Below are 58,111 nucleotides of genomic sequence, written 5' to 3'. Positions count from 1 at the left end.
AACCAAGCATTCATTCAACAATTTAAAATCAGCTATGATTTATAATCACTTCCTGTTATAGTTAACTATTTCAGTATATCAAGAGCAAAATATCTTCAGAGTCCATCAAAAGAAATCTCGTGGTTTCCCGCTGGAAGGCCGACAGAGGCAAGTCAACTGTCCTCTTTCCTTTAATGTTAGGGTCAAATTTGATCAAAAGTGATCATGGTGCACAAAGGGAACAGAGGTCATCCACAGGTCAGAGGGTGCCTTGTAACAGACACAAGATCTGCACCTGCAAGCAGAAGCACCTGCAATGTAATAACATAATCTACAAAGTAAGAAATTTGAATCAATTTGAGTTGGGAGGGTGGTCATAACATTATAAAGGTACCTGAGCTGCCCTTTCAGTGACTGACAGCAAGATTTAGTGTGCAACAGGCCCTCGATCTGTTCTTCCAGCATGAGGAGGTCGACAGTGATTTGGAGGATGTGTCAGAGCAGGAAGACAACGTGGAAGAAAGCTTTGATTACTGACTGATTATTGACTAGTTTATAATAAGCATTTTATTATGTAATGTTTTGTGTTCTAAGTGGTAAATGTTGAAATAATATTGATAATTATGATTTCTTATGATATAGCAGTGAGGACAGCGTTTAATGGTTGCAATGATTAAATATGGTTATATTATAATTCCAACAGATCCAGAATGTTCATGCCATTTTCAAATTCAATACAATATATTTAAGTCATTATGGCTTTTATGTTTTTATCTTATTGTCTTATGTAAAACAGGACATGATAATGTGTAATAGTAGAGGTTTTTCTCCAAAAACGAATGTTGTAAAACTTAAAAAATACACACTTCCTGCTCTCTGAAACATTTATTAAGGATTAATCATACATGTATTAATGAGACATGGGCTATTTAGACATTCTAAATAGATCTGTAGTTTAAAATTTGGTATAGACACTTACAATGAGGAAATTCTTGGTCTGGGTCAAAATTGACCCGAACCATGCTGTGAAGGTATCAAATATAAACAGTATGTAAGGGCTAGACAGTGAAAAGGCTGGGCCACTGATGAGCTCAGGGAGTAAAACAGGCAGCTGTATCCTTCCACCTGCTCCCTGGCTCAGGCACCCGTGGGAGCAGGTCTGGATCACACCTTGCAGGCAGTGCTCTGGTCCCAGGAGATGCCAGGCTACAGAGGGCCTTGTCCAGACTTGCCAGCTTACAGTCACACCGACTCCCACCGTACAGGTCAGACCTGTTTTCTTGTGTCTAGCCTGGAGCCGTGTAGGGGATAATATGCAAACTTTTAGGGTTGAGTATGACTCCGGATTAACTGTAACACCTGAGCCACCACCACATGATCCTGTGGGAAAGTGGTCCGACGTCTGTTTCCAGAGCCACATCGTACTTCTATATTCAAGTTTCCTATTTGATTTTTGTCATACAAATACTACATGTCTATTTAACAAGTTGTATAACTGGAAAAGGGAGTTCAAACAGACAGAGTGGAAATTAATATCACTTTAGATGGTTATTAATCAAAAACTTGTATTAGGAAAAATGCTTAGACTGCCTCCATGTGGTTTGAAACATGCTGGTGTTTTGGGTTTAGATCTCACAAATTTCCAAAATCAAACATTTTAATAAGCCACAATTTATAGAAGGTTTACGACTTGTCATTCATGGGTTTATTTATGATTATTAAGTCATTTGTTGAGGCTCTATAGACATTAATAAGGATAGCCATGTCCTTACTTAATGCCTTACTAACATAACTGCAGACCTGATGACTGAATATAGTTAACATTTTAATAATTTACCAAGTCTGCATTTCTAAATGTAATTAAGCTGTTAATGTTAGTTGCAGACCGACAGTCCATGAAACGAAACCCACATAGTGGAACCTGTCTGGCAGAGTGCACTCTGTTAGTATTTCCAAAATTTCAAAATCCACTTGATGCTGCAGTACCGTGTTGCACGGTAGCTCACTGGGAGCCTCGGGCCTTTGGGGACTAATAATGTCATGCGTGCTGTTGTGGCCCCGTAAATCCAAAGGTGAAAGTCCTCACAGATCTTAACACAGCTTGTGCAAGAGTGTGGCTGCGTTACACCGGGCCTTGTGGGCATCAGCTGGGAAAACAAGCTGAGACTGATAACAGACCGGGCCCACATTCCACCCTGGGCTGTGCTGAGGGACAAAGCAGACCACCGATTCTCACACACGGCGATGGCGACTAGCGTGGGAGAAAGGGTGAGGCCTGCAGAGGCGCACGGTTGGCGGCGTTTCACAGAGCTCCTCTGCTTTGATATGTATCTCATGTCACGGCCAGGTTACGTGTCACGTGAACGCCTCGGTGAGAGAAGAAAATAAAAAACATACATCTCGCTGGCTTTAGTCAGTGTCAGTTTTAGGCTCGTCTGTTTTTAATAACGGGAGGAATGGCTTGGCACTGTAAGGCCCAGGTGCTGACAGACCTCCCGACGCGCTGAGCGGGCTCTCTGGGTCCATGCTGTGCAGGCCTGGCCGGGCCCGGCTGGACGGCTGAGTGCAGGTTGCCCAGCAGGCTGTGTTGTCTCAGCCTTCAGCCAGGGATGATGGATGGAGCTGGAAACGCTCCCAGAGAGGGGGTGAGCATGTGTGTGGCAAGACGTGGCAGGTGGTGAGCGCTGACTTGACAGCAATTAAATGTACAAATCTTTGATTAAGCTCATGGGAAGGCAGTCATTAGCAACACTGAATCGGCTCTCCCCCCAACACACACACACACACACACACACACACACACACACACACACACACACACACATGCACAGTGCCTCTCTCTCTCTCTGACGAACATACACACAGGCACACATTTGTCTTCCTGAGTAACACTAACACTACTGTAGTGACTAATACAGTGCACACTTTGTAAAGAGGCATTTTCGTTCATGTTTGATGTGCCCTTGAGCAAGGCACTCGTAAACTGCTTTAGAATTTGAGATTAATATCTGCGGAATACCCGTTTTGTGTTGCTTCTTGTCAAAAACCAAATTAAATTTGTTTAAAGTTGAACTAAATTGAATAGAAATGGCTTAAATGTTGCTCAAGATAAAGAATCTTTTGAATCTGGGTGGTATAACTTTAAAATGTGTTTTATTATTGTGGTTGTAAATGTTGCTCAAGACAAAGAATATTTTGAAAGGCTTAAACTAAAATGATTATAAATAAAATACTAGCTTTCTTGGGTCTGTAGCACCTTCTCCCTGTGTGTTGTTACATGTCAGTGACGGAGCAAAAAACATCGCTGGTCTGCAATCGTTCTTTGAAAATGAAACACTACAATAACATCCTTTTCACTAATTGAAGATGTGATGACACAGCTGATAAAGATTTGCAGCAGAGTTCAATAGGGCGACAGGAGTGGTCAGACAACTTGCTATTAAAACAGTTATCTGCCGTATGCCATTTGTTTTAAATAATATTCTAATATCTATTGTATTGTAAAATATCATGCACACACGGCTATGATAAGTGCAGTAGGTCAACATGAACAATTGGTTGTATCACTTTAAAGTTTGTGTTATTGTTGTGGTTTTAACTTCCAAAGACGTTTACGTCCAAATAAGTAGTTTGGTATTCTGGACTTGTCTTGTTGTCCTAGCAGTCTGTTGGAAAACTATTGATTAACTGCGACATATCTCAGCAATTATCCCAGAGAATTAAAATAATGCCAATCCCCGATGAGAATGATGGTCTGTATGAATAACAACCACTTGCCACAGGCATGCATGGTATAATGCTTCACCACTGAACCAGAATGCACATCACAGCACTGTGGGTGGAAATGGTATTTAAGGAGTAATGTGCACTCTTCAAAGTTGTTCCCCTGAAAGCATGCATGTGTAAAACTGCAAGTTTTATAATATGGAAACAAATACAGTAGGTAACAAAACAAGTCCTCTCTGGTCCAGGACTTTCATAAGCTTAGTGTTGAAATCCTGAACGTATAACACGTATGAACCAGTCCCTAACTTTATGCCAAACTATGCGTGAAAAAGTGAGTTGTCAGTTCATTATTTATTAGTGGTCTCACTAATCAATCAATCCTCATATGACCTGGTGAATTATAACTAAGAATGTAAACTATGAGAAATTCAAGTTCTGTAAGAGATTTTAAATTATCCTGATTAAGGTGGAGTTAGCAGTGCTCTTTACTAGGAAGGAGGTACATCCAAGTCTCTCACATGTAGAACAAGGTGACACCTTTTATGCACAGTGTATCACACAGACACACCTAACAAGTCCCTTTAGAGTTGCCTCTGTCTTCCTGTGGGGCTCAGGCTGGTAATTGCCATCCTCTCCCCAGCTCACTAATGAGAGCGATACCCAGGCTACCCCCGCGGCTTGGACATATCTCACTGTCTATATCCCATAATCTCATTGTCTAGGAAACAGAGGAATGCTTAAAGCTCCACACCTGACAAGCCTCCAGTGTATTAGACCAGCTCTCGGTTAATACACGAGATTACTGAACACACATCACTTCTCAGGCCAACTCAATGTGTCTGTTATATGGACGGATATTTTCAAGGCACACTTTCTCTATTCTGAAGGCAAGTTTTTGTTTTACCCACCAATTTTTTTAACAACAGTTTCACAATTTGACTTCAGTTTTAGTAGAAAGAATAGTTGTTTCTTTTCTCTTTAAAATCCCGAAAGCCTCACTTTAAAGCTCTTCGTCTCCAGCGGCTTGTGAGTGTGCTGCTCTGCTCCTTTCATGGGAATCTGTCACCGTGGAGATGTGAAGGCGCTCTCTCCCTGCCGGAGCCAGGGGAGACAGCAACACATCCCGCAGGACCAAATCCATCGTCAGGTTTACACCAGTAGACACTTAATGATGAGATAATCAGAGACAGAGCTTAATCAGTGACACTGCTACTCTATATCTGCCTCTAATTTAAAAAGAAATCACGAAAATACTGGATTAAAAAACAATAAAACAGACTTCATATTGACATTAAACCACAAAAGCAGACTTTCTAGAAAAAAAAGTAAATATATAAAGTCTTTGATGCCATTCTGTGAAGCATTTTAAACAAATGGCCATTATTAGTCTCCTCTGCTGAGGAATAGCCTAACATTCAAGAATGATGGCACCATTAAACATCTATGATGGGATCCCTTCGTCCCAGGATGAATGTTTTCCTGCAGGATGCAACGTGGATTTAGAAGCAGCAATATGTGGAAGATTAAATATTGTTTCACCGAGTACCTTATTTCTCTCTACACATTGGACCTGGCCTGGCAGTACAAAGGGTGCAAAACGCTAAAGCGATAACCACATGTTAACAAAGGTGTCACTATTTACAACACAGTAGGAATGAGACCAATGTGAGTCCAATATTCACTCTCCTTTTAGCTCTGTTTTGGTCTCCGCTTACCTCCGAGCTAAATGATTGGCTGCTAATGCTACACTTTCTTCATTAGCCAGTTGCTAACTTATTTTAACATACCCAACTTGAGTTGCATAACAATCATAGTTATTTTGAGCTAAATCATGATCTTTTACTGAACATAACAAAGTAGTTTTGTTGCCTGAACATAACAAAGTAGTTTTGTTGCGTCTTTGTTTTGTTTTGTTTCAATTCACAACGTTAACAACGTGTTAAAAACCGTAGAATATATATAATATAATATATATAATATGCTTCCCTCAAAACCTTATTGACAACGCAGTTTATTCATATGGGAACGCCATTTTTAGGCGACAGGGTTAGAATCTGATAATGGTAGAGATGAAATGTACTTCTTATGTTGCACATCTAATGTTTTGATGAAGTCAGAGTGGTGCTCCCGTCACATCGTTATATTAAGACAGTTAGATGATCGATAGCATTTCCTGCGTCTTGTTTTATTTCCCCATGTTTTCCCACTCCTCCCCTCTTCTAGGAATACGCTGGCCAGCCTAATCACAGGAACCGACCCAGGCTGGAGGTGCATGCCTTTGCACATGGCAGCACAAATTAAAATGTCTCCTGCCGCCCGCCTCTCTAATTCCCTGGCACTATGCCCTGGCCTGTCCCGCGAATTACAACCAGACCTCTCCGTATGGTGCAGGCAGCATGGGGCAGGCCAGCTTATTGACATGAGCTCCTCCCTGAACTCTCTGAGTCAATAACTGAGGAGCTCAGAACACGCACATTTGGCCATCGACATCCTCAGAGTGCTAAGTCCATAATGAAATTATTAGGAGCTAAAGGGATTGGAGAGTATCAGCAGGATTTTTAGTCCCTTATCAAAAGGAGACTACCACTCGATACCAAAAGCACATAGAAAGAATCAAGAGTTCATCTAATACAGGACCGTTTAATCCTCTGAGCTACACTGTGTGATTCAAGGGCGGGGGTCTATAGTTCATTCCCAAGTCTAGACCGAAAACAAAAAGAGACTGGGCCATGTCCACCGTGGCTCTTTGGCTTTTTAGGCACACTTTTATTGTCTTGCTCACTGTTAAAGGTTTCACAGAGTTTAGATTTATTTATTATTTTTCTCTGCCATTATCTCTTTGATTAAGTATTGTTATCCCTCAGCCACTGTAAGATGTACCGCTTTCTCATAGATGATAAGAGGTGATGGTTCACATTATTTCCTTTATCAGGCAAGACATAGGAAGCGTCCATTTTAATAACAGTCATTGGTTGATACTCATTTTGGTCACTTTGAAAAAGACAGGACTGTATGATATTACCATAGCAACAGTAGGTGTTGAGACCTGTTTTGTAACAGAAAAGGTGCACGACAGTTAAGAAAGGTCATTAAAGCATTAAGAAAGGTGTATAAGGAAACAATTAGCAGTATTTTAGTAGTAACAGAATAGATCATTTCAGTAATAGGCTGATATGTATGAAGAAGTCAAAGACCAACCAATGTTCAAACAGGTCTAATATGACCCTAAACTGCACATCATATATTCTGGAGTTGTAAATGGAACATTTTTGACATTTTGTGTCAGTGTTTATGTCTGTAACAAAGCATAAACACGTTTTATAGCCTCTTTATTCGTATAAAACCAATAACAGCTTAGACAATAAATTTCAGGAAAAGTGAGGGGAGGCTACAAACGGAGCATTTTAGCTTAAATAATTGATAACTTGAACTAAAATGCAAGAATGTTTACCACTACAAAGCTACGGCACAACAAAGATCTTTTGGTTGCTCAAAAGAGGAAAAAAAGAATCTCTGCTATAAATTTGAAAAAAAGGAGGGTTTTGGTTGCCATTTCCTTTGCTTTGTTCTCTGAAGGGTGCATCACTGGTTGGATTTTCTTCACTTATATTATGTCCGCTTCTCAGCTCTGTGCAGATGAAGTAATTAACTAACTAGCTGGGGCTCTTTCTGCTTGAAAAACAAGCTGAAATATTTCCCTTAATGTAAACTTGCATTGATAAAACACTAAGCTAAACTCCACGTATGTAAATTCACACAAGACACTGTAGAGTGAATGTGCTGTGGTGAGGGACGGCCCAGAGGCCAAGCAGACATCCCCAAACCAAGAAGCAGACAATGATGTTGTTGTTGACTCTGTTATCACAAGACAAATCTTTGACTGCAACAGAAATGGGACAAATCCTGTGGTTTGAACACGGAGACGGACTGCCTCCACCTGCAACACCTGCCAGACTTTTACAAACACACATGCTGCTTTGTTAGGTTCCGCGGTCGGTGTTTGTCAGCCGCACTCGGTGTTGTTGACGGTGTTGTTTACCCGTCCTGGTTGGACATTGGTTCTCTTCCACATGTGCCCTGGATGCAGATTATTTGACCGGGTCTCAGGTAACCGATATGTTCCTGTTTAAAACATAAACAAGCGTGAAACACATTATGACACGCATGAGTAGAGCGGACACAGAATCTAATACACTAATGAATAATGAGCCACTGCTGCATCTGTTCTCATTCCCTGCCATTGATGAGTAACACTTTAAAACCCTTATGGCAAGGTAGGGCCAACTCGTAATGAATAATAAAAATGTGTGACCTTTAACTAAATAAAAATAACATCTTGATAACAACAAACTCCCGAAAAAGTCTATTTCTCAGGGTCTAAAGTGACCAATTCAGCATTTGTTAGGATGACCAGCTCCCTCAATGGAAAACCAGAGAACCACACCTCATTGTAAAACATCCTGGGGCTGCTCCGTCCACAAGAGAGAAGACAATCAGTGTGGGCTTGCGGGTATTAATTTGGGACTTAACATGCAAATGAGCGCTATTGTTCCAAAACCAGAAAATGTACTGTACCACTAGCCACAACCCAGTAAAGTACAGTCTCAGCATGTTGTGTTTAGTCTCTGTGGAAGTGTACAGCTGCGATCTGTTTAGAGAGATTAATAATTCAGTGTTGGACTGATGTATATGAAATGGAGCGTTTGTTTTTCTTTTGTCTCTCTCGCAAGACACACTACATACTATAGTTCTTGGGAAAAGGTGAATTTGAAAATTTGAAATATTCAGCTCATTTACAGTACTGTAAGATTAATTGAACAAATATGGTAACATGCAAATTGATGCCTTCATCTTTCCCTAAAGTGCTTTGTGATGTCTTACTTTCTCTTACGCTTTTATTTTGTAGATTATTCATCTTGACTACTGTGGGTTTTTTCTTTCCTGTCCTGTCTTTCTAAACCGTTTCAATACATTTTTATCATTAATGCAAAGCAATTACCTCAAGCCACTATGTTTGAAAGATGCTACACAAACAACTGTGCCTCACCTAACTCTTTCTTTCTTCTGTCTGCTGATATTTTACTTTGTTCATATCCTTTCCTCTCCTTTCCCTCTTTGTCCTCTTGTGATTTTACCATAGAAACGACCGTGTTTACATCCTGTGTCTCTCTCAAGAAGATCTTGTTTATTCTTCAGAGTGCCAGTGTGGGAGTCTCGTACTATCATTCTGGAGGAAGTACTATAAGTCGCGTGCCAGTCGCAGTAAACCACAAACCCAAGCTTGGTGGAGAGGGGCATTTTTCATACAAATCATGGAAAATGGTTGTTAGCGAGCCATTGCCAGGCTGAGTGAACAGCCATAAATAGACTCCCTTTGCATGTAGTAACAGCTTTGAGCAACACAAAGGCAGACTGTAGCAACCATTGCCTGTGGTATGGCTGGGTAAAAAGGGCTCTTATTGTTTCTGTGCATTTTTGAGTTAGTCATAAGATATGCTGTCAGGTTTAATCCACCAGGCATCAGAAGTGAACCTTTGAATCTATTCTGTAAACTTGAAATTCCCATCATTTTCACTTCAGTCCTCCCCCTCCCAGCACCACAGGGCTTGTCAGTATGACAGAATTCTCCCTTAATGAACCCCACCTCAGTCTTAAGGGACCGGAGGCTCTGACACTTTGGTCCTCAACAAAACACTTACATTACGTGATAAAAGGAGCTCCCTGGGATATGTATCTGGTGCTGCGATGATAAATACATAAATAACGTCAGAGGTGGTTCAGGAGGGCTCCTTGAGCAGGAAAGTGTGACAGTACAAAGGCTGCAAGGAGCAAAGACTGATGTGGAATGTAACTACCCTGGAAGCTGAAGTCATATGGGGCTAATCAGTTCCAGTGATGCATAAATTACAAAAAGGTGGAACAGTGATGGTCAGCAACACGGTCAGAGACAGTAAAGATAAAAAAAGAGCGAATCAGATCTTTATGTGTGTCCTGCCTGTTGGGTGTCTTATCAGTGCTGCTTGAGAGGTCAAGTCAGGACACAAATCACACCCCCCGAGCTCGTCAGTCTCCTCTCAACTTACACAACTCTGTCTCTCTCTCTTTTCTCTTCCCACTCCTGAAGTGTGTTGTTCCACAGTGATGTTTGTTGGCCCAAAAGTGGAGTTGCTTTGGTACAGGATGACGTGGTGGTACCTCCATGGTTCTCTGGGGCAGGCTTATGGTTGGGTTTATGGTTTGTTTAGCCCGAAGGTCACATTAGATTAGCACTTGTGCCAACCACAGAAGCACTTGGACTTACCAAAAGGGCACTCGTGCCAACCAAATAGTCACTTGGGCTTACCAGAGGAGCACGTGGAGAAACCAAAAGGGTGCTTGAGAGGCATGTGGAAAAAAATGTAGGCACTTGGGACAACTACAAGAGCTTACCACAAGGGCACTTAGGTCAATTAGAGGGGCACTTGGGCCAACCAGATGGACATTGGTGGCCAACAAGAAGGGCTAATCAGGGGGTCACTGAACCAGACCAAATGGGACTTGAGCTGGTAGAGCACAGAGGTCAACCAACGGGGCACTGGGCTCAGTTGGAGAGGCCGATGGACATTGGAGCCAACCAGAGTTCCATGTTGGTAAACTATAGGCTCTGTAGTTTACCAGTGGGTGAAGGGTACTCACCCAAGGGACATTGTAAGCAAACTATGGGCACTTGGGCCAACCAAAGTAACACTTGCAACCAGAGGGCATTCGGGTTGACTGAGCAGTCATTTCTAATTTTCAGATTTTTAATGCTGTATTGCAGTCATGACTTTTCTGTTCATAGGGCCTTCAGGTAAAAAAAATATAATTTCTTATCAAACAAGACTATGAATATAGGTGTAACAAGCAGTTCAAATGGTAAAAATAAAATGCATACTAGATGAACTGAATAACAACTAGAAATACTATTTTAAACAACTGCTGGTTCAATTCCCAAAGAGCATAATGCAGGCTCAGTTGATGCTGGTGACCACCCATGGGTCTGCCATTCAAGTCAGCACTTCACTAGATACAGGCCCCATTGCTTGGTGTCTTTTGGGCCCAAGTCTCTCTGAGACTTATTTGTTCGAACCCACAGAGCTCTGGAGACACACCTCCAGCGCTCACACACACACACACACACACACACAAACACAGATTTGCATGATAGCTGAGTACAGTAGATACAGTCTCAAATGTTTTTTTGTGAGTTTTCCTATTTACATTTTAAACTGGTTCAGTTAAGTCCCCTTATGAATGTTATTTTTCAGCCCAATTACACAGTCAGAGTCCAATAGAATTCAGATTGAACATTTAAAGATGTTTTGTACAATAAAGCTCTGTAAATTGCAGACTAATCTGGCAGTGTGATTGAACTATTATTGGTTTTGGTCCAGGATGTGACTGATTATTTTTGGTTCCAGTCAAATTATTTATTTTCTCTTCTCTTTTTTTACTCACAACTGTACCAATCCAATGTACACCTCTTAGCCATTAACACTTTTCTTTTTAGATGAAAAAAATGTGTATGCCTATACACTTAGCAGATGTCCCCTGTTGTTTTTTTTGTAAATATCAGTAAATACTACATATCATTTCAATTCAATTTAAACTTTTATTTCCCTCAAAACACTTATGCTGTAGTATGACCCACTTTAAGGAATCTGTAAATACTTTTTTACTCTCAAATGCAGCAGAGTATGAACTCCATGGCATATGACAATGTCCTCACTGTGCCTGTGTCCTGAGATGGCCCCAACAGTCTAACCGCATTTTTTCTTCTGGCACACAGTGGAACATAAGGATTGCATATGCCTTTGGCAGGAGTCCACACCCACATTCCTCAGCTATGTGCTCACAAGCGTCCTCTCTGCCCCCCCCCCTTACCCTCTCCCTCCTACTTCACCCTGACACCAAAACTTTGGCCCACATTGCTGTGCACTTTAAAGGAATGCAAACACTACTTTTTCTCCTTTGATACGGGGGGGTGAAACATACAGAGTGCCACTTCTTGAACTAAGTTGGGCCTTCCAAGCTCTTCTCTACATGCTAGTGGCTAAACTGACTGTTATGCGTGCAGTTTCTGGGATGGGATTCATTTCAGCAACGGTACCTTGATGCTTATTCTCATTTCACGGAAACTTTCTTTAGTGTGAAATTCAGCCCTGCAGGAATGGGCAGGAGGATAAACATTTTAAAGTGAGACAACGAGTCGAGCAGAGGAACCAGTCTAGTCTGAAACTTCTTAAGAATACTTCTTAGCCAGGGTGCTTTTTATGAGACTAGTCTCCAGTGGCTTGTCTAGTTAAAGGCTATCTTTTACTCTCAACTCAAAGTCAAAGACACTATGGGGCCGGGGAGACTGTGCAGTTTGCTGTCTGGGGTGACTGGGTTCAGTGGTAGGGGGTGCATCGTGTGGAATGTGGCTGTAAGAAAAAGCCAGGAGGAATCATTGTAGAAATGGGAAGAAATTAGATGCCAGAACTGGGAGTGCAGCACACAAGTAGATCATTTTTTTTTGTCTTTTATAAAACAAGCCTCTGTGCATGCCTTGAACCTCCTGTTCTAGGATCTGTTATCCTCCTGTGGCAATGCTTACTTTACTGTTAGTTCCAGTGTGGACGCTGCATGAAAGACAATACTCTTTGATTGTCAGGCAAAAGGTCGATGGCTGACAATGTATATAGCTTTTGGCTTTTTGACTTGTTAGTTTTTTTTTCTATTCCGAACATAACCAATGTTGCATTATATCAAAATCCTACTAGACTTTGATAATAACCCTCTGCACCTTTAATAGACGTGTTGTCAAGTACTGTAGGTGTTGTAACACTCATGAGTCACTTTGACCTGGAAATGTCACTTGGCTCGTTAGCTGGGATGGAAATGTGACCTTAGGCCATACAACCTCAGACAATCATCTCCTGTAAAGCCGCTCTCCAGTTTAGATATTACAACACTCAGTGCTAAAGAAGAGAAATGGTATACCAGTGAATCAGGTTCTTACTGCTCTGGAGGCAGGAATCAGTAGTAGTAGTAGTGGCTGATGTTAAGACAGAGCTCTTGCTAGTAGCTATAGATTTTGAAAAAAATCGTAATTTTTGCATAGATGTATTGCGCGTTTGTTTTTGACATTCAAAAATCCGACCTTGCTTATTTTTATTCTGAAATGTAATTTATTTGGTTCCACCAACTTGATGTTTTAGACAACCAAGTAGATTGCTTCTATGCCACAAAATAATGTAAGCTCAATAGCCCACTTACTAGCTTTCCACCTCATCTCCCAGCCTTCTTCAGCACACATGGTGACAGATCATGTCTCTTGATCATGTTTGTACCAAACCCAAAACTTCTGCATGCAATATCTTTGTTATTGTTGAATGACAAATCTGACACATCTTTAACACAGAAGAACATTTATTCAGGTCTTAATACATTAATATTGAACAAGTTACATATTTGTATTGATTGCAAATCACACAGCAAAATTCCAATTTATTCCTGTATATAAATTCAATGTAACAGATTTTTTATTTTAAAATATGTAATGGAAACTCTTCCTCTTGTTGCGAGGAGCACTTTTTCATAATATGTAAGTAAAAGTGCAATATCTTTCTACTCATAAAATTACAAAAATTGGTCCAGAAACTGCATTCTGAGCAGGACTTCTCCGACAGACTAAATATTGTGTTTTCCATTTTAAAAATTCAATATATCTTAACATTTTTTTCAGTAATTTGCTTTTCGATGCTCTTTTCTAAAAACTGTAGCTAAATACAAGAAATACAACATTGTCAGTTAACAAAAGCTTAGCATATTAAATCACTGCATCATACTATTTTCTAAATAAACTTCATTTTTATCCCATATAACTATCTGGAACATAGAGTTTTGACAACAACAACACCATAATATCTCACAGCGCTATGTTACAATAAAATATCTCTGTCATAAGTTCAAAGAAAAGGAAAATAGCAACATAAAATTAAGGAATACAATGCATAGATTCAATCATTTAAAAATGTAGAGATATAATTTACTTAGTATAGCTCTTTTACTTTTAGAGTGAATCCTGTGTGACACTGACGACATGGATTCATTACAGTTTATCCTGACTTAAGTGACCGGCACAAATATATCTCATTCTGAACATATCACATGATAAAAATGCTAAATATATCACTTTGACTTCAAAAGGCAAATTTGGCTATAGTACACTATGGTATATTTGGGTAAGAAAAGGCAACACCTGGCACCAAAGCCAAACAGCAGCTTCTTTAATAACGGTCTTTTGAAATGTTAAGAATTTCATTTTACTCTTCTTAAACCTGCCCCGCTCCCTGGATTTATTAAAAAAAACGACATCTGCGGTGTCAGATCATGTGCCATTAGTGATCTGGAGAATGCAAGTTTTCATTTCCACCAAACACCCAAACTAATTAAAGAGCATTCCCCCCTGGTTGAAGGGGAACTCATTAGTAGTAGGACAACCTGCATACTCGGAGCCCTTTGCAACACATGATCAGACTCACGCTGATATATGTGGTTTCTGGATAAATAATGCAATAAACATTAAGGTAGAATAGGCAGTTTACGTTCGCTATCTCTAAACCACTCGGTCTTTCAGCCACCGAACCAGTCGACTTCATCAGAAGCAGTCGTGTTCACAGACACCATCTTCACAAAGGTAACCACAAACCTGTACACTATTTGTTGACTCGGCTTAATAAGTCACTGGCAGGCCGACAAGCTCATTGTTAGTACAGCGATAAGTGGGAAAAGCGAGACTGCAAATGCAAATATACATGCTAGATAAAATACTTAACACTTAGTGGCGCTTTTCAGGGGCAAATTAAAATAGACTTGTTATTAAGAAGATGATCGGAGCTATAAATTCACATGTTAAACCTTATGTTATCGAATATTTGACTTGGAGATGGGTAGAGGTAGAAGGGGCAGAGTGAATGTGGAGTCTCATTAAAAGCAGAATAAAGCCGATCCTATCGATAGCGTCAGACGGCTCTTTTTTGACAAAAAGTTGTCACACTAACCGTTAGAGACAAAGGTTAGTTCTAAAACTATACAGGGGGACAGGCTGCTTAAATACTCACAGTGTCTTTAATGACAATCCCGGGCGACTCGGCCTTGATGTGAAAACAACAGCAGCACAGAACATCTTTTATCCACCAACCTGCCTTGACCTCTGAACATTCACAATGCTGCGAAGCTTTCAGGAAACCCTAACAACAATCTACAGTCACTCGTTTCTTCTTGACTTCTACAAAAAAAAAGTGAAAGCAGGGAACTGGAAATAAAGAATTCACTGTACTTTTTCTTCAAGACTGTTGGATTTGAGTATCTTCTGGACCGTAGACATTTACAATATAAAACCCTTCAAACCTGCAGTCGATATCTACTTTGTTAGGCACAATAAATAGGCCCCTGTGGTGTTAAGGTTCAGAGTGACGAATGACTCAGAACAATTCTGATGTCTTGAGTGCAGGTTATGCACTAGAATAAATCTATATTAACCACAAATAATTTAGGTCTCAAATATATACTAAATCCAGTAAACATCTACTACATCATTTTAATATGCATTCTTAATGTATGTACAAGAAATCAGAAAGTTTGTTACCATTTTACAGCCCGATTGAGAAGAATTCCTAAAGCACAGATCTGTCCACTCGACGTGTGTTTTAAAAGATTCTGATCCAGTTTTCAACGCGGGCTCACTTCTGCTGCCTCGACTTTTGCTTCCGCTCTGTAAACACTATTTACACTCTTAGAAAATACACTAAGAGGCCTGATTTGACAAACTGTATGATGACGCTATGTACATTCAGGCAATAACAAAAATGAGTTATTATGTAACATGATCCGAGGATCCCTTGAGAAGTCTCTCACTTTACATCGTGTCAGTCCACAAACCCATGAGCCGGATTACCTTCATAATTCTTCCGTAGTGGTAATCAATTATCACCACACTGTACATACAAAAAGCTTGATTGTGGACACACAGTAAACATCACGGTTTGAGTTGGTGCACCTCTACAGATCGTGCCGCTGCTGCTGCTGATGAGATGTAGTTGGCAGTGTCACTTGCAAAAAAGAAATCGCTGCAACCTTGATGAGTAAACCAGAGAGGTGTGTTTCAGTTTGGCTCTTATGTTAAGGCAAATAGTTTGGCACTTAGTTTGTACAAATTATTTGATATTTCAAAGATAATTATGATATCATCTCCAGCAGTTCAAGGGCTCTAATGGAGATGCGTCCTCAGCTGATCACGACCAGTCTCAGTCTGCTGAAGTGATAAGTATTTTTGAAACAGAAATGTTGATGGATGGGACATGGACTGCAGGTGAAGTTGGGTTGAGGATTAAACATCCTAAGATACACTTTTCTGTGTGTGTCTCAAATGAGTTCCGATTGTTGCCAAACAGCAAAAGCACTACAGTTTCTACCCTGACACCCAGCTGTGCGTAGTGGTCTTCACTCCGTGGGAAAAACCTTGTTGGGTCACCATCGGCTCAAAGTTGAAGTCCAGGGAGTCCCCGTCCATCAGAGTGTCGTGAAGGACCGTCTCCATGTCAAACTCAAACTTCTCGATGGACATGTCGTCCAGGTCGCTGGGCAGCTTCTCCGGGTGCAAGGGCTGTGGCAGGCCTGGTCGGCCGTATCCGTTGGTGTTGAGAGGGCAGAAGCCACCGGGCATGCCTCCCGCACTGAGGTGGCTGGAGAGGCCATAAGGCATCTGCATATGGCTTTTGGCTGCGGGCAAACGCGTGGGACCCCCACTGTGGCTCAGGGACATGAGCAAGCGGGCATTCATGGCCGGTGACGTGACCGGGGCTTGGCTGTGCACACTGCGGGGGTGAGTGTGAGCAAGACCATGCGGGTGACCGTTCCCTCCACCCATGAGTTTGGCTGCATGCTGGCTGCTGCTGTACGGCGGCAGCATGCAGCCTCCGCTGGACTGAGACACCACGGTGTCCACAGACGGCATGAGCTCACTGTGCTGGTCTGTATCTGACGTCAGCAGCTCCTTCAGAAGACCCGCAGGGCAGCTGTACTGGCCCATACTGGGCCCGAAGCTGGGCTTGCTCTCTGGCAGTGTCTGCAGCGGCATGGACGACAGGGTGTTCATCCCCGCTTGGCCGTACACACACTTGCGGTACTCCTGCTGAGGCTGCGCGGACATGCTGGGGGAGCTGTAAGCGGGGTACCCAGGGCTCGGCTGCATCATCGGAGAGGGAGAGGACTGGGAGGAGCCAGGGGTCGTCGCCCCTCCTCCAACCTGAGAGTTGTTGGGCGAGAGCAAGTTCAGGTTGTCCAAAAGGTTCTCCATGACATTCTCAGAACCGTGTCGCAGAGAGCCTGTCATCTCTGTGAGACTGGGCAGGGTGGCTGTCATCTTGGCCCCGGGGGCTCCCGGGTAGCCCATATGCACGTCTGCCTCTCCGAGGTCGTCCTCGGGCATGAAGGGCGAGAGACGACCGCTCAGAGTGCTGGCGTTGGAGCTGGTCCGAGGCCTGAAGCTGTTCCATGCATCAAAGTCGTCGTTGCTGTGGGAGTTGGGGCTGCCAGGCCACTTGGAGTAGGAGCCTGGGCTGTCTGCGCCTCCGTCAGGGCCGCCTTGCAGGGACAGCTGTGGGGAGACAAGGAGACTCTCAGTGTACTGTATGTGCCAGAGACAGTCAGTGCAACATATGTTTTGGGCAGATACCATTGGCAATACGACAAAGGGATGTTATTAAAAAAAGGATTATATAGTATAGTATAGTATATAGTAGTATAAGTATTCTCGCTAAATACCATATCAATAAAGTCATAATATCTTGAGAATAGCTTTTCAAGGGATGTTTACAGACATGACGACTTTAAGAAACAATAAGAAAAGAGGTTAGAAGTGTGAATATGAAAACCTAATTTATTCTTAGTTTTAACTTTCCTTTAACTCTACTAAGATAATAAATCCAGAGCATTGTATTTAACTGTAATGTAGCCATTAAGGACCAAGGACGGACCAATTTAGGGTTAGAATATTACCAAAATCTCTTTGGTCTTTGTCATGACACATTATGATGAAAATCTTGGCACGGTTCAAACATTTGAAGTCAGCGATGTTGGGCCACCAAAGCTTTAGCTGGATTATTTATTTATCTACCTTTTTCTTAGCTGCTCTTCCTCTGCTCTTGGTGAACTTGCTGTTGTTGTCCATGGAGGCTGCCCTGCGTCGCGGAGACTTGCCGCTCTTGCCGCCCTCCGGGTTCAGCATCCACCACGAGCTCTTCCCCGTGCCCTCATTCTGCACGCGAATAAAGCGACTGTGCAGCGACAGGTTGTGTCGAATGGAGTTCTGGGGGGAGAGGGAGAAAGAGGGAGGCTGGGTGAGAGGCAGACAAACCAGACAGTAGACAACAGATTTGAGTTTGCCCTTTTCTCAGAACACCTCAGATCCGTTTTAGCATACAACTGCAAATCCATCCGTACAGGTGGTTCTTTTTTAAAAACACACCTGGCTTGACAGCTGACTTACAGAGGAGAAAGGGGAGCTTTTTAAGGTCATTTTTAAGGTCATTCAAATGCCATGTCCAATTCAAAGACACGCATGTGCACAAACACACACACAATAGATGTCAATACGAGCAATACATCCTGACCAGACAAGGATTGATCTACACGAGGGCCTTTATTTCCTTCACAAAAACCGAGGGGTTCATTTTAAAACACCGTTATACCAACTCACATTCCACCTGACTATGTGTTTTGTCTGAACCAGCACAGAATGAAATGGAGTAAAACCGACACATTAATACCGCACTCCAACGTTGCTTAGTGACACCCCCAGTGGAAAAACAAATTTTTGTGCAGGAAGCCAGTGAAGCAGTATTAAAACACCGCAAACAAGAGCGAGAATATTGGGCAAACGTCTGCTAAGCAAACCACAGACACAGAGACACCATTCCTCTCCTACTTTACTGTACTGGAACACTTCATTTGTTTTTTTTTCCTGTTATGATTTTCAAACGCTTAATCTGCCCAAACTGTTATTGAAGTGACCATTTAACCCTCAGAGGATAATTTACACTCTTTGGCTCTGGATCGTTGTGCGTCCGGGCCACAATATCAAGTAATGAGCCTTGGCCAGACGTTACTGTGCATGTGTAAAGCTTGTTGTTTTGGAAGGAAGGCTGGAACTCCCGACGCACACACACTCATGCAGAGCTTAGCGTGCATAGTGGTCGACGTCATCAAGCCTGTGAGTCACTGCTTCACATCTGGTTCACAGTCTGCCCCTCTGCTCTGCCTTCACCTCTGCTTCGCCTCATCTCTACCATCTCAACAATCCCGTCCCACTCCAACCTAAGTATTTTCATTGTTGATTCATTTCTTGACTAAGTATTCAATGATTTGTTAATTCAAAAAAAATCTGAAATTCATGAACAATGCTAGTCACAGTTTTTCATTGCCTCAAAAGATGTCTTGAAGTTGCTTGTTTTGTCCAACGTTGTCCAAAAACAAAGCTATTCATTTTATAATGATATAAAACTGAGACACGGAGCAAATGACTTCAAAGATGAAAGAGGTGCTCTGCAGCCATTTAGTGGTGCACTTCCATAAAGTTGGTAGATTTGCAAGAGACACATTTGAAAAGATGAATTGAAAGAGAAGAGGCCGTGGGTCAAGCTGGTAAAACGCTGCATTTCCCATAATTCAATTTGATGCCATCTTTTTTTTGTATTTTCTAAAATTTTAGAAAAGCTTCCTCCAGATTCACCAAAGACATTATACAACTGTTTGAGTCGGACTCCTCGTGATATGTAAACTGACCTCCACGAGTGAAATAGCCTCCCTTTAAACAATGAACAGAATTGTCATTTTCAGACAATTGACGGATCAATTATTTGACTAATCTGCTGTATCAAATACTATTATCTTCCATTCCAGCCATAACATCCTCTTTCATTTTCCTGTCTCTCGTTTTTTTCTGTAAAATCTCCTACTTTTCCTTCTCTCCACCTCTTTTTGCTCCACTCTGGAGGACCTCAGGCGCTCGGGCACATGGGGGCCCGCATGAACACTGGTCCTTCACAAATGAATGAAATTCTGAATCAAATGACCCGGCTGCCTCAGCCAATAGTCTCGAGCTAGTTTGCATGATCGGAGCGGAGACGTGACAGCCCTTCCCTGATTAGCCTAACAAATGCTTTTCTCCCCACTCCTCCGCGTGCACATCGCTGACAAAATGTGAAGAGTAAAGTCTGGTCATGAGCCTCTCCTTTCCATGACCGCTAAGAGTGCTGGTAATTTCAGCTGTGCTGCAACAAGGAATGACTGCAATGTGAGTGCAGACGCCGGGACGTCCTGTTACAGCCCTATATCTTCCTGATGACAGGAAGGAGAAACTCACGGCTAAAGTCTCCACTTCGGAGGCTCTGGTTTTCTATTTTGGCTTACGTCAGAGTCAATACCCTGTGTGCTGTGATTCTGGAGAACATTGAAGAACCAGTTCAAAAGTCTTGATGTTAGAGAGGGAGTACAAGTGAGGGGTCATAAAAACTGCTCGATGGGAAATACCAGAACTCGGCAGAACTTGGTGTGCCGTGTGGGGAGTGTGGCTGAGGGTGTCTGGTGGGGCCAATGGAAAAGCCTCGTCTACCAGTGTGTGTGTGTGTGTGAGAGAGCTCATGGTTTTAGTGCACTGGCAGTACGACAAACAGCAGCGTAGTATGGTTTTGATTCTCTTACTCTCTTCACTGCAGCCAGTGTTGTTGTGGTTTGAAAACGCGATTTGGGATGAACACACAGACATGAACACACAGTCATACTACACTTAATGTCCCGAACACACACACACACACACACGGACATTTACAAATTAAAAGCCTGTTTCTTTCGGATTCAGGGACTGTATGCGTCACTGATTTATCTCTGCAGTACACAGGAATCTTAACATTCCAGCTAATCACTGTGTGCAAAGTTCAGTCGTAATCAGAGCCAACTTGTTAGTATCTCTTAGGAAACAGTAAAGGCAGGATTCCCAGCCAGGCAGCCATCACAATCAACATTCCTCAGCAAGGTTACAAAACTCACCATTTCACAGAGCTGAACTCTGATTACCGTCGCACGAGGACGGACCTATCTTGTGTTGTATAAAAATATGACAATAACACCGTCCCATCTCAACAGACATAAGATATTGCATGGAGATGAAGTAGCCTGCAAACTAATATAAATACATAATGTTGCTTGCAATTATTACATAGTAATGTGAATAAAACCCTTTTTGTTGCACTGAGGAATTTAATCATTGGAAAACAGGTAGTAACCTGATGTTATCTCTGAAGGCTAGTTCATGTAGCCAGGGATAATAAAAAAAAAAGACTTTACTCTGTTCTGCCTGAGCCCACCGCACGGAGCACCACCTCTGTTCTCTGAGTCAACAGAGCGGCGCTGGCAAAACACGAGGAAGTGGCCACATGAAAGAGGACTGTGACAGGAAACAGAGCTGACTTCCTGCCTCACAGGAAACGTGGCGGTCACGAGGCGGAGAAAAAGGCATGGAATGCGAAAGCCACAGCGGCGTGAGCCGAGTGGACAGCACAAATTTAACTTTAGTCCCCCTCCTCTAACTCCCCACCCCCACAGAGTTTATGTTTAGCAACAGGCACTAATCCCTGATGTCACAATATATGAAAAGTAATGTTCACCTTGTCGTGTGACTGCTGAAACTGAATTACATGACTGGATACGTCATGACCCAACCAGTGGCTGCAGTGAGGACGTCTGGGTGGTGTGAGTGCGTGTGTGTGAGAGAATGTGGGGGTAGGCTATTTGAGAAATTGAGAAAGAGGGGTTGTGTGTGTGACAGAGTGAGCGTGCATCAGTAAAGAACACACTGTGCTGGTTTAAACTCCCTCACTGGCAGCACTACTGAAAGGCCACAGTGTTCAGTACATCACCCTCTCCACCTCTCCTTCTCTTTATTCCTCGTCTCCTTTCCTTCTGTTAATCTCCTCTTCTCTCCTTCTCGCCTGGTTTGCTCTCACTTCATTCCTACTCATTTTAATCTCCTCTCTTCTCCTCTCTTCTCCTTCTTTGTCCTTTCCTCTCCTTTCATTATCGCGTTTCCTTCCTTCTCTTCTTCCCTCTTCACCTTCTGTGCTTGTCCTTCCAACTCCTACATTTCCTTATCTTGTTTCCTTCCTTGTCCTCTCCTCTCCTCATCCTGTTTCCTTTCTTCTCACCTCATCTCCTCTCCTCTGTTTGCCTTCCCTTCACCACTCCTCCCCTGTCCTCTTCTACTTTCTCCAGCAGACAGAAGCAAAGTACCTGCAAAAAACCTGGAGGCAGCGTGCCAGACAGACGCTGGCACGCTGTCCGAGGTGCTGCCGCTCTCAGAGCTGCTCAAATGTCAACTCGTCGGCTGAAAAAATCCCCAGATGAGCAAACACCACCTACTTGCAGGGCTGCTTTGAATCAAGTGAAGCCACAAGTGAAACCTCAGCTGCAAAGCCCATACAGCTATAGGTATAAAGCGTCTGCAGCAATGCGCCCTCCTCGCTGACTGAAAGCGAGCAGCAGATACGAGCTCACACGCCAGCAGTTCTCTGAGAGGTTTCACTTACATGTACCAGAGATATGGAACCAGTGAAAGTGAAAACAAAATGCGGTTTCCCTGCACTATTTCCACTGATCTCATGAGAGAAAAGGTGCCGTCCTGAACAGGCCTCTTCACCTTTAGTTTCCCACGTTTCACACTAAACACCAGGTGTGTTCCTGCACTGTAACTAGCTATTTTCTGTGTAATGTCTGCGGGTGTGAAGAGGGTAACCTATAGAGTGTGTAGTGCACCCCTTCTAACCGCCAAAGTAAGTATCCCTAAAGCTGTAGCTTGGTCATGTCTGGAACCTTGTGCTGAGTCTGGCTGAGTTTGAGCAATGTGGCTGAGAGAGAAAACACATAAACCCGTTATTAGCCTAACACCAGCTCAGCAGACTGCCCGCTTAACAGCAGCATAAGGGCTGAGCGCACACAGCTCCAGGTGAGCTGGTGACGGGGAACTACCACTCACGGGAATCACAAAGTCATCGAAAGAGGCAGGTTTTTTCCCCGTCATGTCAGATACACTTAGTATTCTGTAGTGTCCATTACAACTGATCCCAATAGATTAGGAAATCAGGTGCGCTCGCATTGTGGTGAACTGGCTAGAGGCTGATCAGAGGGAAAACCCCTGCAGCCAGGGAAAGAGCACAACAAACATGAGCTAACCAAGAGGTAATAGTTATTTTCAGAGTCAGTTCTTCTTCTTGGCTAAAGATACAGTACCATGAGTCGACCCAACTTCAAATATATTTTCGGAAAGCTTTCTAGACCAACTTACCTAAAACTGCGATAAATCAAATATAATTTGTTTTTTGGGGGGATTTTTGCTTTATTGAATTTCTGACTGGTTGTTTAACTGGGGGATTTTTTTATTTATTATAATGGTCAATAAATACAAGATCAAACAACTTGATTTGCAAGAGTCTGCACCTAAAGTTCCCCTTGCTGAGTCATAGCATATGTGGTCACCGAGGAAATAGTTTGAGCTGGTATAGCTTCAACAGTATTGATCTACTGCCATTTTACTGTTGTTTTATTGAAAATAAAAGGAAACTGTTACAGTCTGATCTTCATATATAATCAGATACACACAAGAAATCTGGCTGTCTCTTTCTCTAACACACACACACACACACACACACACACACACACACACACGTGGAAAATAAAGCAATCCACCTTCACATTACCACATTCACAAAGCAATCTGAATAGACTGCGATGACTTCATGTGTTTGCAGTTTGATAAGTTATCATCAGCACCAATATTGAACTGGCCAGTGATAATCACTGACCTATTTACTAAAGTCAATACATCAATGATCATAAAAGGCAGTGGAAATAAAAAGCAGAGCACAGGAAATGTAAAGCGCCGGGCCTTTTAAAAAGATTATTTATACCCTCGGTTTCATTAAAACAGTCTGTAGAAAAGGAAATGACTGTTGTCATTAATGTTGCGTAGCAGCGAGCAACACAGCGGCGGCGCCTCGGGTTTATCTGGTTGGGAACGCATAAATGTGTCACTGTTCGCAGTGATATAAAAATAAGTCTGTTTGGCCACAATTTCTGTTTTTAAAAGCAGTCTCGGATTAAAAATGGAATCTGACCCCAGGACATGGTTTGAACCAGAAATAGATCATCTCTGCCCTCGGCCTCCATCCCACCCCCTTCCCAGTCTTCTATTCCTCCCTTGTCCTTTTCACGTGCTCCTCTGGGACATCATGCACGTACACTAATGGCCACAGCTGATCTCACACTCGTGTTGCAGCAAAAAAGGGTCCCTTCTCACCCGCTGACGTCAACTTCCAATTATTCAATTTGGCAAAGAGAGGCGAGAGTGGAGGCCCGGAACACAGAGCGCTCAGTGTCAATCTCCTTAAATTCACTTTCGGGGCAGGCTATGACTTCCAGGAAAGTTCTCCCTTAAAACGGTTAAAATGGCCATTGTGAGATGCTGAGTAACAAGACCATCATATAGCACAGATGGAAAGACAGAAAACACAAGTCATGCAGATGCAAATCTGTCTGCAAATGTATTTACTGACGACCTCTTGGCCGGATCTCTTTTTCACAATCCTCTGCAAGGAATCTGAGTGGAACCAACCGCCCTCCCCCAAAACACACACACACACACACACACACACACTCAGCTAAACTTGGAAGCTTGAGCGGATGATGATTGGTTAAGCTTAGGATTGATCGGTCTCATAGAAGCTGCAGACAAATGATAAATAGTCCTTGAGTGGTTCTGTGCATAAGGTGAGAAGCAGCAAAGCCACTGACACTCCAGCATCTTTCACCGCCGTATGATAGTGTGACACGAGTGGCGCAGTAGAGGGGCTATTAGCGAACTTCCTGCTGCATTGTTTCCGCACAGGAAGAGCTGGCCAGTCCTGATACTGATCCCATTGATGCCTCTGGTTTCTATGCAAAACGCTGCAGAATGAGGCCCTGGTTGGTGCAATGCAAGGGACTAGCTGAAGCAAACAGTGGGTTCAAGAGCCAGTACTTCCTAATCAAAACTCTGTAGTCTGACTGGGCAAAACAAGAGGAAAAAGGAAAGAGGGGGCCCTTGTTCAGGTAGGCTTTTCCAGCAGAATCACAATGGCGGATAAAGCTCTTACTGTACATCTTAGAAACACTTCCCCACTTATGACTTGCCCCCATTATGGATCTAAACAAACAGAACTCGGTGAGAGAATAATAAATCATCTGCCATGTCCTCTTGTTTGGCCAAGGTCTGACATTTGGCCTAATCGCTCTGAAAGAAAACTTGGCTGAACGAGTGAGTAAGTAAATCGTATCTTTCAAAACAGTTGATGTTTAAGAAAAGAAGGCAGAACGTTTTGTGTTCTTTGGCTGTAAAGCTTAAATCCAATCTGTTCTTTGCTCTTCCCCGTTTCATTACACCAGGTCAATTAGAAACGGAGATGAAGATGCCAACACACAATTCGACGGCAATTAACATCGACAAGACTGGTGCAAGAGACAATAATAATATCTAATTCATGTTTGCTAAATTCTAAGTTTCATCTCAGAAAGCTAACACAAATCAAATATCTTCTTACGTCATGACGATGTCCAAGTAGTCAATTTGAATATTTGCATGTAGCAGCTTAAGGGACTGTTGTTTAAAAAATGACAACTGTGGACTTCATTGTTTCTTACACACAGCTTGGTGATAATTCAATATCACTTATTGACCTTCGATTTGATCACATCATGTTGTCATTATACAAGTTTCTGTTACAAAGCAAACAACCCTCAGCTGACACATCAACTGCTTTTATCATCACTAACTCAACTGTCGCTTCAACTCCTTTTAATGCTTACGCTTCAAATGACACTTTTCAGTGCTTGAACTTCAACTATAACTCTCAGAAGTAAAAATATCTTCAAAACAATTCAACACGTGAGAAGTTTCAAATGTTTGTACTTCACTTCGGTTAGTTGTTATTCAATGCTATAAGAAAAGCAATGTATTTATAGTGTTTAATTGATTATTCACACTGCTCTCATGTCACCTGCAAGGTCCATAAACGTTGGCTGCAAAGAAAGAGAGTGACTGATTGAATTATTCACATTACATTTTGTATTTTCTTCAGACTATTCATAAGCTGCTCATGATAACTGCTGCACATACTTTTCAAATAATGTCCCAGCAGCGTGTTAACGGCAATGGGCAATCCTGACTCAGAATTAGGCAGCACACAGCTCATGTGTACGGACAGGGACCGGGTTGTGCTGGCCAAGCTTACCATGCTGAAATATGCACATGTGTTGCTATGTGCAACACAATGTGAGCCTGTAAATGCACAGAGTTGTGTCTGTGGAGTGCGGATATTTTTCGCCTCTGGATCAGCGGAGCGGCTGGGCCGGGCTGCTGCTGCCTGCATGCTCCGCCCGGATAAAGATGCAGTGTGTGGACCACTGCTGAGGGCCTGTGTGGCGGCCTGCATCCATAGGCCTGACCCACCACAGGTGAGAGGGGAGGGAGCGTTTATATTTACAAGCCTGTTACCCCAGTTCAACCTGGCAAACACGGGGATATCCCCGAGCTGTTTTTATGGATGGATGTTGATTCCAACAATAACTCTCCGACGGGTTACAGAGTTTCTGTGTTGTTTTATTACTCCGTAGGCGCTGATATAAATAAGTGCACTTCTGCACCGTTTTTATTAGGGAAAAAACAGTATACCAACCATATTAGTAATGAGTAAAAGTAGTGAAATAAAAGAAAAACGACCACCCACACAACGTTTGAATATGGATTGTTTTCTAAAAAAGTGCAGCTCTTTTGTTGAAGAGCAAAAATGTCACAGAATTTAAACAAGCAGGTTAGAACGTTAAAAAGTGTTAATGAGGGCACATTATTGTCAATTATGTTACCAAATGAGACACTGATAGTCTGAAGTCACAAGTAACCATGATGTTGTTTTTCATAAAAAAAGGATTTCTTTAAAAATTCTTCTTAGCTTTCTTTCCTTTTGACTCTCCTATTGATACGTCCATGATGCAGTCTGCACGTTGGGCTGTGATGCACTTACCTGTAGAACTAGCATGACTCATGCTCTGCCACAAATAACAGTTTTCTGAGAAAAAATTAAAAAAAACATATAGAGAAACCTTATGAGATGTAGTGCGCCATTACAGTCCTTTGATCACATTCTTTTTTTCACAAGCTCATTATGAAAAGGAAAAAACAGTGACACAACACAAAATAAATAGATATATGTGAAGCTCACAAGTGTTTTAAAAGAAACTGACTTTTTCACGGTTATCTTTAAAAAAAATGATCTTTGTGTGTTTGTGCAATGCACAGCACAGTGTGTTTAACATCAACACATTGCTCTGATTAACACTTGTTGCTATTTCCTTTTTAAATTATCACCAGCGTCCTTGTTATTTGGCCTTGTTGCTATTACACCAACGCCATTCGATGACACACGTTCAACACATGAATAAAATGAGAACAGCAGCATTGTGCTACGATGTGTTTATTTTGCTTGTTGAAAGAAGTCCTCAGTAGTCACAGAAAAAAAAGATGAAAAAGGTGTCGTTATTGTTTCAATTAGGAACTAGTAGATTGAGATGTATGACTACAGAAATGCTGCCCAACATTCAAAATCATATCTTATGAATACTTAAAAAAAACCTTATCGTTCATGGTTTGGATCTCACATTTTTCTGAGGGACAGTAGATAGCAAGTGTGACATTAAACCAGGGCACTGAGACCTGGACTTGGCATCCTAGTCAAAGGGGCCATCATCAATCTGGCACCAGTACAGGTCAGGGCAGGAGCCATACATGAGCAAACCTATCATAGGTAATAAACCAGATATGGGTCACAACAGTAATGGCAAAGGACCAACTGTTTATTACATTCACCATGTGGAACATTACATTTACCATATCATATAATCATAACCATAATCATAGGATTTAGTTTTTTATCTCGAGATAGGGAAACATGGTGAGTTGCATTAGAAATACAATATCGGCTCAACAACAGTATTTCATCTCCAATATTAATGCTGGATGGAAGATGTGTGGGTATATGCACAGATGCAAAAATGGCACCATGGTAGACGATGGCATTTGTTTTCTTCGAATATTTCTCACCTTTTGCGAAGTAAAATTCTTTAAAACAATGAGAACAATGAGACACAAAACCCAGTGTCGTCAACGGATCAGGATTCCTTTTCTCTCTCTAGTCAATGACAGGAGATGGATGATTCATTGAGAGAAAGAAATGAGTCCACGTGTGGTTACATGTCGAATCTGCCTGGCTGGCACTGCTGCATTTCCGACACAGGAACCCTTAATGGGAACTAAAGATGCCGCCCTCAAACCGAACAGGATCTCGCAGTACCCCGGGCATACGTAAATCAGGAAAACTACACTTTTGTCTCTCTCGGCCATCAGTCATGGTGACCAAATAAGGACATCCTCATCATTGCTTTGGAAATAGCTTACCGAAATCAATCTTAGACGTGATTTTGTTTTTTTAGTCTATGCGGTAGAAGCTAATGTCAAGTGAAACCGAGCTGCTGGTAACCTCTCCTCAGCCCCGTGAGGTGTTTCTTTTATAAAAAAACTACGTCATCCAAGAGCCTCGCTATACAACACAAACAATAGTGCCGCATTGTTGCTACACCAATGCAAACCTAAAGTGAACTCTCCTGAGGGCGGCTACAAACAAACAAAAGTGGGTAACCTGCTGTCTGACGCACACTCATGACGGCACTTCTGATTAAAAGTGTGCATTTAAATTCCTGCCCATGCCAGCCAGCTACAGAGCTCCTGTGAGCGTTCACACAATCACACAATCACACATGCCTGAATGCATGTGTGATTGTGTGATAATGCCCGACCAGTCTGACAGGCACCGTGCTTAATCGCCTTAGGGCGGGAATTGCCCAACAATGTGGGTCTGGGTAATGCCTGTGGTTTGGGGCCCTCAGCAGCGAGCGGTCCCGTAAAAAGTGTTGCTCTGCTCACTCCCGGCGTGTCTGCAGCTGGTTCACATGAACACAAAAGCTATGAGAAACTGATACGACGCCACATTTTTTTCATGGGCGAAGAAGCGTTGAGGGCTTTCACTTCTCGTTTGAATGGTGAAATTATCCGAAATCCACACACTGTAAAACGCCGCAGAGGTCTTTCAGCTAACCACCACAGGAGAACTTTCCAAATGTTCTGACTGATGAGAAGTTGTGGCGGCAGACAGAGCAACAGCGTATTCGGTGACACACAAACAAGCCGTGCCTGGGCAAACCCTCTGCCAAAACAGACGATCACGTGCTCTCAGCCTGCTACTACCAAACCCGCACTGAGAAAAAGAAAACAATCTGACTCATCCTACACTGTTTACCTGACCACGCTGCTGGATGTCAACTCTTATTTTTTACTCCAGAGTAAAGCAGCATGCGTGGGCACCTTTCCTCTGTCCTGTTGAATGAGGCGCTCCGCTCTGCTGCTATCTTTTTCTAAATCACTTATACTCTCTGTGCAGTTACTGGACTCCACACTCACTGAATGATCTGTCCTCTGGTCCACAGCCAAAAAAAAAAGAACTGACAAAACAAAACTCTGGCAGGGCTGCTGCGGGTTTGTGTGATGCCAGTGTCTGGGGTGGGTGGAAACACCGTATACACATGATTTGTTTCATTTCACTGAATGAAAGGGGCACTTTGCTGGGATTTTCCTGGGTCCTTTCCAATGAGATAGGCTGTATAAGTGGGAAGGTACCAGTCGTAGCACCAGCTGTGTCACTAACTTAGGCTGAAAATATCAATTATAGCATCGTGAGCCATTACTCCTCAGCTCAGTAAGCATACAGTCAAGCTCAAATTACACAATGTGTCAAATTCAAATAATAACGATGAAGCCTTTTCAACTCAGACAGACATGATCCCCTGTGTGTGGTATGTGTTCCTCACAGCTTCTGTTGATGCCCGGTGGCTTCCTCCCATGGCATTCCGGACCATCGCTGTTATGGAACAAATTATGAATACTTGTTGCAGTTATGCAACTTTAAAGCTAGAGAACGGCTAGATCCATCAATAAACAAACATGTACCACACGCAGACATCAACACCATTCGATATCCCTGCTGCGCCACACTGACCTGCTCTTTCACCTCTTTTTTTTAATTTCAGCCTGTTGAGTCATTAATATCCTAAAATGTTTCTTGGTGGAGGAAATGAGAGACAGACAACAACAGGGAGTACTGAAGCCGGGGGCCCGACAGGTAAACAAGTAAACACAGGACAGAAGGACAACATGTGGTTGTGAAATAATCTGCGGGGCTACTGTAGGTTCCACACTGTTGCCTAATCCGATCAGTGTGGATGGGCACAGTTACATCACTTTCAACATCACAATATTTTCCACTCATCGTCATCACATTTTCATACCACGCTGAGCCAAAAATACCGAACACAGGTGGGTCTACTCATGCTGAACCAATTAGTCAGTTGAACTGTTACTGAATTAGCAGCAACATTTTGATCATTTAAGACCATTCATTGAAAAAATATATACAACAACACTCACCGGTTCTTCTCACTGACAATGAAAATACTCATTATTGCACTCCTCCTATCAAAGACTAACAGGTAGGATTCATCAATACTCACAGCTGCTTTTTGTGGCAGCGTGGTGTACCAGCTATGGTGATTCGGCACATCAAAGCACAAAGTGATACGAAAAGCAAAAGGGGGCAAAAAAAAGCCACTGGAAGGAGATACTGGATTGAAATCAGCTGGGGAGAGAAGGAAAGTCAAAATATCACACCACAATAAAAAAAAAGATATAAAAGCCCCGTGCAGGAATGTTCCCTGTGTCGGCCTGTCGGTCTGCCATCGTGTCTGTGCATCTGCCAGCAGCAGGGCTTTAATTATGAGGCCCAGGTTATGTGCACACACACACACACACACACACGCGCACACACACACACACACACACACACAGGAGGCTAGCGTCCCACATATCTCTAACACAGTGCCTCACAGTTCCGCTGACTAACCAGTGGCACCAGACTTTGGCCTGCGGCTCCCTGATTCCAGTAAATGTCTTGTTATGCAACTCCTAACAAGTGTCACCCAGTCTGAACTTAGAGCGTTCTGGGTCTCTGCTGCTCCCTCTCTTTCTTTCTCTTTATCTTGTAATATTTTTTTTTTCTCTGAAGAAAGTAAGCGGTTAGCTTCTTCATGGTTTTACCAAAGGGGGAGGGGGGGGGGCAGTAACCCTTCACAACATTAAGTGTGCTCTGCTTTTGTGCGGAGGCAGAAAACCAGGAATGGGGAGGCAGGCGGCGCAGGCAGGAAATGGGGAGGAGGGTGAGGAGAGCTCCTCCAGCTCTTTGCCTGAGAAACACAGCTGCCCCTCATGTCTTGGGGCAATGCCAGGGTTGGACTCCTCGACTGCCTCAGGGGGGTGAGAGGGGTGTGTGTGTGTGTGTGTGTGTGTGTTGAACCAGTAGAAACAGGAGGACTGCTGTTCCATCCAGCTCCTTGTCCTACTAATACACATTCAGACCCAGAGAAACACGCAGTCTGTGATCGCTGATAAAGTACAACCGGCTTTGCGCTAACTCAGGATTAACATGCTTATTCTAATTCTTAGCTTCTGTATTTCTTTAAGCCATACTGTTATACCGAGGGTTTATGAGGGGACACATTTTAGATAGCACTGTAATTACATACACCTCTGCATGAACTGTCGGGAAAGTTAAACCATCTCAAATGAAAGCTAATGAAACAAAACAGATACAAAGTGACACAAAGTTATCAATTAATTTGATTAGATTGGATTAAAAGAGTTAGAGTGACCTTCAATGTGATGTTTACAGTAAGTTAAGGCTGCGCAATATACACCGTAAGACGACAGAAATCTCTGGAAGTTAACACAAGATTTCGTCTGTATTCCCTTATCTATATTTTAAATATTGTTATAGTTGAAGCCTGAGTAACCTCAGCTGAAATGTTGTTGCATAATGTAAGCTTCACTTTTCTACAGTATTTTTCTCTTGCATTTATTTGCTAATGGCCAGATTGGTTGGTTGTCTCTGGAAACATGGCTGGTAATACAAGTAACCAGCTACACTCAATGCAAAGACGCACAATATGTTATTGGTGTAAGTGTCAGCCGATAAGTAACACAAAATTGCAGTATAGAAGACTAGGTTTGGGGGTAAATTAGAAACAGTGTCGCCAAGTTTATCCACATATATATACATATATACATATATATTAACAAATCTAAGAGATCCGTATCAAGATTGTTTGCTTTTGTTATGCGTTTACATTGAAAAAATTATTGACAACAGATAAATGTTAACCGGATTTTTAAAAACTCACTGATATCAATAAAACACAACTTGCATTCTGAATATCAATAACCAGTCACGTCTCTGGGATCCATGCGTTATGAAGTCAAATCACAGTATTCCACACACACACACACACACACACACACACACACACTCGCACACACTTGTAATCCCGACCTACTACACAACCTATCTGCGCCTCCCCTCTTGGTGATGCCTACAGTGTTTACAGTTGGACTGAGGGGGATTGGAGTCGATGGGTGCAGTTACATGGTAATGACCCTGGGGTCACATGCTGTACGATCTGCTCGTACCTGCATGTTTGTCTGCTCCGGCGCAGTTTGTTTGGAGATCTGTGGGAGTGTTTACCAGCGTAGGTTGAGGAATTTCAGGTCAAGAGAGCGCCGTGTACAGAGGAAACCTATGACCGAATTGATCTCCATATTGACATCAAAGAGCACCCGAGCCACCCAGCTCCACTGGCTGAAGACAAATATTTAGCCTGTGGTGATGTACCAATAGTAGCGAAATACAAGAAAGAACAGACTTTTGGCAGGCACGGATGTGTGCGTACTGCATATATTGTACTGTAAAAGTGCTATGTGTGTGTGTGTGTGTGTGTGCTGCAGCTTGAAACACTATTTGTAATACTTGAAGTACATACATTTTATGGAGTGAAATTTTAAAAAGCGTGAACGGGACATTATTAAAAATAAATAACCAGCTCTGCTGAGAGGTTTGGTGATACATCATTTGTGCCATCTGTTCTTCTTCCCGTTGGATGGCATCATGTGCCAGGCCCAGTGTCCAGTCCGCTCGCAGAGCTTCTCCAAGCTGGTCCCACCTGGCACAACTGTCCTCGAAATTCACCCTGTCGCAGACGGCCCGAGGAGTGTGGAGGCTGCCATGACTCACTTCAGACACGACCGACTGTGGAAGGATCAGCGGCGTTGAGAAACAAGCTCGGCCTCCAACAATTACAGAGCAGACAGCCTTAATCATAGATTAATGAAAACTTCATGCGCTTCAGCCTGTTCCCTTCATGAGAGCCCCATCTGTTCAGAGAGATCAGTCACAGAGAGAAATGATCCCTGGTTACCTTCAAACAGACTGAACCGAAAGTGATTTACAATCAATGTTTGAGGGTGCCCAACAGCCATCGGTGCCAAGAGAAACAAAGCCTTTGGCTTGTGACGCGTGTCATCGTGATCACCGTCCAACAGCACAAAAGAAGCCGCCACAAAACTTCACTTATGACTTAACACCCAACCAACGCATCCGCCCGATATTTCCACCAACCACAAAACATGTACAGTTTTAAGTCTGCTTGTTTCATTCTCTCTTGGAGGTTCACCGAGTTCGAACGTAAAGGTCGTGTGATCATTGTTTTTGAGTGCTTTTGTTTCAATGTGTAGAGTCCCTTTGCAAAGCTGGCGTCTTCCGCATGAGGTCTGCCACGCAATTTACATATTTCCGTGTTTCCAATCAGTCACGGGGCCTCAGTCGACTATATATAGTCAAATTGAATGGAGAGGAACACAGAGTTAAATACTGATTAATGAATCTGACTGCTTGGGAATTCATATTTACATCAGAGGGCCAAGAAACAACACAACACAAAAATCACATGGCTGGCCACAAAAATTACCATTTTACATTGTCATTTTCCCTCAGCTCTCCTCCGGCCGCGGCTCATAAGTAAGCTCGCACACTGAAAGGACAATGTGTGATAGCCCCCCTGTGTGGAACCGAGGGGAGCTCCATGAATAACTCCCCTCGCAGCAGTGAATGGCACTTTGCTTTCCCACAGTATTACTCAGTCTACACCCCCAACACGGCAGGACAAGCAGCGAGCCCAGGCGGTGGCTGAGCGCCCCTCTCCAAGCCGCCATTCGCACACAATAACTGTTAAATGGAGCGAACAGCACTGAGAGACTTCTGTTTATTTAGGTACATTAATGAGTCTTTCGCACTGTGACTCTGCCGCATGCTTTGCAAAATGTAAATGATCTACTATTGGATGTAATGATGCTGGACTCCCGTGTCTTAACTACACTCTGCTAGAACATCCCAATAACATGATAACCTGCGTGTTTGTGCGTTGAGGGGCCACCTTACCACACACACCGCCTATCGATTCTTCCACGTTAGCTTCCACAAACGGACTGATAAGTATCCACTGGTCCTCATGGATGCATCGCCCACATGAATGCACCCCTCTTCATTTGGATTAAGTATTTGGGATGAGTGTTATTCACTGCTCAACGACGTCTTTGCTCTTTTCAAGCAAAACGGAGGGCAAGTTCATACAAGCGACCCTGTATTGATGTTCATGAATGGGACACACACACAGCCATAGCGTAGGACAGATGCTGCACCTTTCAAAGTACTAATGTACTGTATGTGATGAATAAGTGGAGGGAAATGTTGCTTTTCCTCCTTGCACAATATCATCTGCCCGGGTACCTGCTTTGTTTACGAGCCCGTGCGTGTTCCACCACACCGGAGGGGTTTTTCCACTCCCATATAATTTGACTGACAGGACTACGTTTGACAGCTCAACATGAGTTTTGTGTCTTTTTGTAAACACTGCGGTGAAATGGATGAAATATGGAGTATAGGCAACTGCATTTGTTGGATTTGTCAACTTCTTTTTTTTTTTTTTTTTATGGTTAAAATCAGTGTATGGCAAAATAAGAAAGTTGTGACTGAATTATTAATGTGATTTTTTTTTATGTGTATAACAATGCAGGCATTTGTGCCTGACATGAATGTGTCATCTCTCAGCACTGCTGTGACAAGGGTAGACTAAAAACAAAACAAAAAAACTCCACGACTGCTTTATATTTCATTGGCAACCCAGACGGCCTATAACAGAGGGAAGCCGCAATAAATCTCTCAATGTGTGACTACGGGCTCAATATGATTTCCCGCTGGGAGAGTAGACTGTCATCAATTTATTGTCAGACACCACTGAAACTATGTGTCTCCAAAAGGGAGGTTTACGCCCTTCAATAGTGTTCAGTGGGAGGGCCTGCCACACCACATCACTAATTTTAAGTCCCCTCTTGTGTAATGTCTTGGACGGCTTCCAGGACACATGAATGCTTCTGGTATCTCCTCACGACATGTACGTCCAAAACGCAGCTTCATTCAAGACGCACACTCTAATATGGGAAAAAAAAAAAACAACAACTTTGATTTAGCCTTAAAAATCTATCGTACGTTTTAAAATACCAGCAGAGAGAGGAGGGCTGTCTCAAACACACCACGCCAGAACTCACAGCACTTTTGACAAGCACATTGAGGGAAGCAATAAGGCAGAGAGAGGGAGAGAGAGAGAGGGAGAAGAAGAAAAATAAGCCCTGTTGAGTCAGCAGACTCATATAAATCACATACTGCAGGGAGAAGTCAGATGACTGTCGAAGATCATGGTAGCAAATTGCCCAGTTTACTGAATTGCCATGAACTGGATGGGTCACAATGAGGTGAGGTGGGGGGGGGGGGGGGGGGGGGCATGGTTTCATAAGACCAGACTGGGAGCAAATTCTAAACAACATAACAGACACTTAAATATTGATGCATGCTCTTCTGTCAATGCACAAACACTTGTGGGGGAAAGACAAAAATAAACACCCCATGCAAATATAAACAAAACTCCCTGCAGTGACAACCATACGTCATGGAGATAAACATGAACAGATCTGATCAAAAAACATTAGCCTAGTCACAGTAACTTGGCTATTAAACGCTACAGACAAGCACGACACCACTGGAGGGATATTACAGTGATTCCACGGGAGATACAAACATAGCACAACGCACTGAGTCCCTGTGTGAACCCACTGTTACGCGCCACAGCCAGAACTGGAAAAACTTTGCAGGCTACGAGAACTGCTTTATCGGGCTCACACACACGCACACGCACACACAACCACACACACACACACACACACATGCGCTGCTTCGCACACTGCTTCTCCTGGATAAAAGTAAACCAAACGAGAAAACAAACGTACCTTCCAGCCCGCAGAGCTGTTGCTGTCACCTTTGTCCTTGAAATAAGGCACACTCTTCACCATCCAGTCGTAAATCTGAGACAGAGTCAGTCGGTTCTCGGGAGAACTTTCGATAGCTTTGGTTATGAGGTCTGCATATGACATATTCCCCCATGCGTTTCGCCGGGAGGAGCTGCTCTTCCTCTGGGCAGCGGCGGCAGCTGCGGCCGCGGCCGCCGAGGACGACGAGCCCACGGGGGAGGAGAGCAGAGACACCTGCTGCTGCTGCTGCTGCTGCTGCTGATGCGGGTTCGGGTGCTGCTGCTGCTGCTGCTGCTGCTGATGTTGCTGCTGATGTTGTTGCTGCTGATGTTGCTGCTGTGGGGGTTGCTGGTGGATGCAGTTCTCCTGACACTGGAAGTCGGAGCACAGGATGACAGGCTTCTGCTCCGTGAAGTCCTCGGTCTCCTCCAGCAGGCTGAGGTTGTTGATGAACTCGTTGCCGGTGGGCTCCTGCTTCACGGACGGCACCGGCGAGGACGTGTTGGAGTCGCCCGGGTTGATGAACTCCGGCCGGGGCAAAGGCCAAGTGCACGACCGGGGCCGCGACAGGGGCTCGAAATCCGGGTCGATTTCCACCAGGTGTGGCTGCTGGGCCGCTTCCGCCATGGTCGAGAGGTGACGGAGCCAAGTGTTACAATGTCATGTAAGTGTGACGAACCTGTCGCCCCTCAAAAGTCGCAACTTCGCCTTTGAAATGTGCGAATAAGTTAAATCTGTCCGGGAATGCTGTGCTCCGCCTGGGCGCCAAGTCTACACTGAAAGTCACATCCCAAGCCGGTAAAAAAAAAAAAAAATTCTGTGTTAACAATAACAAAAAGTATGTTTCTAAAAATCCCTTTCCTGTGAAAAACAAAAGTTGTCTGAGTGTCCACAATGTGTACCCGCTGCTTTGTTTTTGTTGTCCCGTAGTAGTGATGTTCCGTGTGCGCCCCGCACAGCCTGTTGACTCTCTGTGTTGTACAGCATGTGAGGACTTACTGGAAGTATCATTTGTCAGCTGACACCGCCCACATTTGATTGACACCAGAAGAGCGCCAATGAATGGCATAGAAAGTGTTGGATGAAAAAAAAAGCGTCCTTGTTTTCATTCTTTCGTCTAGTAAACATATAATCTGGGCACCAAAAAAGAAAAAAAATCCGTCTATGTCAACCGTGTTTCTCTCTCTATCACCCCACCGGTATTTGACTTCAGACAAGGATTGTACACGTTTAATCCACAGAGTAGTGATCATATCCATTAGACCTACTTTTCCCTATATTACTGCGTTTGGATCAAAATGTTTAAAAAACCTACAATCAAATACCAAATCTCAAAATTAGGGGTACTGCATATATAAGACATGTACAAATATATACTGATTATACCAATAACAACTCTGTATAGCCTAATAAAAACACAGACATGTTGTTAGAAAAGATATAAGAATATTTTGCAACCAAACAGTTTCCGTCTTCATCTGTCAGTGTACTGCTCCTCGGTGGTTTGTTGGATCAGCAGCTGTTTGGGTGTCCTCAGCCCACTATGGACTTTATCGACATCTTGTGGCAATTGTGAAGTATAACAACCAGACACAGCCATCTAATCTCTTCCGCATCTATTTGTATTAGGTCAGCGTGACAAAGACTGACAACTCACCAACAGACACGTTTTATTTTTTTTAATCACCTGAGCGCTTTTTATCTCCATTTATTCAGCTATCAAATAAAATGTTAAGATATAACATAAGCTTATTTTTTAATCGATTTAACACGTATAAGCATAATTATTACACATTCATTTTGGTGTTAAATAAATAGTTTCCTGTATTGTTGTGGCTTCCGCTGAATAGCTTGACGCAACACATTGTGCGCTTGTGCGTTCCTTTACGCACGGCAGGAGCGACTTGTTGCAATCCGTCATTGGATTTCACAAGACGTTGCGAAGAATGCGGAAATTTAGTATGAATTGAAACTCGGCAAAATTTCATTGACATGTTCCGTGGTAGGGTACCCGCGAGCCTGGTCTAGATTATTTTTGTGCAACGCGCACACTTGCCTGTAGTGCATTATACGTTTTCAGAGTTTGTGAGGGAGACAAACAAACATTAAGAGACCAGGGAGTATACAGGTGAGCATGAATGCGTCCGGATCTGCTTTACAGAAATATATGTTACCCTCCCTTGTGTCTCTTAAATAAGTATAGGCTATATTGTGACCTTATTGTTCTTTTTGTAGTTTAATATTGTAGTCGATCAGTGCAAAGTGTACAAGTACTTTGAGTGTTTGTAATGTGTTTGTGTGTGAAGAGATGATGACATGGTACTTAAATAGCTTCAATTTTCAGGTTCACAGAATTGATATGAATCATCATGCCTCCACATCCCATAATCCAGGCAGTCATCGACTTCTCAGCTGGAGCAATGGGTGAGTTAACAGTATGGATCTATTCAGATTACTGATCTATTATCTCGGTCTGTCTCTCTATTCTGTCTGTGAGTTTGTCTGACTGACTGACAAGCTAAACACGTTTTATACATTCTTTTTTTAAAAGAGTTTTTCAAAGAAAGACTGCAGTGTTCCGTCTCTGAATTAATTTTCATACATAATTATTATTAGAGTAGTACTGAGGATCTTTCTTGATAAATTGATTAATGATGACAAATATCTTTATCTTGTCTTGATGTTTTTCTGAAGTCAAAATCAGACCCACTCTGTGTACTATATGTGTATTTAGTCGGAGAAACAAGACCATAATAAGTGTTAAAACTGTTCCCTGGACTCTGCTTTGGACGCTTTTGCTCTGACATCAGTTGCATCTCTCTTATTGAATCTGAAATAGATGCCTCTTAAAATCCTTCCTCAGGTGGTACAGCTTGTGTGCTGAGCGGTCAGCCGTTTGACACCACAAAGGTTAAGATGCAGACATTCCCCACCATGTACCGCGGCTTCATCCACTGCTTCACATCGACCTACAGGCAGGTGGGACTAAGTGGTCTCTACAAAGGAGCGACCCCAGCTCTCATAGCCAACATCAGTGAGAACGCTGTGCTCTTCTTGAGTTATGGTCTCTGCCAGGATGCTATCCGCTTTGTGTCCAGGATGGATAAAGGGGCTGATCTCAGGTTTGACACTGACGTTTCCATGTATTTATTCAAGTATCTATGATAAGCTCCATAGCTGGATGGGGTGAGGAGCAACATTTTGACAAATTAGTGTAATAGTATGTAAAAAAAAACATAAAAAATGTCATATGTTATAAAAAGGGATAAAACATGTCATAAAAAATGTAATTGTATGTAAAAAAGTAAATATAAACGTCATAGTGTATTATGTCATAAAAATGTCATAGTATAGTATACCATAACAAAGTCATAAAAAATGACCAAGTATAAAAAAGTCATAGTACAGCATGTCAAACAAACATAAAAAGTCAAAGTACAGCATGTCAAACAAACATAACAAGTCATAGTATTGCATGTTATAAAAAGTCATAAGAAATATCTTTATATAGTATGTCATAAAAAGTGATTAAAATGTAATAAGATAGTATGCCATAAAACATGTCATAGTGTAGTATTTCATGAAAACTGATAACATGTTATAGTATAGTGTGCCATAACAAATATCACAAAAAAATATTAAAGTGTCATAGAGTACCATGTCATAACAAATTTCTTAGAAAATGTTAGAGTAAAGTGTGCCATTAAACACGTCATTAAAAATCATACAGATATCATAGTATTGTATGTCGTAAAAAGTAATTAAATGTCACAGTATAGTCTGCCATTAAAAATGTAATTAAAAAGATGAGTACAAATGTCATAGTGAAGTATGTCATAAAAACTTTCATAAACTAATGTAGTCGTATAGTATGCCATAACAATTGCCATTCGAAAAATCCTAAAAATAGGATAGTATGGTTCACCTAAAGAAATGTGATAATAATTGTCATAGTATACTATTTCATAAAAAATATCAGAGTTGAGTCATACAAATAAAAGCGCTGTAAAAAGTCCTAAGAAATGTCATAGGAAGGTATGTCATACAAACTAATGAAAATGTTATTGTATAGAATGTCATAAAATAATGTCATAACAAATAATATAAAAAATAATTATATAGCATCATACAAAGTAATTAAAATGTTGTAATATTTAATAGTATAGTAAGTCTTGAAATGTTATAAAAATGTCATAGTATAGTCCGTCAGAAAATGTAATAAAAGAGTCCCAATCTCTTGTAGATAGTATTTCTTAATAAGTCGGAACAATTTTAAATTATAGTATGCCATAAAAAACTAATTAGTACCGTAGTTAATAAAAAAATCATAAAAAATGTCAGTATAGTATGCCATGAAAATGTCATAGTATAATATGTCAGAAACGTCTCAGAAAAATGTCACGAAAATGTCCTAGAAAGTCAGAATATTGTTATAGTAAAGTATTTTATAGAAAATGAGTAGTGTAGTTTACCATAAAACATGTTATACTATTATACTATATTTTACTAGTCATAAAAAACAAAAAAAGGTCGTAGTATAATATGTCTAAAATATGTTCCTTAAAAATATAATAAAGTATGCCATCTGTGTGTCAGCTGACTTCAGCAGATGACCTCCTATTAATTTAAGAATGGAAATGTCCTGAGTAATCCTAAACACTGAGGTAGGCAGTCTTCCTGTACGCGCACTAAATACATTTAATTGTTTATTTCTTCGATTGTACTTCTTTTGATTGCTCATCAGTGATATCCAGAAGGCATCGGCGGGGTCTTTAGCCTCCATCTTCTCCTCCATGGCGATATGTCCAACCGAGCTGGTGAAATGTCGAATGCAGGCCATGCACGAAATGGAAGCATCTGGCAAGATCGCAAGTGGACAGAGAAGGTCAGTGTGACCAAAAAGAAAAACACTGGAATGAGCAGAACATCTACTCAGTCTACACATTTCTGACTGTGTTTTGTGATGTGACTTCAGCACAGTGTGGACCGTCGTGAAGACAGTGTTGAAGACAAACGGCCCCCTGGGTTTCTACCAAGGACTGACATCCACCATGGTCAGGGAGATACCAGGATACTTCTGCTTTTTTGGGGCCTATGAACTGTGTCGGTCTAAATTTGCGCAGTACATGGGCACGGACAAGGACGGTATAGGTATGGTTATTATTTTTAATGAGGTTTTTTTTGCAGTTTAGGATGTTGCACTTGTTTCTGTGATTCACTCTCACACAATATTTTTTGGTTTTTGCAGGTGTTCTTCCGCTCATGTTCAGCGGTGGATTTGGGGGAGCTTGTCTGTGGTTGATGGTCTATCCCATAGACTGTGTGAAGTCCAGGATCCAGGTGTACTCTTTGGCTGGGAGGCAAGAGGGCTTCATGAAGACCTTCAAGGGTATCGTACGTAATGAGGGTAAGATTTGAACATACATTTTAAAATTAAAATTCACCCAGAGAGTGTATGGCTCTCAACAGCACAGTTTACCTAAAAAAAGGATAAATATTGCCTGTTGTTGTCTTCTCAAATGCCTCTAAAATGTTTCATTCCTGACCTTATTTGTGACAACATGGGAGCACAACTGACAGGGTTACATCACACAACCATATAATCATAGTCTAAAGAACAGCAACTGTATAATTTGGCTTTTTGTGAAAAACCCTGGTTGAGTAGAGAACGGTGCTGACTCAAACACACACTTACTCTATAGACTTCACTCTCTCACGTTGTTCAAAACCAGTTTAGACATTCAAATCAGTAAAAAAATCTTCATAGACACACTTCTCACCTTAAGTTAATTCTGAAGAGAGGAATTCTCCAACAATATTTGTTTTGGTATTGTATGTTTTCTACCATTCTCTTATACATCTGCAAAAAAACTAACTTGTTGTGTTTAAATACAGTGAGACATTGTGGTATTGCAGCCACCATGGCTGTTATCCAGTATTCACCTTCCTGTCTATGGTGGCAGAATAAACCCCTGTAGGCAGTTGATGAGAGGGACAGGCATCAGGAAGGACGACTGTATTTGTTTATAGTTATACTGTCTCATGGTGCCAGTCAATGTGCATAATAAGACACAATTATTCAGTATTATTCAAATTAGCCAAATAAGCCCTGAAGGAGATATGGTTATTTGATCAGCAAAAAGTAAGATTGACACAGATCTGACTTATTAATGTTGACAACAATGAAAACACCAGTGTAGTCAATTAGTAATATATGAATATAATTATGTACAGTGTAAAGGATGCCCAGCATAACTTCAGCAGAGCATACTGAGATAGAGATTTGATGGTGCTGCGCACGAAACAAGATGCAAAAACAACAACAACGATAAAGACCAGTAAAGCATTGTTCTTGTATGCTGTGGTGCTCAAATCATGGTGATGGTGCTAATGGGCCTATGGCGTGCCGACAAAACATCTCAACAGAGCAGCCACTGAAGGGATATTTCTATTCCACGGCTCTCTGTGAACTACAGAGAGAGACACCGTAGTGTGTGAAAAAGGTACAGTGTGAACTGTTCTGCGATTTTAATTGAATACAACTGTACATCTCATCTCTGTCTGCATGCTGAATGAGTCATAGCCAGATGTCCCACCATCTGCAACATCTGTTGGCACGATGGGGAAGTGTACGGAATAACTTGGCCTTAAGAGTGTATGGAACAGGTCTAATACTGTAGAATTGCATCTTATAAGTATGTTATTAACCATTAACATTCGATGATAATTCAAAAATTGCCAAAGCTTGACACTGTAAATGTTTGTTGACATGTCACAAATGAAGCTACCCTTAACAATCACAATGATTGAGCCTGGGAGGACACTACAATCAAATGTCAGAATTTGAATGTGAACTTGTGTACCGCAAACTTAAACAGAGGCCCTGAGTGTTTTAACGGTGGAGCTGAAGTTTTTTGACTTTGAAAGGCTCTGAACGCACCACTGCTGGTCTCAGTGTGAAGCAGAGTGTGGATGAATCATGTTGCTAATTGGCCCAAGCTGGGGGCCTGACCTACCCATGGGGAATGACCTGTGTATCTGCTTGACTCTCTCTTGTCCCACAGGGATCACTGCTCTGTACTCGGGCCTGACTCCTACCATGATACGCACCTTCCCTGCCAACGGAGCCCTCTTCCTGGCCTATGAGATGAGTCGCAAGTTTATGATGGAGACAGCTGGCAACTGTGGAGCGTCTTGACACTTGAAGAAAGTTTGATTGACACATGGTGCTCTGCTGTGCTGGCCACAGTGATTTGAAATAAAGTCTTAATCTCAACATCCGTATGTCAAGGGGTGACACTCACCTGTGAATATACTTCATCATGGTCGAAAGATGCCTCGGTTTTACCTCGTCACTCATTTTTCAGTGAGTTTTGCCAGTCAAATCATAACAAGAACTCAGAGAGCGGAATATAAACGGACAGCTCAACCTGCCCTCTCGGCAGTTTTAAGCAGTTCATCTCATCTCCTCAGCTGCACTAACAATGATATTTCAGAAGATTTCTTTTGACCCTCCTGAATGCTCACCATTTTCAACCTGTGGTAAAGTTGCAGAAACTTTCAATTCACTATTATAAAAAAAACTCTTGAAAATTGGACGGTTAAAGTAAAGCTGCAAAAATCAAATTATAAAAGCACGTGCAGTGCAAATGGTTATGTTGAGACTGAAAACCTCTCTTTTTTGTTTCGTTTTGTTTCGTTTTTGTGTTTGCTGAAGCACATTCTTAGCTGCCTGCCTCACCACAAGTCCTGTTCACACTCAACTGCTGTGTCCACTTGCAGCAGAAAAGACAATGTTTTGATGCACAGGAGTTAAAATCACTTGAAAACCATATTCTGTGAAAAGAAAGTGTATTTTTTGCTGATTGTAAATTATATCATAATAGTAGTTTTTTAGTTTGAAGCTTGAAATTTCAAGTAATAAATAATCTTGGACAAGGGTGCGGAAACACTTAATAAGAGGAAGTTAATTCTTTGATTTTGAGAAAATGTCAGCTGCTCGGAATTATGAGCAGTCTTGCATGGTGGAATAAACAGTTTTAGACTAAGTACACACGCATCATTTTCTTTTTTACAATTTACAACAAGCCCTGAAACTAACAAAATGAAATTTACAAAAGGGCTAAAATAGCCTGTTGTGTGTAGTGTTGTGAACAACTGCACCGGGATTCACATGCACTCATGTAGTGAGCTGGCATGTCATGTGACCAAGTATCATGTGACAGTGAATTAAAGGGACCTCAGTGAATAATGATGGCAACCAGCAGCTCACATGTCGGTTGTTAGGGCTCCAAAGCTCACACAATTGTTGTCATGTTTTCAAACGGGTACGTGTGTTGTTGGGCAAAGTGTCTCATAACAGAACAGATCTATTGAACACTGAAAGCCAAACTGGCTACTATTGTAGATCATAATGATGTTATGCTCGCTGTAATTAATCACACAGCATTTTGAGAGTCGTCATGTGCTTTACTTTGTTTGCACACTTACTTGGGTTTATTTGATCTCACATGCATGTAGTAGTGCAGAGATGTGGAAACCATCATCTCCTCTTTTAGTGGATTTGTTGGTCAACTCCCAAACCACCAACATAAAAGCTCATTTGTGTTGCATTTCTTTCCTAAACACTGATCAGTTCAGTGGTTTAGTGAAGGTTTATGTGTGTTCCAATAACCATACCTCCATTCTATTAATATGCCAGACAAATATATATTATGTCCTAATACATAGTATATCAAATACAGTTTGCCACAAATACCAGGATGTACTGCGTCGGGTCGCATTTTGCAGCACGCAAACAACTGGTGATGTCTGAGATGCCATATTTAATTCTGAGGAGAAAACACTGACTGGACAGATTGTTTTGTATCTCCTGTGGGTCTGACTTCAGAGGAGTCAGATCCAAATATCTCAATCCAGCTTCAAGTCTTTGACCCAACCGCTGCTTCAGCAATAGATTCCAATTCCACGTATTGATCATCTCCATCGTTTGCAGTTTTGTCTTTGTCATTGCCTCAACACATTTAGATATTGACAACTTTGCTTTGATTCACTTGTGTTTCTGATGGCACAACAGTGTTCCTTTGACTTTCCTTTGCTCTTCCTCCTGAATTTATGATGAGCCGTGGCAAATGACCTTACAAGGGATTACGTAGTTAAGATAATTGATTGATGGGTTGATATATATATATATATATATATATATATATCAAGGTGGGGGGGTAATAGAAGGTCCTCTGTAGATCAGACCATCTCATTTCGGACACCGCTCGCGGTCCTCAAAGGACGCGGCCGACGTGGACCGCGAAGGCGAGGTCCTCCGAAGGATGCAGCCGCTGGATTGGGACACACATACTGTGTACTGTGCATCTTCTCATCACAGACAGGACTTGGTTTTTACTGTGTAGCCGTAATTATGTATTTACATTACTCTCAGTTGCTCAACACTACACTGTTATTAAAATGAATTAAATATAATGAATCATATTTTCTCTTATGTGTTTACTTCCACATTCCTCCATCTCCCTCCTCTCACACTTTATTCAGCCTTTCTCCTGTTTCGAAAACATTTGAATACATTTTGGATTGTTGTTTTTATTTCCAATGTGGGTCAATTTCCATTATAAGGTGATGTGCACATGATCACATCTCCTTTGTGTCTGCACCAGCTCTCAGGTTTCTCGACTTGCCACCTATTGTTTATTCATAACGCTTCGTGCAACAGGTGTCAGACTACTGTAGGTGAATGTGAGAGTATAATGGAAAAGCACAAGAGCTGAATTGTAAGGCATCCAATACAGGAGCCACATAGTGGCTGGTTAGGCTCTGAGGTTCATGTTGCCTGTTGGTACCCACTAGGTGAGTCCAAGAGTCACACACCAAGTGGGAGTGGAAGTTAATGTCTGTATGTCAGGCGCCTAGGGAAGGGGACAGGCCACACCCCGTAGGGAGAAAAGACAGGTAAACAAGTGCAGCACTGCTTCACTTGCTCCATCACACCAACACATTACATGTTCATTAATGATCTCAACCACGTCCAGCACGGCCGAGATGGTTACACAGGGTAAACTTCAGATCAACACCGAGGAGAGTATCGAAGGTAAATACTTTTCATGATCTTTTAAAAAAATCTGGCACTTTGACTGTTGGCGGATGACAGGGAAGCAGAACGAGAGGGAAAAGTCTGAACTATTCAGGGTGAACATGCCAGGGATAATAGATATTGTTTGAGGGCCCCTGTTTTTAACGGACACAGAAACTCTCAGAGTGCCGGAGTCCTTGTTAATTATTTACAAGGAATATAGGTTTTTGCTTACAATGTTTGAAAGTATTTGTAGTATATCTGAGGGCTTTAAGTGCCAGCCAATCATTGGTCTGATAAGGTCCAGAGGTCCAGACCAACGATATAAGGCGGCAGATCTTCAAAAATGGCTTTATAAAAAAAAGAGATGTCAGTGCATTAGATCACAGTGTAAGCATTCAAAGGATGGTACATCAATAATGTAGTAGTTTACTTTACACAACACCCTGTGACTCAGGTGGATGTGGAGTAACGTGACTTCCCTCAGAGATTAATTACACCATTAGCGACAAATTAGAAGTGTGGATCCACTTCACCTCACTGCTCGCTTGCGTTTTGTGTCATCTTTGATAAAAGACGCTGTCCCACTGGATCATTTTACTGTTTAATTGAGTGAACAAAATGACCACAGCAATCTTTGGTCACAGGTGCTCACAAGTGAGGGACATGCCATGGACAATATGCAAGATAGGTCACCTCTCTGTACTTTCCAATGCAAGCCTTTAAAAGTGTTTTTCATTCTCTACAGATAAACACTCAGGGAGACTGGGATGTTTCGGTTGGCTGTTGGTCCTCATATCCCTCCTCTTTATAACAGCGACCTTCCCGATCACATTATTTATGTGTGTTAAGGTAGAGTATATTCTCATAGAAGTACACTGATTATAGGATCAGGCCAGTACTTGTCTTGTAAAGGCCGATACGGATACCAGTGTCTTCGTATTGGACTGGCGAGGGCTTCGGGCAGTATTTACTGCTTTGGAATTAGACCGTTTCTATTATCATTTTCTAAATTCCAACAAAGTCTAACCAATTTCCTTCAAGATTTTTTGGCAGGTCAGAAAAGACTAACTAATTCCATCAGTCTAGCTTTCAATAAATTGGAGCAAAGCATATTTGGGATGCAGAAATGTAATTCCTTTGTTCATAAAGGGGGCTTCACATGGCAGGTGACACACAGAGCCGAGATCATTTAGTCGCCTCCTCTCTGCCATCCTGCAAAACTACGTAATGTATTCTGTGACCGGGTCTCTGTGTTTACAAGTTAATATCTTTACATCCAATATAAAGAGACTTTTTTTGTGATTTCAGAATCATTCAAATTACCCCGATGGCAAGTTTGTGTTTGTAAAAAAATGAGTCTCCACAGTTGGAGCAGTGCATGCATCGGTTCCAGGTTATACAACAGCCGATCAAGAGAATGAAATGTGAAGATGTTATAATATACACAGTGACTGTGGTCTTTGAGAAACCTACATTATATAAGAGGTATCGATGAAAGTGAGTTTAATCTAAGTCTAAGGTTAATTTATTTTTCTATTTCCTATGTTCTCTGTGTGGCTGGCCATGTTTCTAACATCCAGATAGTGAAGGAGTACGAGCGAGCCATCATTTTCAGACTTGGCAGGATCACAGACAGGAAACCTAAAGGGCCAGGTTTGTTGATTGATTGCTTTAGTGACTTTATATCACATTTTAACAGCATACTATTCTATTACTTTTTTATGACTTAATGTACTATGACGTACTTCATGACCTTGACACTTTTTATGGGATGCTGTTCTTTGATTTATTTTATTTACGGAATTCTATACAATGATTTTATTTGACATATTTATGGCATACTTGTCATGTCTCGTCCAGCTACTTGGGTTATGTGTGTCTTTTAACCCAGCATCCCATCATTTCCTGTTTTATTTTGTGTTACTCACCTCCCCTCTCGTTTTAGATACTTCCCTGCCTGCCCTTGTGTTTTTCCCGCCTGTGTGATTGTTTTGCAAGCCCCGGTGGTTTCACCTGTCTTTTTCCAACATACTATACTGTGACCTTTTTTTCGATATTCTATATCTATACTATGACTTTTCATGACCTTTTTCTTTTCTACTTTTCTGACATAGTATACCATGAGTTTTTTACGACGTTTTTCCAGATTAGTATGGTATGATTTTCCTTGAAATACTATACTATGAGGTTTAATGACCTTTTTGATGATATTTTTTATGGATTTTTTCTTCGTACAATACTATACATTTTTACTTTTTTTAAACTTAATATACCATGACATGAGTCTTTTAAAAAAAATAAAAAATATTCTAGGACTATTATAACATTTAATACTTACTATATTAGGATTTGTTATGACAGCTTCACATACCATATTGAGACTTTTTTAAGGTCTTCTTTTGACAAACATTTATTTTTTACCATACTATACTATGACCTTTTTATGACTTTTTCGACATACTGTTTTATGACATTTTATTTGACTTTTTTATGGCATACTCTATGATATTTGATGACATTTTGGCATACCATTGTGCATTATACTGTGAGAAAAAAAATGTCCATAAAGGGGTTTTCTGCCATTAAATGTCTATCACTTAAAAGGCTTCAACCACAATCACTAGAAACTAAACAGGGACTTTATTTATTTTCAGGACTTTTCTTTGTTCTGCCCTGTACTGATACCTTTGTGAAAGTCGATCTGAGAACTGTGTCCTTTGACATCCCTCCACAAGAGGTACGATTTTTGTTGTTGTATTTTTTTTTTGAATTTGTTCTGGAAAATGTGTAAATATCATTTTTGTCTTTCCTTTATCACAGCTCGTCTCTGTCATCAATGAAAACTGTCTGTCATCTTCCTGAGTGATAAAAATAGGTGCTGATTTTTACCTTGCAGATCCTAACGAGAGACTCAGTGACGGTGTCTGTGGACGGCGTGGTGTACTTCCGCATAAACTGCCCCATCTCATCCGTGGCCAATGTGTCCGACGCACACTCATCTACACGGCTGCTGGCTCAAACCACCCTGAGGAATGTACTTGGTACCAAAAACCTTGCAGAACTGCTATCTGACAGAGAGGGCATATCACTCAGCATGCAGGTGAGCATAAACTGTGCGGTAATATGATTAATGAGGATCTGCAGGGCACAAGAGAAGTATGAAAGTTAAATATCTTTAATTGGTCCTTTTTTCATCTGCCATCTTGAACTCTGTCTGTTGTTTGGTGTGTTTTTCAGAACCTTGCATAAAACTGCTTTCTGCTTCTGCTAAAATGGTAATGATTGCGCTGAGATTGAACCAGCGAACTAATTTATCACAAAACCCCAAAAATGTGTTTAGAAAGGCTACAAAGCACCATGCAGCTGAGGAGTTGGGTAGCATGTATTATAGTTATTTGATTAAATCCTAACTAATTAGTGGAGCAAACGGTGGTTCTATGTGACTGGAGTATATGTTATTTGATATTCCCGTACAGGAATCTCTGGATGATGCCACAGATCCGTGGGGTATTAAGGTGGAGCGTGTGGAGATCAAGGATGTGAAGTTGCCTCAGCAGCTGCAGAGAGCCATGGCAGCAGAGGCAGAAGCTACTCGGGAGGCCAGAGCGAAGGTAAAGAGGACGTTGGGAAATTTAATTTAATTTCCTCTTAACGCAGAGAAATAACGTTTATCTGTCTGTGCTTCAGCTCATTTCTGCAGAGGGAGAGATGAACGCTTCCAGGGCTCTGAAAGAAGCCTCCCTGATAATTGCAGAGTCACCCTCTGGTCTCCAGCTGCGATACCTGCAGACCCTCAGCAGCATTGCAGGAGAGAAGAACTCCACCATCATCTTTCCTCTGCCCATAGATATATTGCAGCATTTTATGAAGAGGGATTAATTATGTTATTGTTATAAAGTTATTGTTACTGTTATAAGCTTTAGTGGTATCTCTTTTAAATGTGGTCCAAGAGGCCTCATGTGTGCAATTATTTTCTTATTGTGATTTAATACTTAAGTACAAAGTGCAACATATACAGTTTAGACATTAAACTTTATAACCATTAAATATTTTTACCAGCTAAGCTACAGTTTCGGTTCTGGAGAAGGACAAATAAATAAATATATCGATGAAATACACAAGAAAAGTAAAACAAAGAACAGTGCACGACAACCTTATAAAGACATGCTTTGATAAAACCATATCCAGAGAATAACTTCTGAAATACAATCTTTACCGAACAGAACAGAAGTCCTGTAAACGGTCAACAGAAGAACTGACATCCACGTGAACCACCAACCGTCTTTGACATTGGATGTAAACTGTAAACAGATCCCTCTTATTTTAGTGTCAAACAAGCATTCAGTAGATGAGTACAGGGTCATGTCCACAGGACACAGAGGCAATCAGTGCAACCGGAGTACCTGATGGAGAGAAATATCATTTCTACCCACAGTAAAGCCCACCAAGTCAAACATATTCAACTTAATGTCCCAACAGCAAATGCAACTCAACTACAACCAAATCTTTGTTTGAGCATATTTCCACATTTTATGTTTCTGGGGGAGCTGATAATTACATCATATTATAATGAGGCAACATTTCTTCAGTGTATTTGTATATATTTGCTGACTGCACTATGCTCTACATATTCTGTACATCCAAATCATGTTATACAAAGGATATATTGCAAAACAGACATGAGCTGAGTGGTAATGTAAACATGAACAAAAGCTTCAATAAAAACAAAGATGGCAGTTACTTTCCCTTTGTTGACTCATAATTCCCCTTGAGACCTGAGATTATTCTCTACAATGAGACATGAGGTAACAGCTTTCAAATTTTCAGGATTTTCTTGTTTCAATCATTTTTAATTCTCTAACAAATTTTGGATCAATGCTTTCAACAGGAATTTTTTGCCAAAAGTCATTAGGTGGTTCAAATGGAGAATGACGGTTCGGAAACCATAATAGATTCTTCCATCACATTTGCTCACGAGAGTTTCTGTGGTGAATTTCAAAAACACACAGAAAGCAACCAGCAACAGAGAAAACTGCAACCATTGGAGTCAGCTGCAGGAGCGTTGATAAGGTACACTTAAAGAAAGAGCAAATGCAACACGATGACCAAATGTTGGATTTACATGTGTACAGGTCAATACATTTAGACTGCCGTGTCTGCACCATTAATGGCAGATTCTGCATCGCTTAACTCCAGAAATATGACCGTGTTCTACAGATCCCGCACAAAACTGTTTTATTTTCTTAACCTGACTGAAGGTGAAAGGGCACCATCTCACATAAAACACCTGGGAGATTAGTCAGCAATGTTTATTACTATTATATAATAATTACATTTTTCTTGGTATCGTTTGAATAAATCCTGGTCGGTGCTGTTAGGAATAGGAGGTAACTTGTGTGGCCTCCTTACCCTTCTGCTCCACATTGTCACACTGTAGGTAATCTTAAAACTAAATTCATTACTGGAAGACAGAACATGCTTTAAAGAGAGCAATATATGTCCAGTTTTTTACAAAATTGTCAATACTATAGTTATGCTGTGTTGGCAGTTCGATGGATTTATGAATTATGTTGTCGTAATTTCATGTCAACACTGATATCTAGTTGTTTCAGGAGAACGTCGGATGGATGATTGAGGTTATGTGGCTAGTCATTCATACACTCCTGATATAGGAAATGCTTCAGCATGAAAAGGTTAACGTTCCCCAGAGAAGAATCCACACTTTGAGAGTAACTTGCTGTAGTTTTATGATTTTACTCAAGCTATTGCCTCTGCCTTGACAGACGTTGCTGGTGAGAGAGAATGGGCGGCAAAGGCGCTTCTTGTGTTCGTTGTTGCACTTTTGATGTTTGCTATGTCTCTCATCCTGAGTGCTGCATGAGAAAGTGGTGTAGAATGTGAGGCGAAAAAATTGAAATGAGGCACCGTGACTCCGATCCTGCTCTCTGAAGTCTACAATGAGCAGGTCTTCCATCCACTGCAGTAGTGCAGCACGTCTGTTTTGTGGGGAGTTCCGGTGCAATAGAGAAAACAAAGGGCAGAGAATTCCCTTCTCAACAATATGAGGCGTGATCATTAATACAATTCTTCAGGTCAGAGGGGTTGGCTTTGGAAATGCACGGTATTGGTGGTACTCGACGTTTGCCAAGAAATGTGTCTGTTCATCTACATGGCGTAAAATCCTAGTAACATTCAGCAAAGAGTTTAAAAAAAAAATCAGGGCTTCAGATGCCAGATAAAAAGGAAGCGTTTGATACAAGAACTTCCATTGAGAGTGTCATTGATGGTAGGAGTGTGGGCGGGCTGGAGAGCCGGGTCCGGAGGGGGGCCGATGGAGGGGGGAGGAGCTGGGGGACATACGAGGACTCAGCTCGCCTGTCTGAAGACGCCACAGCAGTTCCTCGTTATTGCGACTCAGCCGCTTCTTCTCTTTGCTCTCCTTCTCCACGTTCACTTGCAGGTTGGCATTATCTTCGGAGAGTTGCCTGAGAATGAAGAGGAAAAGGGAAAAGTCAAAACATAAATGCAATGTACTAGCGTTGCAGTGCCCTTGCTTTAATAAAACAGTTTTTGCCGCATTTTTGCTGTATTTGCTTAAAATCTCTCTATGTGCATAGAAAATGTAAAGCCTTAATCATCTATACACTACACTGTACTGTACTATACTATATATATGTATTATAATTTCATATATTATATTTAACCCACTTACTTAATAATAATAATAATTTTGACAGTGTGGCTGCTGCTGCCCGAAGACTTTGTAATATATATATATACGCCAACATTACCAGTAGTATCATTGAGGTTCAATTGAGATATCGCTTTTCTCATTTCTGGATTTTAGATTCATACTCTTGGATTGAATCTTGTATTTGTGACGGACAGTCTTGAACTTGAGAGCAGCTATTGCTTCGTAGAAACACATAGCTGACAGCGTGTGTGTGTGTGTGTGCGCGTCACTGTTTACCATGGTGATTGGGGCAAATGATATACGTTTGGAAATGAAATTAATTTCTGTATTTGAGATATATACCTTTGGGGGGCCTGGTTAAGGAGGGCTTTGTGAGTGAGGAGAAGAACTATGAACTGGATCCGTTGTGGGACAGGGACAGTGGAGGTTCTGGAGGACAGGGGTGATGTGATCGCGGGGGTAGGAGTGGCAGACGAGCAGCAGAGTTCTGAATGTACTGGAGTTTATTTAGGACTTTGGATAATGTGCCGTAAAAAACACTGTTGCAGAACTCAATTCTGGATGTGGTGAAGGCATGGATCAAAGTTTGGGCAGCAGGGAAGGAGAGAGCTATGCTTTTAAGTTGAAACAAAGCAATCCTGGTGATGTGACTGGTATTGCAATTGTGATATGATTCACGGTATTGGAGGGAATGATAATATTGTATAATTATTCAAATTTTTCTTGAAAAATATATGATGTATGTATCAAATATATAAAAATACATCATGGTGTGAATTTTTGTGCCAGACAAAGATTTCTTTCTTAAGTCGGTAGGGACGTCTCTGCAGCACCACAGTGCTGAATCAGAATGGTGTTTTGACCCATATCTAGCCTCTAAAATAATATTCTGCCTCTTGGGATTTGGATATTGCACTAGTCCATATTGAAATCTTGCTAATATTCAGATTAATTATGCAGCCCTGGTTTGAACGTGGTTTTAAATTTGTACTAGTATGCATTCAAACATATCTGACCTGGACACAGCAACGTTCTTGTCTATTCTCTCCTTCAGGTCCTCGTTCTGCTGCTGTAACACTTGTACTCTCTCCTCCAGGTACACATTCTTTTCAGCCTGCTCAAAAACACAGGAGGAAAGTGCACAACATTAAATTCTTCAAATGATGTATGACATTATATCACAAGCAAAACAGGCAATATGACAATTGACATGGGTTAACAAAGGAGAAAGGTCCCTTTTTGTCATTCGAGGCTGTCATTAGCTGACACTCATTGTTTGGTGTTTTTGGAATTTGAAAGTAAATTAAAGAAAAGCAGAAATTTGAAGCCTACTATTTTCTCCAGTTCTGAGATCTTCAGGTCCTGTTGGTGAATTTGTTGATTCTTCATCTCCAGAACTTCTTTCAGACTTTTCAGGTCCTCGTCAATGTGTTTGTATGGTGCCAAAGCATCCTGGCAAGAACAGATAACAATAGTGTATCACGAGTATCACCAAAAAACAACACCAACAAGTTCTATCAAGCTGTCACCAAAGCACTCAACACAATGGTCCTGCACTGTATCGTGCAGCAGTTACCAGAATTTGCTCATCTGTGCTCTTGCGCAGAGCTTCTTCAAAGCGCTTGGCTCGATCTCTGAGGCTACGATTCTGAAACGTCATCGTGTCCACTTGATCCTGGGGACCAGACAGATATCAACTTGTTAATAACCGTCTCTGATAACAAAATGTATCATTCCATGAATCTGTTAAAAAAAACAAAAAACACATGCATTTTCAAGGACAACGATTTACCTGCAGTGTAAGTCTGATCTTTTCAAACTCTTCTCTCAGAGACTTGGTCTGCTGCTCATGGGCCATCTTCAGATCTGACACGAGACATAACACATCATTATCTCATCAGCAGAGCGAGCCAGTACAGGAGAGCAACAGGTTTGAAACGTGGTGCTCACTCTTCACGGTCCTGGCGTGCTCCTCCTGCAGAGTGGCCAGTGTGTCATCGTGAGTGGTCTCCATCTCCATCAAGGAAGCCTCATGGTTCTCACTCATCTCCTCAATCTGGAGAAGGTAAGCGAGTTATTAACTTATCTTCTTTTTTTCTCTGGTAATTTAAGTGAACAGACCCTTTCAGAGACATCACATCTTCACTTGTCATATCAGATGTGGACTAAACAGACGGGCTTATAACCAGTCTTCATCCAAACACACACACCTGCTCTTGCTGCTTGACCCGAAGCTCCTCCAGCTCGGCTCGTTGTTGGGCCTGCAGGCTCTTGGCCTTGGCCACGTGCTGCGCCTTCAGCCGCTCCTCCAGCACTCCCAGCTCCCTCTGCTGTTGAGCCCGCAATCCCTGCAGCTCGGCCTCAAAACGACGCTCCAGTTCCTCCTTCTCCTGCTGCAGTTGCTCCCAGTGTGCAACACTGAAAGCTGGAACACAACATGGAGCTTTAGTTTCTCTCACAGAATCCAAATTAAGGTCACGCTCAAAAGACAAAAGCGGCAACTAAGAAGATACGCCAAAGTAAAACACTTTATTAAGTCATTGATATTGTTATCATGGCATTGTAACGTCTGGATGATTAATACTTGATAGGTTAATTCTTCTTCTTTTTTTATTTATGCCCCTTTATTTGAAAAATATTGATTAAAATAAACGGATAAAGAAATCCTGAAGGAGTCAGAGTTTGTTCTAAATTGTGTGTACGATCTGGCTAAATAAAGACTTCCGACAGCGGAGTGGATTCCTCCTTTCCTTGTGGTAGTATACTGTATAATACATGATATGCAGTAAGCAGGGAGTCCCTGTGCTGCCGTGTTTATCACGCTGTATCCCACTTACCCACTTCATCCCTGATTCTGGCGAGCTCCAGGGACAGTTCCCTCTCCTTCACAATGGCACTCTCGCTCTGAAATGCAAACACACACACACAGCAGTGAACACCTCTGTACTGTACAAACACCTTCACTGACACTTTATATAATAATGTTATTAGGTGCATCAAGCTATAACTAATGCATTCTAATACATCAGCCCTCTAAAAAAAAGTCTAGCTCCATAACCACAACCCATTTTGTATCTTTACCAAACCAAACACCAGAATGCGCTATCAATCTGACATCAGTGCGTCTCTGGTTCACCCTAGATCATCAGAGCAAAGGGTCCAACGTTTAATCACAGTACTTCAAGAGTCAATTACAACATTTGTGAAACACACAGATGCACAGACCGTCTCTGGTAGCCACTGGGGACTCGTCATGTGTGACAACCTCAGAGCACCTCTTACTCACAGAGGAAGACACACCAGACAGTTCAATGACTATCGATCACAACTCCAAACATGCAGTAAGACAGCTATATGCACACTGTTGCTCGGAGACGAATCAGAAATCACAAAGCAGTGCTTACGAGGAACAAAGAGAGAGAGAGAGAGAGAGAGAGAGTCAGAGAGCAGCAGGTTAAATATGTATGAGACGGTATACAGCATGTCTCGGCAACAATGATGTCACCCTCTAAGAGGTTTTACTTGGAGCATACAGTCATCAGGGAAGGACTGCCGTGACCTCATGAGGGATGAAGGATGCTCAGCAGCTTCTTTCTTACTCCTCAGCTCCACCTTTGCTCCTACCCATTATTTGCTCAAACGCCCCCCTCCTCTACTTAGACCTCCAGGGAGTTATGTGACATGCATTCTAATTTTCCCATCTGACATTCAGCCCTCATCAAGGCAACTTAATCTATTTTAGGTCTGCAATGATTGTTCCCATTATTGATTATTTTTGTGATTCTTTAAACAATTGTTTGGTCTGTAACATAAGAAAATAGTGAAAAATGCTCGTCATCACAATTGATATGTCCAACTAACAGTCCACAACCCGAGGATATTCTGCTGACAATGATATAAAACAGAGAAAATAATCAAATCCTAACATTCGAGAGTCTGGAACCAGCTAATGTTTGGCATTTTGTCTTGATACATCACAAATAATTAACAGATTATTCTTTTTCTAATTCTCTCAATCATTTCAGCACTGTTCGTTTTACCTTCTGGTAAATATGTCTATCTATAGTACGGGTGCTCATTCTCGGCGAGATGCTGTAATGAGTTAATTAACTTCTCAAAGGTCTGCGTCCATGTCATCAATCCAGTTTCAGTGGGACCATAAAAACCTTCCAATGTGCAGCTGCTTTGTTGTTTGTTCTTTTTAGCCTGAAGCTATTCAGACACCAATACACAGGAAGCTGCAACTACGGCATGCATTTTATAAAAAAAACAATCCACGCCATTTCTTGTAGACATTCAGCAATATTGACTCTGGAAGAGACGAACACATTCTAAACGAAAGTTCTTCTATATACAATCAATAGCATGTAATCACCCAGACTTACACCAGCATACATACAGTCAGGACAAAATGTACACAGTGAAATAGAGACACAAGTGTAAGAATATAGCAAAGCAGCAATAGAGGGACAGTGCGACGGACAAGCCTGCTTTGACTCAGCATAATCGTGCACAGCTTTACACTCTCCCTACCAGCCCTGTCTTTAGGAAAGGAGTGAATTTAAAGCTCCTATAGACACACTCAGCCCCCACCATTTAAACACACATGCGCACAACCACACAAGCAGAAACGAATCTTCACAGCTGAAACAGGCTCGCTGCCTTCAGGAGATACTGTCTTTACCGTTTGGTCCAGAAAGCACAGAGGGAGGAAATGGAGCCTACAGCAGCAGTGGTCCATACTAGGCTAGCAGACAGCAGCATCCCTGAGCCGACTGGGGAGGCAGCAGTGACAGACGTGAGAGCCAGAGAGATACAGAAAGAGAGGCAGGGGGGGGGGGGGGAGGGAAACAGGCAAAGGAAGGAGAGGGGAGGAGAGGGGAGGAGAGATGGGGAGACCAAAGACTCACCTCGTTTCCTGGTTTGCGACTGACGTTTATCCCTGCAGGAACAAAGACTGCTAGCCCCAGCCCAGCCCAGCTATGCCTGCCCTCCCCTTACGCCCCCACCATCACGCCCCGAATCACATTCACACGCATGGCAGCGAGCAACACACACACACACACACACACACACACACACACACACACATGATGTGCAGTCTTTTGCATCTTTGAGAAAAAAACAAAAG

At 41.9% G+C, this 58,111-nt stretch overlaps 4 protein-coding genes across 4 annotated transcripts; 2 read left to right on the top strand and 2 right to left on the bottom strand.

Moving 5' to 3' along the window:
- Nucleotides 1-13,116: 13,116 nt before the first annotated feature.
- Nucleotides 13,117-37,893, bottom strand: foxo1a (forkhead box O1 a). The gene is made up of 3 exons (XM_076100524.1): nt 36,182-37,893; nt 17,885-18,076; nt 13,117-17,365 (listed from the first exon to the last, which is right to left on the bottom strand). The coding sequence occupies exons 1-3, from the start codon at nt 36,827-36,829 to the stop codon at nt 16,178-16,180; spliced, it is 2,028 nt and encodes a 675-aa protein (XP_075956639.1). The 5' UTR covers nt 36,830-37,893; the 3' UTR covers nt 13,117-16,177.
- A 206-nt stretch (nt 37,894-38,099) lies between these two features.
- slc25a15a (solute carrier family 25 member 15a) lies at nt 38,100-44,251 on the top strand. The gene is made up of 7 exons (XM_076100930.1): nt 38,100-38,330; nt 38,547-38,626; nt 39,066-39,324; nt 40,947-41,087; nt 41,178-41,353; nt 41,451-41,609; nt 43,267-44,251. The coding sequence occupies exons 2-7, from the start codon at nt 38,572-38,574 to the stop codon at nt 43,398-43,400; spliced, it is 924 nt and encodes a 307-aa protein (XP_075957045.1). The 5' UTR covers nt 38,100-38,330; nt 38,547-38,571; the 3' UTR covers nt 43,401-44,251.
- A 1,971-nt stretch (nt 44,252-46,222) lies between these two features.
- On the top strand, nt 46,223-50,165 carry stoml3a (stomatin (EPB72)-like 3a). The gene is made up of 7 exons (XM_076100658.1): nt 46,223-46,301; nt 47,032-47,135; nt 47,867-47,939; nt 48,941-49,023; nt 49,183-49,386; nt 49,763-49,897; nt 49,974-50,165. The coding sequence occupies exons 1-7, from the start codon at nt 46,223-46,225 to the stop codon at nt 50,163-50,165; spliced, it is 870 nt and encodes a 289-aa protein (XP_075956773.1).
- A 1,523-nt stretch (nt 50,166-51,688) lies between these two features.
- mtus2b (microtubule associated tumor suppressor candidate 2b) lies at nt 51,689-57,721 on the bottom strand. Its single transcript, XM_076100490.1, has 9 exons — nt 57,665-57,721; nt 55,818-55,884; nt 55,191-55,405; nt 54,931-55,036; nt 54,773-54,846; nt 54,557-54,655; nt 54,313-54,432; nt 53,997-54,094; nt 51,689-52,771 (listed from the first exon to the last, which is right to left on the bottom strand). The coding sequence occupies exons 1-9, from the start codon at nt 57,719-57,721 to the stop codon at nt 52,564-52,566; spliced, it is 1,044 nt and encodes a 347-aa protein (XP_075956605.1). The 3' UTR covers nt 51,689-52,563.
- Between the last annotated feature and the right edge of the window lie 390 nt (nt 57,722-58,111).

This window comes from Anarhichas minor, unplaced genomic scaffold (assembly GCF_050575085.1).
Source record: "Anarhichas minor isolate MPS153535 unplaced genomic scaffold, ASM5057508v1 ptg000026l, whole genome shotgun sequence".
NCBI lineage: Eukaryota > Metazoa > Chordata > Actinopteri > Perciformes > Anarhichadidae > Anarhichas > Anarhichas minor.
This window is presented reverse-complemented; position numbering and strand designations above follow the sequence as displayed.

What these genes read in the sequence shown, in the direction of transcription:
- foxo1a (XM_076100524.1), bottom strand. Translation starts at nt 36,829, where the DNA reads ATGGCGGAAGCGGCCCAGCAGCCACACCTGGTGGAAATCGACCCGGAT. An exon ending in ACAGCTCTGCGGGCTGGAAG is followed by an intron (nt 18,077 to 36,181) that starts GTACGTTTGTTT and finishes CTCTCCCCCCAG; the next exon opens with AACTCCATTCGACACAACCT. An exon ending in GAAGAGCAGCTAAGAAAAAG is followed by an intron (nt 17,366 to 17,884) that starts GTAGATAAATAA and finishes GTCTCCCCACAG; the next exon opens with CTGTCCCTGCAAGGCGGCCC.
- slc25a15a (XM_076100930.1), top strand. Translation starts at nt 38,572, where the DNA reads ATGCCTCCACATCCCATAATCCAGGCAGTCATCGACTTCTCAGCTGGA. An exon ending in CTTCTCAGCTGGAGCAATGG is followed by an intron (nt 38,627 to 39,065) that starts GTGAGTTAACAG and finishes ATCCTTCCTCAG; the next exon opens with GTGGTACAGCTTGTGTGCTG. An exon ending in GGGTATCGTACGTAATGAGG is followed by an intron (nt 41,610 to 43,266) that starts GTAAGATTTGAA and finishes CTTGTCCCACAG; the next exon opens with GGATCACTGCTCTGTACTCG.
- stoml3a (XM_076100658.1), top strand. Translation starts at nt 46,223, where the DNA reads ATGATCTCAACCACGTCCAGCACGGCCGAGATGGTTACACAGGGTAAA. An exon ending in CATTATTTATGTGTGTTAAG is followed by an intron (nt 47,136 to 47,866) that starts GTAGAGTATATT and finishes TCTAACATCCAG; the next exon opens with ATAGTGAAGGAGTACGAGCG. An exon ending in CTCGGGAGGCCAGAGCGAAG is followed by an intron (nt 49,898 to 49,973) that starts GTAAAGAGGACG and finishes TCTGTGCTTCAG; the next exon opens with CTCATTTCTGCAGAGGGAGA.
- mtus2b (XM_076100490.1), bottom strand. Translation starts at nt 57,721, where the DNA reads ATGGACCACTGCTGCTGTAGGCTCCATTTCCTCCCTCTGTGCTTTCTG. An exon ending in TGTGCTTTCTGGACCAAACG is followed by an intron (nt 55,885 to 57,664) that starts GTAAAGACAGTA and finishes TTTGCATTTCAG; the next exon opens with AGCGAGAGTGCCATTGTGAA. An exon ending in AGATCAGACTTACACTGCAG is followed by an intron (nt 54,656 to 54,772) that starts GTAAATCGTTGT and finishes TCTGGTCCCCAG; the next exon opens with GATCAAGTGGACACGATGAC.